Source organism: Dasypus novemcinctus, chromosome 10 (genome assembly GCF_030445035.2).
Source record: "Dasypus novemcinctus isolate mDasNov1 chromosome 10, mDasNov1.1.hap2, whole genome shotgun sequence".
Taxonomy (NCBI): domain Eukaryota; kingdom Metazoa; phylum Chordata; class Mammalia; order Cingulata; family Dasypodidae; genus Dasypus; species Dasypus novemcinctus.
Genome location: NC_080682.1, coordinates 18845517 through 18917605, shown reverse-complemented (window position 1 = coordinate 18917605; position 72089 = coordinate 18845517). Strand labels below are relative to the sequence as shown.

The following is a 72089-nucleotide window of genomic DNA, read 5'->3' as shown; positions in this document are numbered from 1 at the left end:
CTCTGTATCAAGACAGAGGCGGTATAAGGGTTCTGAACGTTTAATCTGACATTTTAGATAGTTACATCTCACAAAGAAGTTACATGAAAATAAGAAACATGGTAGAGTTTGATGCCAGAACACAGGGGATATAATATTAACATACTGCCAAGAAATTGTACATTTTGTTGCAAACTTCTCCAAATGCACACACTCAAACTGAAAACATAAATGCAATGTTCAATAAGTGGAGTGGACTATAAACTGGGAAGACTCATGGGACCTGAATTTGCTGACTGCATTAACAAAGGCAAAGAAAGTCCTTGTAAATGGAACTTTGAAGCCTTTGACACAGCATTTTAGTATTTGAACTTTACCCAAAGGAAACTTCCAAACTTTATCCAAAGGAAAATCAAGAAAAATGTTCCACGAAAAATTTTAAAAGGTAATATTAAATTATAGGAAAATACTGGACACACACTCAGTGTCCCTCATTAACAATAATTTACATAAATAATGAGTTATCATTTCACTGCTCTAAAGACCATCAACATAAATGTTATCATATATATGTTGACTTATAGAAGAGACTCAAACTGCAATGTGAAAGAGGTAGAGCCTAAAATAGTTTTTAAATTGTAATTAGATTTGCAAGATCTTATTGCGTACACCTTTATATGTAATATACATATAAAGAAAAAAGTTAGAATATATGCTAAATAACATTGTAGTAGCATTACAGTTGAGATTTGTTTTAAATTTCTTTTTGTATGGATTTAAATTAACAATCTCAGCCATAGTTTAGTCCCTGCAGTAGAATCTTCCTTATTCCCATGTAACATTAAGCTGAGCAATTAGCTTTCTTAGTTATTATTTACCAAAAGAAAAAATTTCCAACCTTAGGCTATTAACAGAGAATTAAATACAGTAATATTTGCATAGTACATATACACAGTAAAATGCTAAATAATCATTCAAACCAGCATACTCTTTTCCAAAGGCTGATAGGTTTTGTTACCCACCAACCAATAGTGAACTCCCAAAACTCTCCATATATATTTATCAATTCAGAATTAAAACTTGGCTTTATCAAGTCAAGAATTTCTCACAGATTTAACAGAAATAACCCAATACAGGATTCTCAAATGGGAAATTTCCTTTGTCTCTGGTGTAAGTACTAGGACAAATGAGCTAAATTAAATTCTTATCCACATCTAAAAGGAGAATTTTTCTTCATTCTGCTTCAGTGATGAGGCAAAAAAAGAAAAGGATTCCACAAACAGTGCTTGTTCTTTGTGACATTTGTTCTAACCTGCAAAGCTGTCTTCCTAACAGTCTTCACAGAGGTCTTCAGGAACAAGAAAGGGGTAGCACGCTATTCCAGAAGATGAAATTTCCCTCTGGCTTAGTCAGTATAATGGTCTTGAAGTATGTGCTTTGACCTGTTTTCCCCAAAAAATGTGGGGAGAAAGTTCTTAACTGAACCTATTACCCAAGCTGGCATAAATTTCTGGCACCTTCATGTGGCATGAAGCACCTCCCTCTGGATCTGTGTTCCAGGAGGTGGCGCTGTAAATTTGAGAAGCTGGCAGTGTGCCCACTGAGGTTCTTTTTCGAGAATGTTGGCATGCTTCTGTCTCTAAAAAGCCAAGCCATTACTCAGGAGCTCTAAGCTCTGAAATTAAAAGCAGGGAGGTAGGTGGAAGTCTAAAAGCAAAGCCCCTTCCGTCCTCTCTCCTTTAAAAGGCACTTGCAGCAGAAGCAAGAGTCAGCTATAATTCAGATCAAGCTAGAGAATTAGAGTTCTTTTATTATACATCACTAAAGAAAATCACCTTTTTAAGGAGAGCAAAGAGTTTGGGAATGTCCCCCTTTATAATAAGTTCACTGAACTCCAAGCAAGATAAAGAGAAAGATAACCATACTTAGACACACTACAGTTAACTACTGAAAACCTAATATAAAGAAGAAAAAATCTTTAAGCAGTCAGAGATTAAAAGATGTATTATATATGGGGGGATAATAATTCAAATAAGGTTTGACTTCTAAAAGATATATAATGAGGTCCAGAAAACAATATAATCACACCAACAAATGCTGAAAGAAAAATAATTCACCTTAAAATTTTTTCTTTATTTGTTATTTAATGTTGCATTGAAAAAATATGAGGCCCCCATATACCCCCAACTCCTTTCATCCCACTCTTCCCCCATAACAACAACCTCCTCCATCATCATGAGATATTCATTGTATTTGGTGAATACATCTCTGAGCACCACTGCACCTCGTGGTCAGTGGTCTACACCATAGCCCAAACTCTCCCACAGTCTACCCAGTGGGCCATGGGAGGACATACAATGTCTGGTAACTGTCCCTGCAGCACCACCAAGGACAACTCCAACCCCTAAAATGCCCCCACATCACATCTCTTCCTCCCACTCCATACTCCCAGCAGCCACCATTGTCACTTTCTCGACACCAATGCCACATTTTCTTCAATTACTAATCACAATAGTTCATGAATAGAATATCAGTAAGTCCACTCTAATCCAAACTTTTTCCTCCATCCTGTGGACCTTAGAATAGTTGTGTCCACTCCACATCTATATCAAGAGGGGGATAGATTCCACATGGATGATGGATGCAATTCTCCTGCTTTCAGTTGTAAGCACACTTGGCTCTCCGGTGTGATGGTTGACCTTCTTCACCTCCATGTTAGCTGAGTGGGGTAAGTCCAATAAACCAGAGTGTAGGAGTTGCAAGTCTGTTGAGGCTCAGGGCCTGGCTATAACGTGGTCAGTCCAGAGATTCAGATCCTCTGGGTATACACTATACCCCAGCACCAACTACAGATCTGATAAAAGTAACAGGAGAGGCTTGTGGACAAAGATCACATCTGAGTCCAACTCCATCACACAGAAACACAAACTCAAAAGAAGGGCCAACTGACATGGCACTGAACTCCATCTGCCATGACCATAGAACTTGTGAGTCTCTGTAGCCCTCAGTAGAACCAATACCTGGTTGTATCTACTTTTTCTGCCTCTGGGGCTCTGCTCAGGTGTGCATAAGGGCAACCCCTCTGAAAACCTCCCGGCTCTTTTTGTAGACTCATAGCCATATAAACTCATTTGTCCTTTCCATTTCCCCCTTTTATTCATGTCAAAAAGCATTTTTAACTCCTGGTGTTATATGTAGACTGAGATATTCTGCTGGTCCAAGTAGACCCTTTTATTCAAGATCATTTTCTAGTTACATCATCAGCTGGTACTTTGTAGTAATCCCTTGGCACCAGGGAGGCTCATCCCTGGGAGTCATGTCCCATGCTGGGGGGAAGGCAACACATTTACATGCTGAGTTTGGCTTTGAGACTGGCCACATTTGAGCAACACAGAGGCTCTCAGGAGGAAACTCTTAGGCACCCTGTAGCTCTAGACATTGTTCTTATTTCAGGTGCACAGGCTTACAAGCATAGTCATTAATATCAAGGGCTCATTGTTGGACGTTCCTTCTTTTTTGGTCTTTGCTATTGCACTTTGGGGATTTTTGCTGTTAGGGACTGTGATAGAGCTCCCCTGACTAGGAACTCAGCACTCCCTCAGTTGTTGTTTTTAATTGTAACCACTATGAAAATATTCAAACATTTTTATGTACCCTGGATATATGCCATGGAGAACTCCCTGCCAACTATGTGCCCCTGTCCATAATATCCCACACCAGTATTCCTCCCCTGCCATTATTGAACCTCTCTGCAATCCAAAACTTCTTCAAAAATGAAACCCAATATATTGCCAGATTCCATAAATAGTAAAATGGAATATCATGATGAGCTTAAAGGCTAGATATAGAATACATATTAATTTAGAAAAATTAAGGTAAAAATTAATTGTGGTATCAAAAAATTTTAAAATGCAAAAGCTTTGTTTTTGATGTTTTACCTTCCATCACTGCAATAACTGTTGCCCAGTATGCAAATTGGCAAGGCAACTTCTTCCATCTTTTCCTCAGTGTCTACATCCTTTTTCTTTTTTTCCTAATTATTAAGCTTATCTTCACAAAAGTTTTAGATCACAGTAATTCATATATACAATATACAGTATTCCCACATATCCAACATAAAACACTTTTCCCTTCCACAACAATAAACTTTTTACATATTCATATTATATTTACTGAAACTGATGTACAGATATTGAGACAATAGCTTTCAAACAAGGTAACATGTGGGTTTACATTGTGGTTTATATTTTAGACTATACAATTTTCTAAATTTTTAGTTATCTCATGATTTACATTATGATTTACATTTATCAACCCCTATACATTTTTGGTATAACTTAACATGTCTTATATCCACCCTTGTGTAATCTTGTGGAACACTTCTATTGCCCACACAGTTAAATTGATTCCATCTATTCAACACCTCTCTCCACCTCCCTTTAGGGCCCACAGTGACAGTAAATCTTCATTGCTTGAAGGGCCATGTACAGAGATACTTGCAACAGTGTTGAGAGCTTGACATGCTCAACTGCCCTAATGCATTGGGAGCCACCGTTTCTCTCGAGATACCATTCCCTCTATTTGAGAATATCAGTCCTCCCCAGGATGTGGGTATACCTTCACTCTCATTATATGGGTCTATATCCAATGATATAACCCACTATGGCAAAATGAGCACTCACACACTCCCTAGGAGCCTGTCCTGTGTTGGATTATCCCCTTTAAGCATCTTAAACAGGTAACCTTCCTTATTATATTTTTTAAAAAGTTTTCTCAGCATTATACTCTCAACCAAATACTTGATAATCTCCTATGTTCATATGTTTCCCCACCCTCCCCCCAATTACCCATCCTCCCATCCCTAGCCCCCCTCAAGCCCACAAAGCCCCACCCAAAGGTAACCCTATGCTCCCATTTTATCCCTTCCTTGTACAAATACTCACCTCCAGCTTCCTATAGATTTCACCCATGTAGGTGTCAGCTTACATCCTTCCTCTACCCCCCAATTTCCTGTAAGCCTATCATCTAGTCTCTAGCTCTCTGAGGCAGCTTGGTTTACTTATTTCATACTATTGAAGTCATGTAGTATTTTTCCTTCAATGCCTGGGTTGCTTCACTCAACATAAGGTTCTCAAGATTTATCCATGTTATCATGTGTGTTTGTAGTGTGTTCGTTCTCAAAGCTGAGTAGTATTCCATTGTATGTATATACCACATTTTATTTATTCATTCATCTGTTGATGGGCATTTGGGTTGATTCCAACTTTTGGCAATTGTGAACAATGCTGCTATGAACATTGTTGTGCATATATCAGTTTGTGTCCTTGTTTTCAGTTCTGCTGGGTGTATACCCAGCAGTGGAATTGCTGGGTCATATGGCAAATCTATGGTTAGTTTTTTGAGAAACTGCCAAACTGTCCTCCAGAATGGTTGGATCCTTCTGCATTCCCACCAGCAGTGGATAAGTGTTCCCATTCCTCCACATCCTCTCCAGCATTTGTAGTCTTTTTTTTTTTTCATAGCTGCCAATCTTATGGGATTAAGATAGTATCTCATTGTAGTTTTGATTTGCATTTCCCTGATAGCTAGAGATTTGGAGCATTTTTTCATGAGCTTTTTAGCCATTCGTATTTCTTCTTTGGAGAAGTGTCAGTTGAAAACTTTTTCCCATTTTTTAAATGGGTTGTTTGTCTTTTTTATTTTTGAGATATAGGAGTTCCTTTTTTTAAAAGATTTATTTTATTTATTCTCTTTCCTTCTCGCCCCCCACCCCCCGCCAGTTGTTTGTTCTCTGTGTCCATTTGCTGCATATTCTTGTCCACTTCTGTTTTTGTCAGTGGCACGGGAATCTGTGTCTCTTTGTTGTTGCATCATCCTGTTGTGTCAACTCTCCATGTCTGCGGGGCCATTCTTGGGCAGGCTGCACTTTCTTTTGCGCTGGGCAGCTCTCCTTATGGGGCGCACTCCTTGTGTGTGGGGCTCCCCTACGCGGGGGACAGCCCTGCTTGGCACAGCACTCCTTACATGCATCAGCACTGCATGTGGGCCAGCTCTACATGGGTCAAGGAGGCCCGGGGTTTGAACTGCAGACCTCCCATGTGGTAGACAGACATGCTAACCACTGGGCCAAGTCCCCTTCCCACAGAATTCTTTATATATGCAGGTTATAAGTCTCCTATCAGATATATGGTTACCAAATATTTTCTCCCATTGTGTAGGCTCTCTTTTCACTTTCTTGACAAACTCCTTTGAGGTGCAGAAGGCTTTAATATTGAGGAAGTCCCATTTCTCTATTTGTTCTTTTGCTGCTCATGCTTTTCATGTGTAGTTCATGGAGCCATTTACTATTACAAGGTCCTGTAGATGATTCCCTACATGGCTTTCCAAAGTCTTTATGGTCTTGGCTCTTATATTTAGGTCTTTGATTCATCTTGAGTTGAGTTTTGTATAAGGTGTGAGTTGGTAATCCTCTTGCATTCTTTTACATACTGATATCCTGTTCTCCAGGCACCATTTGTTGAAGAGGCCATTCTCTCATTGTTGAGGGGGTATGGTGGCTTTATCGAATATTATATGACTATATATATCAGGATCTATATCCGAACTCTCAATTCAGTTCGATTGGTCTGTGTGTCTCTCCCTGTGCCAATACCATGCTGTTTCACTACTTCAGCTTTGTAGTATGTTTTTGAAGTCAGGTCGTGTGATTCCTCCAATTTCGTTTTTCTTTTTCAATATGTCTTTGGCTACTCAGGGCCTCTTTCCTTTCCAAATAAATTTCATAGCTAGTTTTTCTAGTTTATTAAAGAATGCTGTGTTGATTTTTATTGGGATGGCATTGAATGTGTAGATCAGTTTTGGTAGAATAGACATCTTAATAATGTTTAGTCTTCCTATCCATGAACAGGGAATATTCTTCCATTTACTTTGGTCTTCTTTGATTTCCTTGAACAGTGTTGTGTAGTTCTCTGTGTATGCGTTTTTTACATCTTTAGTTAAATTTATTCCTAGGTATTTGATTTTTTTATTGACTATTGTAAATGGTATGTGTTTCTTGATTTCCTCCTAGCTTGCTCATTATTGGTGTACAGAAATGCTACTGATTTTTGCACATTAATCTTTTAACTTGCAACTTCACTAAACTCATTTATGGGTTCTAGAAGCTTTGTTGTAGCCCTCTCAAGGTTTTCTATGTATAGGATCTTGTCATTTACAAATAATGAAATTTTGACTTCTTTCTTTGCAATTTGAATGTATTTTATATCTGGTTCTTGTCTCAGTGCTTGAGCAAATACTTCTAAGACAATGTTAAATAGAAGAGTTGAGACTGGGCATCCTTGTCTTGTTCCTGATCTTAGAGGGAAGGATTTTAGGATTTCACCATTTTAAACGATGTTGGCTATGGGTTTTTCATATATACTCTTTATCATGTTCAGTAAATTTCCTTGTATTCCAATCTTTTGCAGTGTTTTTATCAAGAAAGGGTGCTGTATTTTGTCAAATGCTTTTTTGCATCTATAAATATGATCATGTGATTTTTTTTCCTTCAATCTGTTTATGTGGTGTATAACATTAATTGATTTTCTTATGTTGAACCATCCTTGCATACCCAGAATGAATCCCACTTGTTCATGGTGTATAATTCATTTAATGTCTTGTTGAATATGATTAGCAAGTATTTTGTTGAGGATTTTTGTATCTAGGTCCATTAAAGAAATTGGTCTGTAATTTTCCTGTCTTGTAGTGTCTTTGTTTGGCTTTAGTACTAGGGTAATGTTGGCATCATAGAATGGGTTAGGTAATGTTCCTTCTGTTTCAATTTTTTGGAAGAGTTTCAGCAAGATTGGTGTTAGTTCTTTCTGGAATGTTTTGTAGAATTCAACTGTGAAGCTGTCTGGCCCTGAGCTCTATTTAGTTGGGTGATTATTAATGACAGATTCTATCTCTTTACTTGTGAGTAGTTTGTTGAGATTGTCAATTTCTTCTTTCATCAATAGAGTCTGCTTATGTGTTTCTAGGAATTTGTCCATTTCCTCTGAATTGTCATTTTTGTTGGGATATAGTTTTTCAAAGTATCCTCTTATGATAGTCTTTATTTCTGTGGAATCAGTGGTGATATTTCCTTTCTCATTTCTTATCTTCTCTCTTTATTTCTTTGTTAGTCTAGCTAAGTGTTTGTCAATTTTATTGATCTTCTCAAAGAACCAGCTCTTGGTTTTGTTTATCTTTTCAAGTGGTTTCTTATATTCTATTTCATTTGTTTCTGCTCTTATCATTGTTATTTCTTTCTTTCTTCTTCCTGTGGTGTTTCTCTGCTGTTTTTTTTTTACTAATTCCTCCAAATGTGCAGTTAGTTCTTCAATTTTAGCTCTTTCTTCTTTTTTGATGTATGAATTTATGGCTATAAATTTCCCTCTCAGTGCTGCTTTTGCTGTGTCCCATCTGTTTTGGTACATTGTGTTTTCATTTTCATTAGTTTCAAGGTAGTGATAAATTTCTTTTGAGATTTCCTCTTTAACCCACTGTTTTTCTAAGAGTGTGCTGTTTACTTTCCATATCTTGGTGTGAAATCTGGGCCTCTGGCCCTTGCAGATTTCCAGCTTCACTCCACTGTGGTCAGAGATATCATTTTGTATGATTTCAATCTTTCTGAATTCATTGAGCCTTCCTTTGTGGCCTAGCATATGGTCTATCTTGGAGTATGATCCTGTGCACTTGAGAAAAATGTATATTCTGCTCTATTCAGGTGTAATGATCTGTATATGAATATTAGGTCCAGCTCCTCTAAGATTCTGTTCAAAGATTTTGTTTCCTTATTGATTCTCTTTTGAGATGTTCTGTCCAAAATTGATAGTGGTGTATTAAAGTCTCTCAATATAATTGTAGAGGCATCTATTCTTTCACTTACTTTTTCTAGTGTTTGCCTCATGTATTCGGAGGCACCCTTGTTAGGAACATAAATATTTATAATTGTTCATTCTTCTTGAAAGATTATCCCTTTTCCTAATATGTAGTATCCATCTTTGTCTCTCATAGTTGTTTCACATTTAAAGTCTATTTTGTCTGATATTAATATACCTACTCCTGCTTTTTTTTTTTTTTTTGGTTATTCTTTACTTGTAAGATTGTTTTGCAACCATTCACTTTCAATCTCCTTGAGTCCCTGGGTCTAAGATGTGTTTCTTGTAGACAGCATATACATGGGTCATATTTCCTTATCCAATTTCCAGTCTGAATCTTTTGACAGGTGAGTTTAATCCATTGACATTCAGTGTTATTACTTTCCAGGGTTATTTATGTTAGCCATATTTTTTTGGACTTGTGTTTGTCATATTTTGTTTGTTTTTTTCCTCTCTTTTTGTCTTTTTTGTTGCTTTAAACTCTCCTCCATCTCTGCTTCTCCTTTTTTTCTTTCTTCCTGCAGAACTCCCTTTAGCATGTCTTGAAGGGCAGGGTTTTTGTTGGCATGCTCTTTTAATTTCTGTTTATCTGTGAATATTTTGAACTCTCCATCATTTTTGAATGCTAGTTTAGCTGGGTAAAGTAATCTTGGTTGGAATTTTTTTTCTTTTATTACCTTGACTGTATCATACCACTGCCTTCTTGCCTTCATGGTTTCAAATGAGAAATCAGCACTTAATCTTATGGAGCCTCCCTTGTATGTGATGGTTCTCTTTTCTCTTGCTGCTTTTAGAATTTTCTCTTTGTCTTGAGCATTGGACATTTTGACAAGTATATGTCTTAGGGTGGGCCTGTTGGGATTTATGGTGTTTGTTATGTGTTGTGCTTCCTGGACATGTACATCCATCTCTCTCAGTAGATTTGGGAAGTTTTCAGCCATTATTTCCTCCAACACCCCTTCTTTCTTCTTTCCCTTCTCTTCTCCTTCTGGGATGCCTATAATATATATGTTTGTGCATTTCACATTGCCATTCAGGTCCCTAAGACCCAGCTGGATTTTTTCTATCTTTTTATCAATCAGTTCTACTATCTGTTTGATTTCAGATGCACTTTCTTCCACATCACTAATTCCCTCCTCTGCCTCTTCTAATCTGCTGCTATTTGCTGCGTGTATTTTTGATTTCTTGAACTGTCATGTTCATCCCAATCATGCCTGTTATCTTTTTGCGTATGTCTGCAATTTCCTCTCCAAGTGTTTTCTTCATATTGTTAATCTCTTCCTTTACTTCATTAAGTTGGTCTCTAATATATGTTTTGAGATCTTTAATTACTTGTCCAACGTTCTGCTCCTCTTCCTGGTTTTTAGTTTGTTCATTGGATTTGACCATGTTTTCCTGATTATTGATTTGGTGTGTAATTTTTTGTTGCTGTCTGGTCATCATTTTATCTTGACAGGTTTAATCAGTTCCTTAGCTTCTTTGTCTAGTCTTGGGGATTAATTAGTTGTTGTTCATGCGTAAGTGTTATGTCTTCTCTTTGTCACTTTGTTTTTCTTACTCTATTTTCTTGTTCCTGGCTAAGTTTCCTTTGAAGGAAAATATTAGGGCCAGGGAAAGCAAAATGAGTAAGAAAAGAAAATATATAAAGTAGTATTGGTAATAAATGTTAACAGAGCAACAATGTGAGATTTAGGAGAATGGATATTAGACTCATGTAAGTTGTGTAGAGTTATAGCAGCAAGTAGAGTACCTATAATGAGACAGTCAACTGAATATGGGGAGGAATATAGTATGAATTAAAAGGCCATTGTTTTCATGAGAGAGGGAAAGAGAAAAAAAAGACAATAATATCAAAAGTAGATAAAAGACAGAAAACAGAACAAAGGTATTAGAAATAAATGTCAGACACTTTGGGGGTGAAAGAAAGGGAGGTGGAATGTAAGAGAAATAGTAGATGATGGAGGATAGTAAGATGTAGGGGAAAGGGGATAGTGTAGGTGGCCAAAATCAATACACACAGAAAAGAGGAAATGGAGGATGAGGAAAGACAGCAAATGTGAAGAACTCCCTGCAGCACCTATTATATAAAGAAAAGAAAAGAAAAAAAGAAGAAAAAGAGAGAAAAGGAAAAAGAGAGAAGAGAAAAAGTGGGGACAAAGAAAAGGGGGAGAAACAAGCAAGAAAAAGAAAAAGAGAGAAAAAAAAACTAAATAAATGAAAAAGGACCTTGGGGGATAAAACAGGAGAAAAGACCAGGAGTCAATGCAGCAGTGGCAACCACAACAAAAAATAAATAAAAATAAAACAAAAAAAAGAACCAACGTTTCAAGCTAGGAATCCTGTTTGCAGTTAAAAAATACGTTTAGGGATCTGACCTTCCCCCTTTCTCCCTTCCTTACTTATCTCTCCCAGGGCAGCAAGAAAGCTGCCTGAGAGGTCCAGTAGGAGATTCAAGGAGGTCCTTGTTGAACCAACTCAACACAGAAGACTGTGGCTTTTATTTCCAGCGTGAGAGCACCTACACCTCACCAGAAACCCCAAATATGCTATTGGAAACTTGGATAGTATGTCCTACAGTCCCTCCCCCTTAGGTTTGCTTGGGGAGGTCTAATTGATTTTCTGACTCCACCTTCTCCCAGACCAAGTTTCCTATCCCAGGACGTTTAGGTAAATTGGGCTTTCTCAGCAGATTAGCCTCTCCTTTCTTCCCAGACTCTCCCCAAGTCAGCTGGTATACTCCTCCAAACTCAAAGAGAGAGAAAAAACAAAAACAACAATACTAAACACAGAGGGCTAGGGTAATCAAGGACCTCAGACGGACCTCAGGGTGTAGTGGATTTGGGGATGGGAAGTCCGTGATATTGCAGACTCAGGGTGTGTGAGTCTCTGGAGCATGGGCCACCAGGGTTTAGGGGACACAGACCTGGGAACCACGCATCCGGTTAACACAGAGTCTGGGAACACCACAGCACAACAAAGCCTTCAGGGATCACTGCTGCCAGGTTGCCAGCCCTAGGGGGAGGGGATCCACCCACAACCTCTGACCTCTGTGTCAGAAACCCAAAATTTCACCTCTCACAAGAATGTCTTCTGTCACTGTCTCACCAAATCAACATCCAGACACCTCCTGCCCTGCAAGCCCCCAAAACAACCCGCTCAGGGCTTGGGAACACCCCAGCACAACAAAGCCTTCAGGAATCACTGCAACTGGGCCACCAGCCCCAGGGGGAAGGGTCCCGCCCACAACCTTCTACCTCCATACAAGAAACCCCAAATTCTACCTCTTGCAAGAATCTCCTCAGTCACTGTCCCACCAAATCCAGACACCTCCTGCCCTGCAAACACCCAAAACAGCCTGGTCCGGCAGGATTCCAACCCTACTCAGCCGCTTCTTTGCAGGAGAGATTATGAGATGCACTCACTTAGACGCCATCTTGCCCCGCCTCAAGACTAAATATAATTAAGGGTCAATTCTACCCACATGATTTATAGATTCAACACAATCTGAATAAAAATCCCAAAAACATTTTTTGCAGAAGTGGAAAAAACAACTATCAAATTTATTTGGAAGGGTAAGGGGCTCTGAATAGCAAAAAAACAAACAAAAAAAACAACGTTTAAAAAGAACAAAGTTGGAGGACTCTCACTTCCTGACTTAAAAGCATATTACTTAGCTACAGTGGCAAAAACAGCATGGTGCTGGCATAAAGACAGACACATTTACCAATGCAACTGGGTTGAGAGCTCAGAAATAGACCCTCATATCTGCAGTCAAGTGACATTTTGACAAGGCTGTCAAGCCCTCCCAACTGGGCCAGAGTAGTCTATTCAACAAGTGGTGCTAGAAGACCAGGATCTCCAAATCCAAAAGAAAGAAGGAAAAGGCAGCTGACTCAAGGGGAGGAAATATTTGGCAATCACATAAATCCAGTAAGGGTTTAATATCCATGATATACAAAAAGATCATACAACTCATCACTAAAATGATAAAGTACCCCATTAGAAACTGGGCAAAAGACTTAAAAAGACATTTGTCCAAAGAAGAAATACAAACGGTAGAAACACATGAAAAAATGTTCAATGTCACTAGTGATAAGGCAAAGGCACATCAAAACTACAATGAGATATCATTTCACACCCATTAGACCAGTTGCTATTAAAAAGTCAGAAAACTAAACATGTTGGAGAGTATGTGGAGAGATAGGAACACTTATTCACTCTGGGCTGGAATGTAGAATTGTATAGCCACTATGGAATTTTGTTTGGCAGTTCCTAAGGAAGTTGAATATAGACTTTCCATGTGACCCAGCTATACCATTGCTAGGTGTATATCCAGAAGAACAACTGAGAGCAATGACATGAAAAGACATCTGTACACCAATGTTTATACGAGCATTATTCATGATTGTCAAAAGTTGGAAACAACCCAGGTGCCCATCAACAGACGAATGAATAAACAAACTGTGGTGTATACACATGAGGGAATATTATGTAGCTGTAAGAAGGAATGAATTTATGAAGTATATGACAAGATGGATGAACTGAGAAGACCTTATGTTGAGTGAAGCAAGCCAGATGCAAAAGGACAAATACTCTATGAATGGGCTGTTATGAACTAAACTTATAGTTAGTAAATAGAATACAAGTCACCAGAAAATTGAATGAGGGTACAAAATGAAAGCTGAGGACTAATCTGTACAGAATTGGTACAAAAAAAAATTGTCTGTAAATCTTTGGAAATGAATAGAACTGGTGAAAGCACATCATAGTGTTAGGAATTAGCAGAGCTGTTATATGGGTACTACTGTGATAGAGTGGGTAAGTCTATGGTTATGTATATTACTAGAAAGGAAAGCTAAAAACTGTAATATTGGACTGTATAAGATGGTAAAACCTCATGTATTAATAAAACACAAATTTCTGTGATATTGCTTATATAAGACATTTTTACAAAATATCAATACTAATATACTAGAAAGAAGGAAAAAGAATTTATCTGGCTTTCATATAGTAATTATAGGTACACAAAATGAGTTGGGAAAGTATTCCTCCTACTCTATTTCTTAAGAAGTTTGCTTAGAATTGGTATTATTTCTTTCTTAAATATTTGTTGATTTCACCAGTGAAACCATCTTAAAGATAAAGAGATATTTTTATTAGACACACCTATTGTGTACTTAATCAGTAAGGCTGAATTTCAGGGACAAGATCAAAACTGAGATATAAATTTGGAAGTCATAAGCTTGTAGATTATATTTAAAGCCACAAAACTGTATGAGAGCAGCACATAGGGAGCTACTGTAGGTGGGGAAAGTAAGTGGTCCAAGAACTCACCCTAGGTACTTTAAAGAGGTTGGGAAGATGAGCAGTCTGCAAAAGAGACAGAAAAAGAGCCGAGGACTGTAAGAAGAAAACCAGGAGAGTGACTGCGTGGGTGCCAAGTGAAAAAAGTGTCTAAGCGATTCCAATATCAGCTGTGCCAAATGCTGAAAAGACGTTGTCTTGGGAAAACCTAATACTTAAGTTGAAGTAGGGTAAAAGTCAAATAAGACAAAAACTGAAAGTAGTATTGGATTAAGTAACAGGGAAGCCATTCGCAATTTTGAATTACTTTTAGTGAAATCGTGGGAGTGAAAGCTTACTGGAGAGACAATGGTAGGAAAAGTATTGGAGACAATTACTTAGAAAACTGTGGCTGAAAAAGGATACAGAAAATATGATGATGGCTGGAGGAGGGAGTGAAGTCAAAAGAGGAGATTGTGTTCATCTTGGAAGAATAATGTTTGTGTGCTATTTGCACGTTTGTTTCGACTTAAATGTGCAGTGAGAGATGCCATTTCCATCCTTTGGTTCCCAGACCCTCTATCCTCTCAGTAAGTGAAAGAACATGAATATGCACATAACTGCTGGAAAGAAAATACCACATTCCCTCAATATATACACTAGGCTTAAAATAACAATATAGAGTTTAAACCAATTTTCTTGCCTCTAGTCCCTCCCAAAATCCCTGGAAGTACCTTGGTTCTATAAATATTGTGCTCATCCAGAATTCTCCAATAAGAATTCATTTCTATTGATTTCTTCTTCTACAGGATAATGTGAATTAACATTCTTCTACTGAGTCAGTCACAAATCATTTGCTTGCCATTTTCCAAAATCTGCTTGGCATCACTTCTCTGCTTTCTTTCCTCTTTATCCTTGGGGGTACATACTTGTTTTTGTTCATTTACTGTCTTTTTCAGTAGTATTACCAGAGAAATTGGAAATAAACATTCCATTATTTCTATCTTATTACACCAGTTAACAAATATTTGTGAATGGAGTTGGATTATTTCTTCATTGTTGAAAGCTAAACTTATTGCATTAAATTCAGAAAACCAGGTCTGGCTGGTTTAATACTTTAGAATTTGGTGCATTTTTACTTGTGGCCTACTATATGCTTAGTTTTTGTAATGTTCCATGAACAATTGCAAATAAAGATTAGTTCTATTAATAGATCTATTAGTTGGATTCAAGGTTCTTCATACATATGAGATCAATTTCGTCTTCGTGTTCTTCAAATCTTTTACGTCCTTGGTAATAATTTTCTGTTTAATATCCTAAATTCTGAAAGAGGTGCATTAAACTTTCCTTCTGTTACTTTAGATCTGTTAATTTCGCCTTACATTTCTGGCAGTTTTAAAAAATATTTGACTACATTGTTAAATCTAGCTTCTCTAGACCCATTATCTTTTTTTTCCCCACAGTTCCTTTTTGGTATTTGATTCAACTTACTCTAAGTGTTTAAAATTGCCTGGCTTAAGTTATCAAAATTGGACCAAGGACTCATGGAGGAGTGCAGATTTTTCTGCCAAAATTAAAGATACTGAGAGAACCAAGAACAGTTTTTCCAGACAGACCAGCTGATGGCACTCATCAGTACCCCTTTCCACAGAGGTGTTTCAGTCTTGGATTTCCAGCATCCCAGTGTTGAATCTCCAAATTACAGATTAGAAGCAAGATCTGCTGGCCAAAATTACTGAAGAAAAGCACCCCAACTCCCCCCTGCCTTTTCCCTTGAAACAACTGACAGGAAGACAGGTGTCTGTTCCCCTCTAGTCAGCTATAGTGAGATAGGGGTTTTACCCCAGCTTAATATTTTGGGAATGGGGGGAGCACTTCCTGGCAATATTTGGGGGTTGTTAACTCACATTTGTTTGTGGTTTAGGCTTCTTCAGAGCTCTGTCAGTCACCCTCCAGGGAGTTGTGTAGCTCTATCCTGGTCTCCTGACCCCCAAAGGAAATCACTTGGACAGCTTTTGGCATTCTCTGTTGTTTTTGTGAGGGCAGTGAGCTCTGCCTATTAGTCAATGCCATCTTCCCATAATCCCCTAGGCCCATTATCTTATTTATTCATTTCAGTATTTTCAAACTTTTTGAGTAATGCTGTTTGTTTGTTTGTTTTAGAAGGTACCAGGGATTGAACCCAGGGCCTTGTAGATAGGAAGCAGGCACTCAACCACTTTTGCTACATCTACTCCTTGTAATGCTATTTTTAGATATATTTTATTCTCATGCAGTGTATTTTTTTTTTAAACTATTTGTTGGTTTTTATTTATTTTTTTACTTTATTTAAAACTTGATATTTTGGAATAACTTAGATTTATGGAAAAGTAGAAAAGATACTGCAAAGTTCCAGTATATCATTCTTGGCCCAAGATTAAGTCCTAATTCCAGATCTCAGATTCCATGGTGTTCTTCTTAAAGCTGTTTCTCCTTAAATCTCTCCATATTAGTCAGGGTTCTCTAGGGAAACAGAATCAATAAGAGATATCTGTCAATACTATGTGATTCTATAAGAGTCTCTCATGCAGCCATGAGGATGCACAAGTCCAGGTTCTGCAGGCAGGCTGCAACCAGGGGCTGCAATGAAAGTCCAATGAAAGTTCTTGATGAGTTCTGGGAGATATTGGCTGTCCAAACATGAACTGGGAAATTCTCTCTCAATGCTGGAATCAATTCCCCTTTTAAGGCATTCCACTGATTGTGTTAAGCTTCACTCATTGCTGATGGCATTCTCTCTGATTGATGCAATTATAACCAGATATCTATGATTTACCACTGCAGTAAAGTCAATGGTGACTAATGTCCAGAAATGCCCTTGTATTAGAGTTAGCCCAGTGCTTGCTTGAACAACTGGGCACGATTATCTGGCTGGGTTGACATAATAGCCTAACCATCACAATCCACCCTTTGTCAATTCGGCAACCATATGCATTACTTTAAACCATACTTAGTCTCTAAGTGAAAACAATAACACTCATGAATGTATATATAATTCCATCTAATCATGTTCAACTTTCCTGCATACAACAGGACGTGCATTAATCCCATAAGAATAGGGTGCAAGTTATTAGTTAATATACACTCTCAAACTTGACATCCTCAAATATTATGACATGAAATGGATGCAACTTTTAATATGATAAGAAAAGTTTGGGGAAGAAGACAAATTCATTTTCTATACATATGCAGTCATCATCATGAAACGAGAGAAAGAATCACAACCATTATATTCCTTGTTACTATAACTGGTCACGTGGTTGAAGTTCATATTTATCACTACCTTCTTCCATACCCATTACGTGTTCCCATTACCTTCAGCAAGTATTTCAGCTGGGCTTGGTTCTTTGCCTGGTGGGGTGACCTAAACTTTCATTCCCAAAGATTCTGGGACATTTGTATTCCTGCATGAATTGGATTGTTGCAATTTTCCCTTGACTTTAATCAATGGACATGGCAGTTGTAGGAGATGCCCTAGAGGATCTCCTGTGTTCCAAGCAAACTCTTCCCCCCACCCCCCTTTATGTAGATGCAGTCATATTTCTCCTTGATAGTCAGGATCAATCACCCCAGTCACTACAGTAATTCCATACTTTGACTATTGATTCAGAGGTAAGAGTTGCCCAAAGTCGCCAGGTGGCAGTTTTAACTTCCAGTTCAATGAAATCATTGTTGTGTTCCCTGATGATAGCATGCCTCCTTTTGAGACTAAAACATGTAAACAAACTGAGTTTGAGATTGCAGGGACAGGAAGCAAAAATTTTCTTTGTGGGTCAGTATGGGTAATAGTGAGTGGTGACATTCCCATTTCCACCCCTTGATTCTTGGGCCCATGGATCCTGGTCATGGGAGCACCATAGAGTTGACACTGATTTAAAGCATACACAGCTTCCTGGAGAACAATTTCCTAGCCCTGCAAAGTATTGCCACTTACTTGGCACTATAATTGAGTCTTCAAAGGCCCTTCCACCTTTCTAATAATCCACCTGCTTCAAGGTGAGGAGGAACATGGTAAGACCAGTCAATTCCATGGACATGTGCCCAATCCTGCACATCACTTGCTGTGAAATAGGTTGCTTGATCAGAAGCAATGCTTTGTGGAATGACATGGCAGTAGATAAGACCTTTGGTCCACAGATGATAGTTTTGGAAGAAGCATCACATCCAGGAATGCAAGCCCATATCCAGAATGTGTGGCTATTCCAGTTAAAATAAATCACTACCCCATCCATGGTGGAAGTGGCCCAATGTAGTCAACTTACTACCAGGTAGCACGCAGGTCACCCCAAGGAAAGGTGCCATATCTGGGGCTAAATGTGGGTCTCTGCTGTTGGCAGACTGGGCACTCAACAGGCTGCAGCCAAGTCAGACTTGGTTAGGAGAAGTCTGTGTTGCTGAGCCCATGCATAACCTCTATCCCTACCTCCATGGCCACTTTATTCATGAGCCCACTGGACAATTACAGGAGTGGCTGGGGAAAGAGGCTGAGGTTTAGCCACAGAGCTAGTTATCTTATCCACTTGATAATTAAAATCTTCCTCTGCTGAAGTTACCCTCTGGTAAGCATTCACATGGAACACAAAAATTTTCATGTTTTTTGCCCACTCAAAAAGTTCAGTGCACATACTTCTTCCCCAGACCTCTTTGTCACCAATTTTCCAATCATGTTCCTTCCAAGTCCCAGACCAGCCTCCTAAACCATTGGTAACAGCCCATGAATCAGTATACAAATACACTTCTAACCATTTCTTCTTCCAAGCAAAATGAACAACCAGGTGCACTGCTCAAAGTTCTGCCCAATAGAGGATTTTCCCTTACCACAGTCCTTCAGGGATATCCCAGCAAGGGTCTGCAGAACTGCAGGTCTCCGTTTTTGGGTGGTACCTTCAATCACATAGAACCATCTGTAAACCAGGCCTGAGTTTCCTCTTCCTCTGTCAAGTGATTGTAAGGGACTCCCCAAGAGGTCAACTGTGGACTGGGAAATGAAAGATACCATAGCAGGGGTGGTGACCACAGGCATTTGGGCTACTTCCTCATGTAACTTACTCATGTCTTCAGGACCTGCTCACACTCTATCTTTTATATACCACTTCCCTTTTATTAGGTAGGGTTGCTGTGCATGCCCAACTTTATGGTTCAGTGGGTCAGACAATACCCAGCTCATGAAAGGCAACTCAGGTCTCATGGTAACTTAATGCCCCATGGTTAAGCATTCACTTTCTACTAAGGACCACTAGGAAGCTAAAAGCTGTCTCTCAATAGGGGAGTAGTTTTCTGCAAAGGGTGGCAAGGCTTTGCCCCAAAATTCTCAGGGTCGGCATTGTTATTCTGCTATTGGGCCTGCCAAATGCTCAGACAGCATCTCTATTTGCCATGAAAACCTCTAACACCAATGGATCTGCAGGATCTTATGACCCAAGTGGTAGTGCAGCTTGCAGAGCAGCCAGGACCTGACACAGAGCCTCTTCTTGTTCCAGTCCACAATCAAAACTAGCAGCTTTTCTGGTCACCCAGTAAATGGGCCAGTGTAGCACACCCAAATAAGGAATGTGCTGTCTCCAAAATCCAAAGAGACCACCTAAGCATTGTGCCTTTTTTCTTTGGTTGCAGGAGGAACCAGATGCAACAGGTTATCCTTCATTTTAGAAGGGATATCTCGACATGCCCTTCACCACTGGACACCTAAAAATTTCACTGAGGTGGAAGGAACCTGTAATTTAGTTGGATATATCTGCCATCCTCTCTCATGCAAATACCTTACTGATAAGTCTAGAGTGTTTGCTACTTCTTGCTCACTAGGTTACTATCAATGTGATGTCATCAATATAATGGACCAGTGTGATGTCTTGTGGGAAGAGAGGTGATCAAGATCCCTGCTGACAGTTACTAGACATTGTATGTCCTCCCATAACCCACTGGGTAGACTATGGGAGAGTGTGGGCTATGATGCGGACCATTGATCATGAGGTGCAGTGGTGTTCTGAGATGTATTCACCAAATGCAATGAGTGTCTCATGACGATGGAGGAGGTTGTTGTTATGGGGGGAGGAGTGGGGTGAGGGGGGTGGGGGTATATGGGGACCTCATATTTTTTTAATGTAACATTAAAAAAATAAATAAAGACAAAAAACAAAAACAAAAAAAATGGAAAAAAAAGATCTCTGCAGACAATATTTTGACATAGGACTGGAGTGTTGATATACCCCTGAGAGAGGACAGTGAAGGTATACAGCTGGCCTTGACATCTGAAAGCAAACTGTTTCTAATGGTCCTTACTAAGAGCAACAGAGAAAAAAACATTTGCCAAATCAACAGGTGCATACCAGGTACTAGGGGTTGTGTCGATTTGCTCAAGCAATTATACCACATCTGTGACAGCAACTGCAATTGGAGTCATCACCTGGTTAAGTTTATGATAATCTACTGTCATCCTCCAAGATCTATCTGTTTTCTGTACATGCCAAATAGGAGAGTTGAATGGGGATGTGGTGGGAATCACTACCCCTGCATCCTTCAAATCCTTGAGGATGGCACTAATTTCTGCAATCCCTCCAGGAATCCAGTATTACTTTTGTTTTACTATTTTCCTGGGTAGAGGCTGTTCTAGTGGCTTCTCCTCAGCCTTTCCAACCATAATAGCCCTCACTCCACAAGTCAGGGATCCAATATGCAGATTCTGCCAGTTACTGAGTATGTCTCCTCCAATGAAGCATTCTGGAACTGGCGAAATAACCATACTTTGGGGCTGGTGACCCACTGGACAAACTATGAGATGGGCCTGAGTTAAAACTCCATTAATATTCTGACCTTAATAAGCCCACACTCTGACTGGTGGACCACAGTGATGTCTTGGGTCTCCTGGTATTAATGTCATTTCTTAGCCATTTTCTAATAATCCCTGAAATGTCTGATCATTTCCTTTTGCCCAATGCACAGTTATGCAGGTCAGAGGCCATAGATCTCCTTTGGGGAAAGGTGGGAGGAAGATTAACAGTATATATTTTGAGCAGTTTAATAGGATCCTTCCCCAGGGAGACCTGGCCTCCTCCTTTAAGGGGCTCTGGATCTGTAAACAGTCTCTAGCCTGGGACTTAAGGTGCTGTGTTTCTCTGCATCTGTAATTTGAATTAGGTTTTTATTCACTCATCCTAGAACTCTTCTGTTTATACAGATCCAGAAGAAATTTAGTAGACTGTACATCTATTTCAATGCTAGGTACCCCATGATGTATTAGCCAATGCCATACATAACTCTACATGGCTCAGACTCTTTTCAGTGCTTTTTGGAATATGCCTTTCATTGCCATAGCCACACCCACCTTGACTTTGGCAATTAACTATGGATACTTCACTTTTACCAGACCGGCATCCAATCATCCCCATAATGTTTAAGGATTCTAATTCCATCATAGCCTTAAGTCTTTGAATTCCCTCTTCTACTGTATACCAGGGCAAATTGGGCATCTCAACCTCAGATGTGCTAGGCCATCTTTTGGCCCATGTTTCAATCAGCCCACCCAACAAACTGTTAGAGCCCTTTCTAACTTCTTGAACTAAAACAGGGAACCCAGAATTTCAGCTTGGTGTGCCCATATCAATAAATTTGGCATAATCCAACTTTATATTCCTTCTGCCATTATCCCATACCCTTAGGATCCATAGTCCCCTGATTTCTGTTTATATAGGATGGAAAACTCATGCAGATCTTTCTGAGTATACCTTACTTCCTCATAGGTCACACTTTGTATTTCACCTTTCAGGGCTTGTTGTCATTTTAGTCTAGTAATAGGTCTCAGGCACAGGAGAGGTGGTGGGTGTGGGTAAGGAAAAGGATCAGAAATGCTTTGCAAATGACTAACCTCAGGGCATTCCTTTGCATTTTCTTCTGGTGACACAGGATTAATTGCTTCATGCAAGGGTGGAAGGCAGTTTCCTCAGGGCAGACTGGATGCTCTCAGCAGGGCATTTTGGAGTTTGGTGGTACATGTCTTAGGGCTGGGAGGAAGTCCAGACTCCCTGGGGCAGGCTGGAGGCTGGGCAGTGCAAGCTTCAGGTTGGCTAGTACCCACTTCAGGACTGGAAGTTGTTTTAGACTCCCTGGGGCAGGCTGAAGGTTGGATGATACAAGGTTGACCAGGTGTATTCTCCACAAGGCAGTCCATCCATTTTATCTGGTAAAAGTCTCAGCAGAATTCAGGGTTCCAATGTTTGCATCAATATCATCATCACCCCATATGTTTCCATCCCAATTCTATGGATTCCAATCTTTTCCAATCAATGCCTTCACTTGAACTGAAGAAAGCCTGCAGGGTTGAGATTTTAGTTTCTTTTGTAACTTTACTACTCATACAATGAGACTCTGAGTTTGGTTTTCAGATATTTCAAGCTTATGGCTACAAGAGGCAAGATTTTCTTTCAGAGAACACATAGAAACTTTCACATCATCCTTTCAGTGTTTAAGCTTCATATTGGAAGCCTTTAACTCATCTCTTTATTTCGTAACACTATCCAGATTATCTAGGAGGAGCCAGCCAACATTATTATACTGTTTTGACTCCACCAAACTCTGTTAAGTTGTTGAAAACACTCTCACCCAGATCCTTGCTTCTTATAAGGATGGATATAGGGAAATTTAGTGTTGCTATTTTCATGTCTCAATTGCCAACTCACGCCATGTACTGTTATCAGTCTCTTTGATATTGGAAGGGGAATTGTCAGTACCCTTGAATCCAATTGGAGTAGAGGGGCAATTGAAAAATGCCAGAACCAACTCAGATTCCTCATGTGACTTGGCCCAGTGGTTAGGGCATCCATCTACCTCATGGGAGGTCCACGGTTCAAACCCCGGGCCTCCTTGACCCGTGTAGAGCTGGCCCATGCGCAGTGCTGATGCGTGCAAGGAGTGCCACACCACGCAGGGGTGTCCCGCATAGGGGAGCCCCACGGCAAGGAGTGCACCCGTAAGGAGAGCCGCCCAGCGTGAAAGAAAGTGCAGCCTGCCCAGGAATGGCGCTGCCCATACTTCCCGTGCTGCTGATGACAACAGAAGCAGACAAAGAAACAAAACTCAGCAAATAGACACAGAGAACAGACTACTGGGGGGGGGGGGTGGAATTAAATAAATTAATAAATCTTAAAAAAAAAAAAAGACTCTGTTCTTTAAAAACTACTTCCTTTACCAGGCTGTATTAGTCAGGGTTCTCTAGGGAAACAAAACCAAGAAGAGATATCTTTCAATACTGTGTGATTCTATAAAAGTCTTGGATGCAGCCATGGGGATGCACAAGTCCAGGTTCCACAGGCAGGCTGCAACCAGGAGCTGCAATGAAAGTCCAATGAAGGTTCTTGATGAGTTCTTGGAGATGCTGGTTGTCCAAAGATGAACTGAGAAATTCTCTCTCAATGCTGCAATCAATTCCTCTTTTAAGGCTTTCAACTGATTGTGATAAGTGTTAGTCATTGCTGATGGCAATCTCCCTGGTTGTATAATCAGCTTTCCATGATTTACCACTGCAGAAAGTCAATGGTACCTAAAATCCATAAATGCTCTTGTATTTAGCCCAGTGCTTGCTTGACAAAACAACCGGGCACAGTTACCTGGCTGAGATGACACAATAGCCCAACCATCACACTCTCCTTTCCATATCCTTTTTATTCCAGGTTGACAGTGGTTTTGTTCATACAGCTCTCTCAAAAACGTTGTTGCTTTACAATGCAGGAAGCAGGGGTCCAAGCCATCAGACGTAAGACTTTCCACAAATCTTTCCTAGATAACTGCACCTTCAATCATAACTTACCAGTTCCAAATAGGGTTAAGTCCTCCAATGGGGCACTTTCATCTGGGAGCTTGACTTCCAGATGCTTGGAATTTTTACAAGCTGTTTCAGTTTTCATTGTGCCCAACAGTTCAGGCCTCAGCATATCTCTTTTATCTCCCACTTTTTTTATAAGCTGCAAGCAGAAGCCAAGCCAAATTTTATGAGTTTACTTTGGAAATTTGTTCAACTAAGTACCAAGGTTCACCATTTTCAAATTCTGCCTTCCATAAAACACCAGGAGTTAATCTTGCTAAGTTCTTTGCAACTTTAAAAGATGGATGACCTTTCCTCCAGTTTCCAAAAATAGTTTCATCATTTAATTCTAAGGCATCATAAAAAGTCTCTTTAGCATCCATATATCTATCAACAGTCTCTTCAAAGCAATCTAGGCCTTTTCCATCAAGCATCTCATGATTCCTCCAAAAAATACCCCTTACCCATTTATAAAACAGTTCCAGCATTTTAGTAATTGCAAAAGCACTTCCCCGATTCTCAGTACCAAATTCTGTATTAGTCAGCCAAATGGGTGCTGATGCAAAATACCAGAAATTGTTTGGTTTTCATAAAGTGTATTTATTTGGGGAAGGAGCTTACAGATACCAGCCCACAAAGCATAAGTAACTTCCATCACCAAAGTCTATTTTCAAATGTTGGAGCAACATGGCTACTGATGTCTACAAGGTTCAGGCTTCCTGGCTTCCTCCATTCCTGGGGCTTGCTTCTATTTCCTCTGAGTCCTTACTTCCTGGGGATTCAGCTTAAGGCTTCAGCATTAAACTCCAACATCAAAACTCCAAAATCAAAAACCCTCAACTCTGTCTATGCCATGCCTTTTATCTGAGAGTTCACACCCAAAAAATGTTGGGGACTCAATGTCCTAATATCAAAAGAGGTTTACTTTATTAAGTTATCAAGTAAACCTCTGAAGCCAATATAATCTCATATCCCCAGAGAAAAGACTAGTTTACACACATAATCCAATATTTCTTTTTCAAATTCATCAAGAATAACAACCTGCTACAGCCATTATTTGTGGTTTTTCCTGAAGAACTAGAATGGGCATGAATTATTTCAACTGGCTGCACTACTAATAGTTTAAAAGAAGTAAAGTATAGAAAATAAGGCAGGATTGTTCCTAGCAGCCAAACATGTTATTAGTAGTAATAAGGGAAGCATTTTATGGAAAATCAGAATGGTGTAGCTCTAAACTGATATAAAGGAATAGTACAATTAAAATAATAAAGAAGAAACGTATGTAAAGAGGGAAGCAGATGTGGTCCAAGCAATTGGGCTCCCATCTACCATATAGGAGGTCCAAGGTTCAATGCCCAGGGCCTCCTGGTGAAGGCAACCTGGCCCATGTGGCAAGCTGTTCCATCCAGAATGACTGGCAGTGTGAAGTGCTGTCCTGTGTGGAGTGCTGGCCTGCACAGAGTACTGCCCTGTGCAGGAGTGCTGCCCTGTGCAGGAGTTCTGGCCCATGCTTTGACATGCCTTTTATGTGTGAGTCTCCACCCATCAAAGTGTGGGGACTCCATGCCCTAATGATGTGGCCCAATCAAAGCCCTAATCATAACTCAACCACACCTACTAACAGACCATATTACAAACATAATCCAATATTTATTTGTGGAATTCATAACCATATTAAACCACTGCACTCACAGAAACAAGAAAATGAAACAATGAAACCTAGAAGAGAAGAGAAAGACCAGCAAATGAAGCCATGTGCCTTGCCATGTGGCTGAGGGGTCCAGGATCATTGGCAACCAATCTTTCAGGAAAAAGAAAGCATCACCTGATGATGCCTTGATTTGAACTTTTTTTCTCAGCCTCAAAACTATAATATTGTAAACCAAGCGAATAAATTCCCACTGTTAAAGCCAAATCATTTTATGACATCTAATTTGAGCAACTTTAGCAAACTACAATGAGGTGGAAATGAAGAGCAAGTTCCTCTCCATCTTTTCTGAGTCTACTTCTTGCCCTGGGCTGGTGCTCCTTCATGGGCTTAAGATTTGCTCTGTTTACTGAAATCCCAGTATCACCTACACTTCCTATGAAATAGACTTTCCCCTCTTTTGTGTGCTCTATTGTTTATTTTGAGATCTGTAATTCTTTGCACAGGCCACTTTGAATTAATTGTTTCTGATACCACTCTATCTCTCCACAAGTTGCTTCTGCCTGCAGGACAAGTTCCAAGGGAGCCAAGCAGAGACAAGTTTCTTTGTTCAGTCTTTCAAACTGCCACCTGATAAATTGGCATTGACTTAAAAGCTGCCTAATATGTGCATAGAGATTATTCTGCTCCCTCTCATACAGGCCAGGGACCCACAATGGAATCACAGGTTGGCTCCACACACACCAGGAAGGGGTGGCAAATGGGCCAGCAAGGGCTCCACGACTTTTTCCTAATGTTTTTAAAACTCTCTTTTCTGGATTTGGCACTCACTGAGTTACTGCAACCTTTAAATGTTTTCTAGAGTTTTTGAGGAAGATGGTAATGCCAGATTTTTAAAGTTGTTCTATTGAGAGATGGCACACTGGATGGACTTATACACCTTCATTGTTAACCAGAAGTTTCAACCAATAATATTTTTGGAACAATTTGGTTTATTGATTCAATATCTGCACTTGTTGTGGGTTTATTGATGTTTTTTCTTTCTTCACGAGTCAAGTTAGGTAATGGTGTATTTTGCGGAATCTTTCCATTTTTTCCTAGATTATATAATTTGTTGGCATACAGTTGTTCACCGTATTCTCTTATAATCATATTTATTTCTGTGAGGTCATCGAAGACCACCATTTTCCTTACAGATTTTAGTTATTTGCATCTTTTCACTTTTCCTTCTTTTTCAGTCTAACAAAAGCTTGGCTAATTTTATTGGTTTTTTTTTTTCAGAGACATTTTTGTTTTATTTTCTCTGTTGCTTATCTATTATTTATTTCACTTATCTCTGCTCTAATCTCAATTATATCCTTTCTTATGTTATTTTGGGATTTACTTGCTCTTCTTTTTCTGGTTCCTCAAGATGTAATGCTAGGTTATTAATCTGAGATCTTCCATCTTTTTAATGCAATAATTTAAAGCTATAAAATTTTCCATGAGCACTGCCTTTGCTGAATTCCATAAAATTTGGTATGTTGTGTCTTCTTTTTCATTTATATATAAGTATTTTCTAATTTCTCTTCTCATTTAGTCTCTAAGCCCTTGTTTAAGAGTGTGGTGTTTAATTACCACATATTTGTAAATTTTCCATATTTCCATCTGTTATTAATTTCTAGCATGATTTCCTTTAGTCAAGTTAAGTTATTTTATATTATTTTCATATTTTTACATTTATTGAGACTTCTCTTGTGCCCTAACCTCTTATCTATCCTGAAGAGTGAACTCTAGCATTAGAGAAGAATGCTTATACTTCTGTTTTGGGGTGAACTGTAATATATGCTTTTGCTAAATCTAGTTGGTTTATACTGTTTTTCAGGTCCTGTATTTTCATATTGACCTTCTGTGTAGATTTTATATCCAGTGTTGAAAATTTATATTGATTTCTCCAACTATATTGTACAATTGTCTATTTCTCCCTTCAGTTCTGTCAGTGTTTCCTTTATATAATTTGGCACCCTGTTCTTTGGTATTTGTATATTTATACTGCTAAATATTCTTGTTGAACTGACCCTTTTATCAATATGTAATGTCTTTTTGTCTCTTGTAACAGTTTTTGACTCAATCTCTATACCTAACATTAATATGGACATCCACTTCTCTTTGTTCTGTATTTGTGGGAAATATTTTTTCCATTTTTTCACTTTTAACCTGTTGCCTCTTTGTAACTGTATACCTAAGACCAATCACTTATGTGTAATTTTTAAAACTCTGCTTTATTGGAATTATAAGAATTACTTAGTACTTAAAAATATTTCATTTTTTGCCAGAAATTTACATACTTAAAGAGAAATAAAATTTATAGATGCAACTCAAATGTTTTAAAATGCTTAATTATATTTTTAACTTGACCAAACATTATTTATAGGTCCCTATAGGAAATTGTTAAAAATTGCAGTTTTTAAATGACTTGTAAATAGAATAAGAGAATTCACAAGTTCAAGGTAAACCAGTGGTGTCATCCATTTTTTTCATCATTCTATCTCAGCTGTGGGTTAGAGCAGAAATTGTAACCCTGCATCATTCACTGAAAAATAAACAAAGTCCTCAAAGAGTCCTTAACAACATGAGAGGATTGACAAATTCAGGCATAGAAGCAGCATGGCTTCTCCTCCCTAACTCTGAACTAAAGAATACCAGAAAGGAGCAATTTCTTAATCTGGGTGGTCAATCTCCAGTGCTGTTTTTGCTGCCCAGTGCTACTGTTGAAAGCTGTTTTGTTTGGTTTTTTTTTTAAAGATTTTTATTTATTTATTTCTCTCCCCTTCCCCCCGACCCCGGTTGTCTGTTCTCTGTGTCTATTTGCTGTGTCTTCTTTTGTCCACTTCTGTTGTCGTCAGTGGCACGGGAATCTGTGTTTCTTTTCGTTGCATCATCTTGTGTCAGCTCTCCGCGTGTGCGGCACCATTCCTGGGCAGGCTGAACTTTCTTTCGCTCTGGGCGGCTCTCCTTATGGGGTGCACTCCTTGCGTGTGGGGCTTCCCTACACGGGGGACACCCCTGCGTGGCATGGCACTCCTTGCACACATCAGCACTGTGTGTGGGCCAACTCCACATGGGTCAAGGAGACCCGGGGTTTAAACCGCGGACCTCCCATATGGTAGGTGGACGCCCTAACCACTGGGCCAAGTCCACCGCCTGAAAGCTGTTTTTCCAATAGTGTTGGGATGAAAAACTGCTGCAGCTACACTGTTCCAATCAGGATGAATATCCTCCTTGTGGTCTTCACCAACAGCTGGGCTCTTCCTTGAGATGATTGGTAGAGTTTAGGCATTCCAAATAGTATGCTGAAGTCATGTAGAATAGGAGTTAACCAAGCTGTAGTCACCTTCACTATAACCCATGTCTTTTCTCAATAAATATCCATTATTTCAGTCTGGTACAACCACTTTACACTCAATATACTCACCCCATGCCCAATCCTATATGGACCACTTAGATTAAACTTTTACAATCAAACACAAAGTATCTTTTTTTGTTTGGATATTAGAGTGAGTTTAGGAAGCTTGGGCTTTAGAAACAATATTGGATCTTTTTCCATGGAATGGAAATGGAGAAAGGACATGCTAGTATTAATCATATTAGTCTTTATCTTAAAACTCTTTCTGCTGTATCATACATACAGTATTTATGTAATATCTCATGTATATTTGTATATAGTATATTTAATATACCTGTAAAACAGCAATCAAAGGGGAAAGGATAATCTCTAAAGACCTTCAATCTGATCACTAAAACATAGTCCATACAAAGAGAAAGAAATAAGTCATAGTGCCCCTAAAATATTACCACCTCCTGCCAATGTTGGAAAGTTTCTGCCAAGCCAGGCACAGGGAATTCCAGAAGAAGCAATGTGGAGCAACATGCAGCTGATCAAAGAAAACTGTAAATCTGAAAGTTGGGGGAGATAAACAATGTGGGGGCCCCTACAGTGCTGTCTGTCCTACTTTGTACTGAGGAAGCTAAGGGAGGTGCATGAGCAATTTGAGGACATGGAGAATTGTGTTCCTGCTCATCATTCATCACTGCTTTTCCAGAGCCCAAACTGTGACCACTCCTTTACCACTGGTTACTGTTTATTCTTTCTTTGTATTGAACATCTGCTCCTTCAATCTCACACTCAGGCCTAACCAACACTCTTGAACTCCAGGCCCTCTTCACAGAGGCACATAGTTCCACTGGTTCCAGTCACAGGGCATGGGGACATGCTTCTGATTGTGGCTCATTTTTGCATAATTTTGTAGCTCTTTTCTATATGCCAATACATGGGAAAGCCAAGTTTGTTCACAGCCTGGGTCTGGTAATAGATGACATAAGTGACAAGGCCCTGTCCCCAGGCACATTGGCTGCTATTTGCATCACTCCAGTCTGGTCCATTATGGACCAGGATACAGGGATCCCATCAGGCCCCAGAAGGCAGAAGGTGGAAAAGGTCTGGATAAAACATACACAGAATCTCTGGCTCTTCTCTTTCCCACTGCAATGCCAGAATTTATTCACCAAGGCAGCATTGCTGACATCTAAGGGTGAGAGTTTAAACATATCTTGATTGTGAGGGAGCCAAGAGAGAATCAAAAATCCATGAATATGAAGTTTTATATTTGTCCTTACCTCTATTGTCTTCAAAGAAAGAGTAGGCATCAGAAATAGCAAAGGCAAAGTGCTTAAGTATGGATGAGCTTGTGAAGAGAGAGGAAGAGAAAGAACAGTGTTGTTGGAGGGAGTGAGAAGGAAGGAAAAGACAGATTGGAGAGCTAGCCAAGAGCCTGATTCACAGTGTTGAAGTGTTTGGGATTTTATTAAAAATAAGAAGGGAGATGAACATAGTATAAATTACATTGTTAAAAATGATTATTCTGGTTGATGTGCAGAAAATGGCTTGTAGGGAGACCAGAGTGAAAGTAGGGAGACAAGTTGGGAGGCTCTTTCATTAGGAAGAGACATGAATACTACAGAATGGCTTTAATTAAACTCACATGGTTTTAGGTTTCCAATTATTAGATGATAAATTATTTGCATCCAACAGGGAAGTACCTAATTTCTTTGCTGTCTCAGTCATCATATAGAGAAAGCACTGTATATGCTTTGACCTTGAAGGATTTAGTGACTGCAAGATTTTGTATCATCTCATTCAGGATGGTTTGTGAACCCAAATGAGATTATAAGGAAATGTGTAATTGCTTAAGTATTTCCTAAGCAGAAGCTCTGCAGTGTAATAAGAAGCATCAGAGATTTAAAGTCAGAAATTCATTGATACAGACTTGATGCTCCTTCTGTGTGGCCATGGTCATTTAGCTGCGGTTTGTGCAATTTCCCCTCTCTTATGTAAGTGAAAACATGTCAGATATTTACATCATTTGTGGTAATATCAACACCAGGACACAATTTTCCAGACCACATTCCAAGGAGTTTTGATAATCAAGCATATGAGTTATGAAAAATAGTAGACAACATTTATGATCACTTAATGTGATCCAAGAATGGGAGATTTTTACAGTAATGTCCCAGACTTCTGTAGCAGTTTGATATGCTTATGAATTCCAGAAATAAATATTGGATTATGTTTGTAATCTGGTCTATACCTCGGCATGATTAAGTTACGATTAGGGCTTTGTTTGGGCCACATCATTAGTCCCCACCAAGTGGTGGGAACTCACAGACAAATGGCATGGCAAAAGAGTTGAGGATTTCTGATGTTGAATTTAATGCTGAAGTCTTAAGCTGGAGCCCCAGGAAGTAAGAACACTGGGGAAAGAGAAGCAAGTCCTACAAAGAGAGGACTGGAGCCAGGAGAAGCACACAGAGGAATAGAGATGGTTCCTTAGACACGGCAGAAACCCAGGGAGAGAAACAGTCATTCACCTGCTAGTCTATAGCCTACCTTGTGGACAGAGGCAAAGTCTAGAGAGCCTCATAGTCTACAGTTGACCATGTGGAGAACACAGAGAAGCTGAGCCCAGAGGAACCCAGGAAGCCTGAACCCTAGTAGATGTCAGCAGCCATCTTGCTTCAACATGTGAAAATAAAGTTTGGTGAAGGAAGTAACTTATGCTTACAGCCTGGTATCTGTAAGCTCCTACCTCAAATAAATACCCTTTATTAAAAACAACCAATTGCTGGTATTTTGCATCTGCACCCCTTTGGCTGATTAATACATCTTCCTATACCAATTCTGTGGTATTGAGGATTGAATACTATCTCACAAAAGTCATTTTCAAGTCCTAACCTCCAGTCCACTGGATATTAACAGATTTATAAATAGGATCTTGAATATGTTATTAGTTAAGGTGAGTCAAGGTGTAGGAATTAACCCATTTACAAATAGGACCATTAAAATGTTATCACTTAAGATATGCCCAAATTCAAAGAGAATCCTATTTAGCCCAATATGGCTGAAGACCTTAAAAGCACAGGAAATTGGACATGGGAGTAGCTACAGAGGGAGACCAAGGAAACAAATTGTCATGTGATGGGGGATGAGATTGACTGACAACAAGGCATCACTAGAATGCTACATTTCAGAGAGAAGGCAAGGCATGCCAATACCTTGATTTTGACTTTCTAATCTCCAAATGTGAGCCAATACATTCCCATTGGTTAATCCAACGAGTTATATGGTATTTGTCATAGCTGTGCTGGCAAACTAAGACATCTGGGATAGTCCTCTCCTGTAATGAATCTAAACTTAGCTTTGTTCCTTACTTTTCAAAATGAGACAAGAGCAAATTTGAGGCAAGAAGTTTAAAAGGGCTTGCACATTGGTGCTTGCCCTCTCTTTCTGCTTCAGTTCTATATGAGTAAGACTGGTGAGACTGCTGGCAGCACATAGCCCTATCATCCTCTTCACAGCCTACAGCCAGCACTGCCTGCCAGAACAGAGTCAGCACATATCCCACACCTTTTTCTTTGGATCTGCAAATGTTTCCAATTAATGACTTCTGGTGATTGAAAGAATTTCTCACAGTTCTTGAAACCCTTGGATTAGATTTAGTAATAGTGTAGTGATCAAGGTCATCTGTCATCTCCTATTTGCATTAGGAAAAGGGAAATAAATAAAATTCCTTATATTTCATATTGCAATGCTGATTCATAGAATTCTATTATACTGTGATATTTTTAAGTACTATAATACTGTGTCTTTTTTAAAAAAATTCTCTATTTAATTTCTCTCCACTCTAATCATTGTTAGTTCTTTTCTTGCACTCTTGTAGGGTTTGGCTTGCTCCTCTTTTTTTAGAACCTCCAACTCTGATTTGAGATCTTTCTCCTTTTTCAGTAAACATTTAGAGAGACAAATTTCCCTCTCAGTACCACCTTCACTGCATTCCAAAAGTTTTGGTATGTTGTATTTGCATTGTTGGTTCCCTCAAATATTTCCTAATTTCCCCTCTGGTTTCTTCTTTCACCCGTTGATTTTTTAAGAGTGGGTTTCCACATATTTGTGAGTTTTCCAGTCTCATTCTGTTTTTATTTCTAGATTGTACCATTGTAATCAAAGAAGATACACTATATGACCTTACTTATAATCTTAGCCTGTTCATACATCCTCAGTGAGTTAGCCAAGCTCAAAAAAGCAGCAACTAAATTTGTCTGTAGCAAGATCCTTGAAAGAAATGCTTTTTAACATGAATAACACCTAATAGGTAATCAACAGGTTTTTAACCTAATTAAATTTCCCTTTATTGCAAATTCACCTGCTGCACAACCCTTAAAGACTGACAACACCCTAGAAATAATTTAAAGTCTTTAAAAGAAATTTAAACAGCCATTTCCATTTTAATAGTCAGATGAGGACATTCAATCTGAAAGTCTTTTTGAAGTCATCAATTCTTTCAACTTTTTTAAGATTCTGAGCTTGGGGAAAGGACTTGATTCTTGCTGAAGCTGAATTTTTGTGACTTCATAGGATTCTGGTAAAAATGTGCATCTCTAAAAGTAGGTACAAAGTCACCTGGCTTTAGGCCTGTGATGTGTGTGACCATGTAGGTGAACAGGGCATAGCTGGTGACATTGAAGGACACACCATCACTTACATGCTGGCATGAAAGCTCTCTATTGCCCGTGTAGAACTGGCAAAGGGTGTGGCATGGTGGCAACATCATCAGAGGAAGACTTTTGAATTCCAAGAATGTATGATGATTCTTCTCTTCTTGGGCTTGGATTTGATTGTGTCAATCACATTCTGCAGCTCATACTCTCCTTGGCCTGAATAATCTGAATTCATATCTTTTATTCACCTCCAAAATGCTTCCACCGAAAACCATAAACTAGGCCCAAGTTTTCTTCTTCTCTGGTGGAGAAACCCTGGCTGTCCAACACATCATGTAATCCTCTGGAGTGATGTATTTGCAATCTTTTGGAAGAATGTTCTTTAGTATTTGTGGATCTCTTGATAAACCATGGCAACTCATCCAAACATCATTCCAGAATATACTTTTTGTGGTCAACAGTGGAAACTCATCTCTCAGGCCACACAGTGCCTGCAGATTCATGTTGTCCTCCTTCCTGGAGCCCCAGGGAAGGATGTGCTGGCTCTACCCCAGGTACTACAGTTCCCCTTGGGCTCCTGTGTTGAGTCAGCCCCTGAGTTGGAAGCTCCTCACCAGATCTCTTTTGATTACTGTATTCATGGAATATTTTTTCCAGCCTTTCACTTTCAACTTACTGCATATTTGAATTTAAGGGAGTTTCTTGTACACAGCAGATGTCAGTCATGCTTTTATACATTCTGTCAGCTCTGCCTTTTGATTGGTGGATTGAATCCATTTACATTATTTTTTTTTCACATGAAATGGGCAATGGGTAATGTGCAAGTTTTGAAAGAAGCACATCTCACACAACTGCATGAATACCCATTCATCATGTTTATGAACCACAAAACGATCTGAATCCATTTCTTTAAAAATAACTACCATTAATGCAGTATTTTCTTCTTCCTTCTTGCCATTTGGTCTTTGTAAGTCTTACACCATTTTTGTCCCTCAATTCCTCTATTACTGCCTACTTTCATATTTATTTAATTCTTTGTGATGAGACATTTTGAGCCTTCTCATTTTCTTCCACATATATTTTTAGATATTATCTTTGTGTTTACTATGGAATTTAAATTTAATATCCTAAATCTATGAAAATCATGTTTGATTTGATGCTAACTGTGTTCTTATGTGCACAGTTCCCCATTTTTTGTTGCACTTGTTATAAATTATGTCTTAATATATTATATATACAAAACATACAATTATCATTTTTATGCATTTGTATTTTAGAAACTGCAAGTAAAAAAAAAAAAGTGAATTATACATCAAAATGCAAGTACCCATATAATTATCTTTCCCCAGAGGCCTTTATTTTTTAGGCCACTTCAATCCACTGTCTTGTGTCCTTTCTTTTTGGTTTGAAGAACTCCCCATAGCATTGTTGATAGGGCAGGCCAATAGTGATAGTCTCCCTCAGCTGTTGTTTATCTGAGCATGTCTTCATTTCTTCCTTATTTTTGAAAGAAAGCCTTGCTCAATATAGAATACTTGGCTAGCAATTATTTTATTTCATTCCACTGCCTTCTTGCTTCCATGCTTTCTAATAAGAAAGTGCCACTTAATCCTATTAGGGCCCCCACATTCATGCCATATTGGTTTTTCTCTTGCAGCCTTCATAACACTACTTGTCCTTGGCATTTTCTGTTTAACCACAGTATGCTGGGATATGGTTTTCTATGAGTTTATCATGGTTGATATTCTTGAATGTTTATATTCATGTTTTACTTTAAATTTGGTAGTTATTCTACCATTATTTCTTTGAATATTCATTCTTCTACTTTCTCTCTTTCTTCTCATTCTAGGACTCCCATAATACACATGTTTGTATACTTAATGGTGTCCAACAAGTCTCAGGCATTGTTCACTTTTCTTCATTCTTTTCCCTTTCTATTCTTTGAATCATTTCAAAGGTCTTAGAATTCACTGATTCTTCTGTCAGCTCCTGTGTCTTGTTGAAACCCTCCTGAGAGTTGTCTTCAACTGCAATATTTTATTTGCTTCCATTTTATAATTTATATCTATTTATTTATAGTCTCAAATATTTCATTCATCACTTCTGTGATATATTTAGATCTTTCTCTTTATTTTCCTTTATTTACTTGGGCATATTGAATATCATTTTTTTAAAGACCTTGTCTAATATGTCCAAAGTCTGGTCTTCCTCATTTATGACTTCCAAAGTTATATCTTCTTCCTTTTCATGAACCATCATTTTCTGTTTCTTTGTTTGTTCTGTGATATTCTGTTGCACACCATACATTTTAATATATTAAGGAGCTAAATCTGGAATTTAGTCCCTGATCTCTCTTTCCCTCAATTGTCTATCCAGCTAGTGATGTGACAGATACTTTTTGAGTACTAGTAGCTAAAAAAATACAAATGATCCAAGGAATAAATGCCTTTCATAGTCTTTAAACACTGTCATTTAATTGTTGTGTGACCTCCTTTAGAGTTTAGCCCTCTTAACAAAAGATAAGCATGCTTCCTGATCTTGGCATGCACTTTTGACCTTAAGAATTCCTCCTTTTATACGTATCTGAAGGCCCCTTCTAATACCTATGAAGTAGACTTTTCTTCCTTTCCAAGTATACTAATATATGTCTTGATATCAGCAATCTGTTACCTGAGTTCACCTCAGTTGTTTGCCTCTGAAACTACTTTAGCTCTCTACAAGCTGCTTCTGCCTATAGGACAAGTTCTGGCAAGGCAATCTAGAGATGAGTATCCTGGTTCAGTTCTTCATGTGTCCACTCAATACATTGGCAGCAACATGCAGGCAACCCAATGTGTGTATACAGGTTATGCCTACTCCCTCTGGAACAGGATCAGGGACCGATAATGAGGGCACAAGCCAGTTGCACACAATTCAGTAGAAGGTTAAGGGAGGGGGCAGCAAGAGCAGCACAAACTTTCTCATAAATATTTTTCTTGGTTCAATGCTTGCCTTGTAACTGCAACCCTCTATATTTTCTGGAATACCAAAGAAGATGGTTTTGCCCATTTTTGCTAGTTGTTCAAAGATTCTGTGAAGGATAGAACCCTGGAACATCTATGCTGCTATCTTGGTCAACTAGATGTCCACATTTAATTTTTACCAGTTATTCCTGGGCTATTTCTGTATCTTGTAGATCTTCTGTTTCTGCATCTCTCACACCATATTAGCCCTTGTTTATGTATCTGCTTCTCCAAGCTGTGGGATTCTTGAGCACAGGGTCTTAGTTTTCAGCCTCATGATTAATTTCTTATTCTCCAGTGTCTACTAAATTGCAAGGTACATGGTAGGCACACAGCAAATGTAAACATTAAAGCATAGTCATTCCACCACTGACATAATACCTGTTCCTGAGGTCTGACAAGCACTGTACTAAAAGCAGGCCATTTGTATACCAGCACATTTAGTTTGAACAGGTTTCCCTGGTTAATGTGGAAGATAATCCAATAAACCTGCAACATTTCAAGAAATAGGAGGGTTGTCATATTAGGAAATCATAGCCAAATGCCTTTTGTTTGAACAAGGTAAGGCCTGTTTCTATGAAATCATGTAGTTTTATGTTTTTAAAAGTATCTAAGTCCAACAATCTTTATATAATATTTTTACTATATATGGAAAAATTACTTCCCCTTCAAAGTATTGACTCATACATGCATATTGGAAAATACATGACAAATAAAATTAATAATTTTAAAAATGCCACTCTTTGTTATAGAATTTCATATTATCTTTCCCAGAACTTTCTTTAATTCATACACATAGAGGCACACATTTTATGAAAATAAAAATCCCTGATACATATTATTTTGAAATCTGATTTCTTCCCCCTTAACACAATGTGAGCCTTTTTCTGTTAATAAAAGCAAATATTTTCTATAATTTTCTGATGGTTCCATAAGTTTCGACTATATGGATGTATTATTTTACCACTTCTGAAATAAATGCTTTCAGAGTATGGCTGAGAAGCTTATCTTCCTACGAAAGACAGAGATCTTCATGGTGGCTCCATGAGAGTTACAAGTTTTAGCCCCAGGCATGGATTATTTATATGTCTTTTTAAATTTTGTTTTTTTAGGAGGTACCATGGATTGAATCCAGGACCTTGTACATGCAAAGCAGGTGCTCAACACCTGAGCAACACCCACTCCCCTATTTATATGCTTTTAAGCCCAACTCAGCACCTCAGGAATTCTCCCTGAACACAAGATAACATGAAAACTGGGAGACTACCTCACAGTCAAGCTCTAGTGCAAAAGGACCAGTAATATTTATAGGAAAGGGAATGCCCACACCAAGAGAACCTCTTAGTCTGGGTACATAGATGGATGAAAAGAGAGGATTGTATCATTTCTACTTGTTGCTGCTGACCATCCACTTAAGTGTTTTAAAATTTCTAGTTCCTAATATTGGTTCCTATTTTGTTCAAAAGGAAGGTGGACAGAGAACTGAAGTGAGCTCTCTAGTTTATATTCTTGGCCCAGCATGGAGCAGCTGGGCAAGCTATTCAAGTTTTCTAACTATCATGACTATCATGTATAACATAGGGAATGTAGTGGTATCTTCCTCGTAGGGCCGATAATTATATAAGCTAATGAATATAAGGCGATTATCACAGTGTATGAAACAAGGTATTACACAATAAATGTTTGCCAACACTATCACTGCTTCAATATGGCTGCTATATACCTGAACTTGAAGATGACTGGTTTTGGAGCTGGGTAGCTGGTCATGAAAAGTCATCTGTTTTCATTAGCTGAAGAAGAAGTTTCAAATTAGCTGGTCACCAACTTCAGTCACCCCTCCTCCCGAGTAATGGTAACGTGCACACACACATATGTGTGTGTGCACATGTACCTCCCCACACACCACATGTGCATGAATCCAACCCCTTTGCAACTCATGTCATTGCAATGAAAAAAATCTATACTTTATAATATTTATAAATCTATTTAACTGGCTTATTTATAAACCACAATCATTGAATTTTTATGAAATAGAATTTGACCTGTTATCATTTTTCTAGAAGAGAGAAGGTTAGTTTATCACCTGGAAATTCTTCTTTTAGGGAAAATAATTTAAACATTAATATGTACTCACTTTCAACTTTGAGTACTGGGCAAAAATCTAGGTTTATTATGAAATGTTTCTTGTAAAGAAATAGAGAATTGTTTTTCATTCAGCACAGAGCTAAAGGCAATTCAGTCTCAATCATACCTCTATGTATCACACTATTTGTGGAATATTAGGTAAAACTTTCAATGTGCTTCCATTTTGTCTATATTCTTCAAGTATCTTAAAGCAAGAAAAAGCAATTTAAATAAAAGAAAACATTAAATAGTACTTTTCATAGAATAGAAGCTCAATAAATATTAGACTCTTTCACAGGTTACTGTGTTTCCTTACTCCCTTCAGAATGTTCCATCATCGTGTTTAAAGATTCAGGAAGACTGTTCCTCAAGTATTTCTCCAGTGTCTGCAGTATCTTTTTTCTTCTTCTTTATTTTCTTTTAAATGTTACATTCAAAAAATATGAGATCCCCATATACCCCCACCGCACCCATGCCACCCCTCCCACATCAACAAACTCTTCCATCATTGTGGCACATCCATTGCACCTGGCCAATACATTCTGGAGAACTGCAGCACATGGACAGTGGTCCACATTGTAGTCCACACTCTTCACCAGTCCAGCCAGTGGGCCACGACAGGACACACAAAGTCCAGCATCTGTCCCTGCAGCACTACCTAGAACAACTCCAAATCCTGAAAATGCACCCACACCATATCTCTTCTTCCTTCTCCTGACCATAAGCATCCACTGTGGCCACCCTCTCCACATCACTACTACAATTCCTTCCCTTACTAATCACAATAGTTCCCCAGCAGAACACCAGTAAGTCCACTCTAATCCATACTCTATTCCTCCATCTTGTGGACCCGGGATGGCTTTGTCCAGTCCTCCTCAACATCAAGAGGGGGTTCAGATTCCACATGGATGATGGATTGTCTGCAGTATCTTGACACCTTGCAATAGGAACATCGTGGAGGACACCTACCTTGAGAGATAGCCAAAAAACAGCCAGGAATGGGAAGAGCTGGAGAAGATTCAGAAACAAGAGCAAAATGATCTATGCTAATGGCCTGAATTTTCTTAAGTATTTCTTCACTGGGTCATTTCACTAAAATCCTCACCAATTCCAAGGAAGAATGAGACTGGTAGAAAGCAGAGGGTTCTTTTTCTGAATTTTTCAGTTCATTTTCTTGCATTCTGTCCATTGGCTTCTCTTTTAAATTAACAAACACATTTAAAAAGATATGTAATATTTTTTGCAGTTAAATTGTTATCAGTAATTCTCCTGACTCTACCAGTTGCAAATTGTGCAACCTTGAGCAAGTTACTTAGCCTCTTTTTACCTTGGTTTCTTCATAGGTAGATAGGATAACAGCACTGCCTAAATCACAGTACTTTTGTGAGAATTAAAGAAATAAATATGTGCAAAGTACTTTAAGGAGTATATATCACATGCTATTTTATCACTGCTACCAATCTTCTTATTCTCTTCCTACTTTTTCTGTGGAAGTCAACCACATTGTGATTAAAATCAGCCCATTGGTTTGCAATTCTGTATTGATGGAAAGGAATACATCTTTAATGTCTATAATGAATAATGCCCTCTGGACTTGTGCCATGAAATGACATGGGATTATGTGTGAATGGACATAAAGTTTTCCTCTTTTTCTTCTCCTCCTCCTTCTTCACTATCCCTTTTTCCTCTATAAACCCCCTTTCTTACTCCTTCTCCTATTTGCCATGGCACCCAGCTCTCAAGAACCACAAGTTATACTTATATTATAAATCCTAAATTAGTTAATTACTCCTCCAACTCATTCAAAAAAGCTCTGAGATTCCTGTGTATATCAGAGATGAATGTAGCATTCCAAAAAAAAGAGGAATTCAAGGTACATGTAACTGAATGTAGGGAATTAATACAAAGCTAGGAATTACTTTACATTGACCCTAACAAAGTCACATTTTAGGGGGTAAGAAAAAGGTTAAAATTTGACTCTGATTTTCCTGGCGCTCTAAGCAAAGAATGAAATATAATAAGAATAATTGAGAATTATAATAGTTGCCATTAGATAAAAACTAAACCAATTGCTACTAAGAACAGGAGAATCTAGTAACGAAGAGTGTGGACTCTGCCTCATTCATGGAAACAGCCAGATCCTAGGTTTTCCACCCTAGGTGTGCAACCTTGGGAAAATTTACTTAATCTCTTTAGGATTTTCTTTATATGTAGTATGCTTTTGGCTTCCAGGCTGCTATGAAAAATACCAAAAATTGATTGGCTTAACAACCAGCATTTATTGTCACTCAATTTTGGAGCTAAAAGAATTCCAAAATCAAGATATCAGTATTAAGGACAGAAGGCAGCAAGATGATATCAGTTTAAGTGTGCATTCATTATCTCTCTTGCAAAAAATGGCTGAATGTGGGCAAGATTCTGTGTGAGTGAGCTGTTTGAGAACTCATAGAGCAGGAGGCTTCAAGGCATTGTTCTGGAGAGAGCTGGACAAAGGCACAATTTGCTCAAGGTCAAACCATGAATTTCTTGACCCAGAATCTGGAAGCTGTGGGACTGCTAAGCCCCACTCTCAAGGCAAAAAGTTGCACTGATCCCCAACTCCTGCCATCCACCCAGTGGGAGAAAGCATTCTCTAAGAGTGAGGGGGTTCTAGTGAAGGGTGAAGTGGGGTTTCCTTTATGTGGGTTTTGTTGCTTGGACCCTCTTTGAGATTTGATAAGCATACCAGCTGATAGGAGGTGGCACCAGGAAGAAAGGAGAAACGAGTTTGCTGAGGCAGCCTTATTTACCTAACCACCTAGCATAGAGAAACTTGGTCTGGGAGAGGGTGGAGTCAGGCAATGGACTAGTCCCTTGCTGAAAACTATCAAAATTTCAACTCCCCTAAGGGAGGGATTAGAAAGCACTTAATAAGCTTCCAAGAGCCAATATACAGGTTATATTGGAACTTAACATAGGGAAGCATTTACAGTACCTATGCCTTCATGAACTTAACACCCAAAGCACAAACAGCAAAAGAAAAAATAGATAAATGGGATGTCCTTAAAATTAAAACCTTCCGCCCCTAAAAGAAGTTTATCAAGAAAGTGAAAAGACAGCCTACCCAATGGGAGAAAATATTTGGTGACCATATACCTGATAGGAGCCTAATATTCAGCATATATAAAGAAATCCTATATCTCAAAAATGAAAGACAAACAACCCACTTTAAAAATGGGCAAGTGATTTGAACAGACACTTCTCCAAGAAATACTAATGGCTAAAAACACATGAAAAGATGCCCAACATCTCTGTTAGGCAAGTGCAAATCAAAACTACAGTGAGATACCATCTTGCACCCATTATACCGGTGATCACTGAAAAATGAGAGGACTACAAATGTTTGACGGGATGTGGGGGAGTGGGAACCCTCATCCTCTGTTCGTGGGAATGTAGAATGGTGCAGCCATTGTGGAGGACAATTTGGCGGTTCCTAAGAAAACTAAATATAGGTCTGCCATATGATCAAGCAATTCCACAGCTGGGTATATACCCAGAAGAATCGAAAACAAGAACACAAACAGATATATGCACATCGATATTCATAGCAGCAGTATTCACTATTACCAAAAGTTGGAATCAACCCAAATGCCCAATTACAGATGAATGAATAAACAAAATGTGGCATATACATACAATGGAATATCACTCAGCCATAAGAATAAATACAGTACTAACACACAAGATAACACGGATGAATCTTGAGAACCTTATGTTGAGTGAATCAAGCCAGGTATTGAAAGACAAATACTACACGACCACCCTGATGTGAACTGAGCAATTTGAGCAGACACAGAGACCAAGAGTCTGGAAAATAGGTTTAGAAGAAATTGAAAGGGAGAAGAAGGTTGTGAGCCAACACCCATACAGGTGAAAACTAAGATAAAGTGAAAGTGAGTAGTTGTCCCGTGAAGGGATATAACAGAAGTTTAGGGATAACATTGGGTTGGACAGTACAAGCTTGATAAGGGGGAAAGGTAGGGTAGGAGGGATGGGTTGAACACTCCACAGAAATGGAGGGAGGGTTTGGCAAGGGAGTGAACACCGGGAGAACACCAGGAATTGTTGGGTACATGGTTACAACTACAATGTTGAGAAAGCTCTTTCGGCAATACGACAAGGAAGGGTAACTGGTTTAGGGTGTTGGATGGGAGGGCATCTGTGACAGGGTGCACCTGGAAAAGTATTCTAGAGAATGTGGGAGTGATCATTTTGCATTGTGTGTTGTATCAGTGGGAGGACAGCTACATAATTAGTGGGAAGGAGTTGGAATCCCATTCTGGGGAAGCCTGATATGTTCTCAAGCAGAGGGGAGGTATCTCCAGAGATTGGGCAGTTCCTAAAAGAGGTTGTTGTTATGGGGGGAGGAGTGGGGAGTATATGGGGACCTCATATTTTTTGAATGTAATATTAAATAATAAATAAAGACAAAAAAATAAATATATAAAAAAAAGAGAACAGACTAGTGTGTCAAGCCCTAAGCATTGTTGCAAGTATCTAATGAATCTTGTCCTTCAAGGAATGAAGCCTGGTGGTCTCTGTGGGCCCTGAGGGGAGGAGGAGGGAGGAATAGAATAGATGGAAGAGTGGGTATTTAGAGTACAATGTAAATGTTCTGCATGATCTTGCAGTGATGGACACAGGCCACCTTAAATCTCATCAAAAGTTTAAAGAAGTGTGTGGTCTAAAATATAAACCATAATGTAAACCATTGACCATGGTTAGTAGCTATGTTTCAATATTTGTACATCAGTTGTAACAAATGTACCATCTACATGTAAAAATTTTATAAATAGGGAAGGTGAAAAAAGAACATGTTGGGTATGTGTGAGTCCCATATATTCTATATGTGGCTTTCCTATGACCTAAAATTTCTTTGAAGAAAAAATACAAAAAATTAAGACACTGGAAAAGAAATGGAAGAAAATGCCACTATACAAAAAGGAAAACAGTATTACTGTCATGAAAGGCCAAACTTCAAAAAATAGTTTTTTAAATTAAAAAAAAAAATTTCAATTTTAGTACCCCAATTTATTTTACTTTATTTTAGGTTTAGTTTTTCTAAGTTATTATGTATTTTATTTCTTATGTTTAAGCCTATCATTATTATTTTATTTTTCTATTAATTTAATTTGGTGATATTCTTGGCTTCATTTTTGAAGTTTGGATCACAGAATAGTTACAAGTATGGCAGGGGAGTTTCATTGGTTTGGGGTATCAGTGATGAAGATACATGGGAGGAAGTTCACCTGGGCATCTGGGCATACATATAAGCATATAAACATGTTCAGATGTTCATGGGGCATTGCCCAGTGGATGAAGATTCACTCAACAACAGAAAGAATATTGAATTCCCATCCTTGGGAGCTCTGCCACATTCTCTAATGCAACAGCAACAAGCTCCCAATTACAGGGGCAATGACTAGTGAAGAAGGATGGTCCATTGATGGGCCTTTGCTCATGAAATTTCAACTTAGCCTAGTGTTATAGGGTGCCTAAGAGTTACCTCTGGAGAGCATCCATGTTGCTCAAATGTGGTCTCTCACTAAGCCAAATTCAGCATATCTGCATATCCTTCCTCCTAGCATGGGACGTGACCTCCAGGGATGAGACTCCCAGACACCATGGGATAACTACCAAGCACAGGCTGGTGATGCAACCAGAAAAAGACCTTGAATAAATGGGCAAAAAGGTAAAGACAAATGAGTTTACATGGCTAAGAGACTCCAAAGTGAGTCAGGAGGTCATCAGAGAGGTAACACTTATTCATGTCTCAGCAGGATCTCATAGACAGCCAAAGGAGATACTATTTCAAATAGTTGGGCTCCTGAGGGCCATAAAGAAAGCCAGGTCCTGTGCTCATGTAGGTAGTTCTTGAGTTTGGTGTCTCGCCAGTGGGCCCTACATTGGAGTTTCTGCTCCTGAGTGTGATGGAGTTAGACTCAGATGTTACTTCTCTACACATGCCTCTTTTGTGCCTTTTATTTGAACCTATAGTTGGTGCTGGAATTGGTAGGTGTGCATCCAAGAGACTTGAATTTCTGGGCTTTCAAAGTGCAGGCTGGGCCCTGATCCTCAGCAGAGTTGCAACACGTTCTCTCCAGTTCAATGACCTAACACACTACAACAAGGAGGCAAAGATGCACAACCACCACACCAAGGAACTAAGAGATTCTACTGCTACAAAGAGTCCCAGCCATCCACTTTTTGGGTTCAAAACTCCCTCTCAATTAGAGGTGGAGTGGGCATCACTATTCAGGAATCTTCATGATTGGGGAATAAAATATGGACTAGAGTGGATTTACTGGCATTCTACTATAGACTTATTGTGATTCTAGCAATGAAGAAAACTCTATCATTGATGTGGAGCCTGGCAACTGGAGGTGCTGAAGTCAGGGAGAGGGAAAACCGTGCAATATGGTGGCATTTTCAGGACTTGGAATTCTCCTGAATGACATTGCAATGACAGATAAAGGCCATTATATATCCTGCCATAACCTACAGAATTGAGTGGGAGAGAGTGTAAACTACAATGTAAATTATAATACATGCTGTGTGCCAATGCTAAGTTGTTAGCATGGGTAGAAGTGGGAGGTGTGGAGAGTGGGGCATATGTGAAACACTTATATATATTTTTTAAATGTAATCTAAGTATCTTTTAAAAATAAATACAAAAAGTATTTTTTAAAAATATCACTGAGCCTTGCTTTAACCAAATCTGTAGCATTTTGGTTCTAGCTTGCCACAACCTTTGGAGTTTCTTAGCTTGAATCTCTGCCTTGCATCACCTGGTATTATCTTCTTCATCTCCAGTTTCGACTGTGGCCCCCTCTCACTTCTCACTTTGGTTTCTTCTCTTTATAAGACTTTCAATAGTAAGAATTAAGACCCACCCTCTTCCATTTGGGTCATATCTTAATTAACATCTACAAGAGATACCATTAACCATGGATTCACACACATGAATGTGGATTAAGATTAAGAGCGTGTCTATGTTGGGATGTATAATTCAATCCACCACACAGTACAACATGGTAGTTAAGAGCATAGGACTATGGCATGACTGGATTCAAATCCTGACTATAGCTCCTTGACCTTCCCTAACTTATTTAGTTTCAATGTGCTTCTGATTTCTCATTTATTAAATAGGCATGACAATAATTGTATCCGAGAAGTTTTTTGTGAGGAGTAAATGGGTTAATCCATGTGTCTGACAATAAATCAATGAGACAATATGGATTAGCACTTAGCATAATGCCTGGCACAGTGTGGTATTCAATATGCATTAATGAGTATAATTGATGCTATTATTTTTAGTAGAGTATCATTTGCAATGATGATCACCTGTATTCTTCCTAACCTGCTTCATTTCAAACTAAGTAGAATTTTCTGAAATAGTAGGAATCTGAGCATCTATCCCTCCACTCATCCATCTATGTACTCATCCATTTATTATTGACTCAATAAATTTTTTTAAGCTTTATGAAACTCCCTATTCTAGTTGTTTGGATCATAGAATAAAATATAAAAGACATGGACACTATCAGGAAGGGAAAAAATAATAATCCCATAACTACTTATGATAGCTAGTAGGAAGAATAATTCATTCATAGAGAAAAATATCTTATAGACTGAATGATGTTTCAAGGCAGCCATTTTATTGAATGTCATTTTGACATAGTCTAAAATATAAAAAATTAACCTCTTTTTATTGCCAGGTCATATTCAAAATTTGTACTCAGACTCTATCACTGAGCCTTATCTTATTTTTGAGACTCTCCTCCATTTCTAAGCCTCACTATTGCTTCTGTTATACATATTGCAGAAATTACTGGGTAGTATAAAAACAGTAGTTTTACTATTTGACTCACTGCATCAAAATGGGATTTCCATAACTTCCCAAATGTATAAAAAATGAAGAAAAAGGGGCTGTGTCACAGTCTTCTGTTTTGAAATGTGATATTTGGAGAGATAAAAATTGCTTCTAAGTGGAGACACCAAGAAATTGTTCTGAGCGGTCCCTGGATTAAAACTGGACACTGAAGAAATGGCAGTGTGAGATGCAACTCTCCTGACCATAACTGGGCAACTTTGTAGCTTTAGAACCACAAGGAGAACAGTTCTGTGCTGTGATCACCTCACAGTAGGTTGGCTCAAAGGGAAGGCAACACAGAAATTTATGAAATAAAAGAACAGAGAAAGAGACACAAGAGAGGAAATAAAGATGGGAACAGGGGACTCACAGCTTCTGTGAGTGCCGACTCTAATTTCCAAGCAGCTGTTTGCTATTAGAACTGCAACATCATCTACAATAACAGGGAACAACTGCAACATTTACAATAGAACAGATATTAACATTTACAATAAAAAAACAGGTAAGCCATTTTCCCACAACATTTCCCCCTTTTTGTTTTTGCAAAGTCTATACAAATAATGTTTCACTGATTTACAAAGCTTCCTGCATGATATTTTCACTTTTAGGTTTGAACAATACTCACTAAATTTTTTTCCCAATATATTCAGTCACAGGATTGTTCAAACTTAAAATGAGGTTTACATTAAGGTACATTTATATATCATTTACAGTTCATCAAATCACTTAAGTAAACAATACATTTCATTATTAAACTTCTGATTAGTATTCAAGTATTTTATACATAATCCGTAACTGCAACAACAAACAATAAGACTTCCAACTAGCAGACATTTAATTAATAGACTTTCATTTCTCATGGGCTTAATTATTCCCAACTGGCAAGGCTATATAGGCCAGTACTTGATCAAAAACAATCTCATTTTCCCCAGTTTGTATAGTGCTTTTAGCATCTTCACTGGACCTGGGGCCACATCCAATTCACAAGCTAAGTCAATATCCACCTTCTTCTACTTTTTTTAATTTTTTAAGGCAGCCTCCTGGAGGTCCCCCTACTCCCAGGAAGGAACTTTCCTAATTAACACATCTCAGTGAGGGATCAAAGATTTTTAGTATACCAACAATATTGCAAATTCTGTTAACATGAGAAAACATTGTACTTTATCAAATACAGCAGAGAGTATAGTTTTGTCTTACTCAACCAAACAACATTTCAGGGACCTTACAGCTTATCCCAATTATTTGCCTATTCCAGACCCTTAAAATACCATTGTCTCTGATGTTCTTAGTAGGGTCACTACCACAGGATTCTCCAATGTAGCCAGATTCATTGCCAGAGGACAGGGCAAAAAGCCTTGAAGAACTGCAAAGTCCATTGCTGACTTTTTCACAGTTTTCGCACTTTTTGTATTCGTTCAGGCTTGTTTTACTTTTACAAAACACATTATCTCACTGAATGCTACCACAATACTTTTACAATTTACAATATGCATACTAGTTCTGTCCCACATATCTCCATACTAACCAATTTATTTTAGGACAAAATACACCTTATGTCAGTTAATATTCCCACAAACTTTTTACCTTTTTCATTATTTGCTTAACTTTTACAACTTTCATTTTATCCTCTTCTCTTTTTCTTTATCTTTCTCCCTTTTTCTTTCCTTTTTCCTTCCTTTCTCACTTTTTCTTTCATCCTTTTTCTTTTCTCCTTTTTTCTATCTTTCTTTCCTCCTTCTTTACCTCTTTCTTTTCTCCTTTCTTTTTCTTTCTCTCTTCTCCTTTCTTTTTTTCTTTCTTTTTTCTTTCTTTTTCTTTCTTTTTTCTTCTTCTCTTTCTTTTTCCTTCTTTTTCTCTTTCTCTTTCATTTTCACACACACTGAAACAATTACAACACACACAATGATATTGAACAAACACAAAAGGAGTTCCAAATCTATTAATCTAGAATTTCTTCATTGCTTCCTTTTATAATTCAATATTTCTTTTCCAGTTTTCCTCCTCTCAATTTCTTTCTTAATCTCTTTCTGTTCTCATATCATACTTGCTTTATGATGTCATGCTTGAACAAGTTCTGTAGTTTAGATACTTTGATGTAAACCCATTCTAGTCTTTGGAATGAGACCCAGTCAAGCAGTTTCCAGCATCTGTCTCTCCATCTGCATGACCAAAGGTTCTGGATTCCATAAGAACTTTCCTTGCCTCCTGGCATTCATGATATGGCTTTATCTGACAAGCTGGTACCCACACAGGATTTTCTCCATCTCCTGTGTAAATACAAGCAAACCCTCAAGGACTTCAAAGGTTTTCCAAGCCACTCCGGGCTCTGCACCATCACAACAGCTTTAGTCTTCCTGCCCTACATTAGGGGCGAGTTGCTGAGCTCTTTCAGGCCGCATGTTGGGTGCTAGTTGCTGCGATCAGCTCACAATAGGTTGGCTTGAAAGGAAGGCAATGAAGAACTTTATGAAATAAAAGGACAGAGAGAGAGACACAGGAGAGGAAATAAAGATAGGACCAGGGGACTTACAGGTTCTGGAACTGAGAGTGCCTACCCTAAACTCCACCTCATATTTATTGGAAACTACCAAGCAGCTGTTTGCTATTAGAACTGCAACATAATCTACAATAAAGAACAACTGCAACATCCAACAACTGCAGTATCAACAATAGAACATGTGTAACATTTATAATAAGGACAGGTAAGTCAGTTTCCCACAACAGTTCTGCTTCCAAGAAAATGGAGTAACAGGACCTGAATTTATCCTGATTCTGAAATTTACATGATTTAAAAACTTACTAGAAAGCTGTAATAATCAAACACTGTAGAACTAGAATAAAGTATAGACAAATAGATCAATGGACTAGAAAAGAGAACCCAAAAATAGATGGTGCATTTATCATCATTTGATCTTGGACAAAGATATCTAGACAAATTCATAGGAATAGCTTTTCAACATATGGTGCTGATTTTAATGCTAAAAGATGCTTTCTTGATAGACTCAAGTGGCTCTAAATATCTTACAGCAGATGTCAGAAATAAGTCTGTGCTTCTTTGTTTCCCTTCTGTTTCTACTCTTGAGATCACTTGTCTAAAATAACTCTTAGTCCACTTTAGGGGTTTCCTACATTTGAGAAAGAATCAAAAGTAATCCCTGAAATATAACACTTTCATAAAACAGCAACATCAGGCAAGGTCACTCTGTGACTGTAATGGAATGAGACAAAAATAAGGCCATTCTGTAAACACATTTGAGCACAGACAGAAACAAGATAGTCCAATGCACAAAAATGACCAAATATTCCTCTCCCTAGCTAACATGAGTGGTTGCTGTCTCTTTGTCACCACTCCTTTCTCCTGCCTTGCAGATAAAAGTATTAAATCAAATTTCCCATGTTTTCTGACAGTATCCAATTCAGGAAGAAACTAGGCTTCCTTGACTCTTTCTTCAAATAACCAAACTCAAGTCCCTCCTAACTCACTATAACCAAGATACCCTACAGTTCCCCATGGTATGCTGTCTCTCTCATTGCAACAAGAAAACAAACCAACATTTATTTCACTGCATTGGATTACTCTTTGCCTGTGTGTCCAAGGTCGTCTTCTTTTTAGCTTAACCCTGTAGGACCACTGATTATTTGGCATAGTAAAGAAAGATTGATTTGTATTTGTGGAAATTGAACCAATATTGGTTTGTTTCTATGAAAAAGCATATCTAGTTCCAAAGATTTCACATTTTGGATCTTGTTTCTTTAACCTATTGGTGAATGTAGACCAGTGAGTGTTACTGATTATTCCATGTATATGTCCCCCATTTCAGGAAAACAACAGGTGTTTAACTTTTGTTCCTTTTCCTTATGATGTGAAAAAAGGAGACTTAGGTAGGATGTGAAGACCATGATATGTCTTGACTGGAGCTTCTGAGCTCATTAAATGCTTTTAGGAAATGTAAATGAAATCTTTTTTACCACCTGGCTTTCATCTACCTTCTTTGAGCTTATGTTACTACTCTCCACCATGCTATACCACCTGATATTGTTTCAAGAAAGTCTTTAATGTAACACCCCTGGTTTTCTGTATTTTATTTCCTGTCTGGAATTCCCTATTCTGCTGTGATTTCTAAGTCCAGCTTCTGCTCACCCGCAAAGTCTAGCTGATGGTCCTGTCATTCTTTATTGACTCCTTCTGTTGCCCTTCACTTCAAGCAGAAGATATCACTCCCTTTTTATATTCTCCAGTAAATGCTTAGGGATATCTCCATTACAGAATTGGTAGATTGGGTTATAGATTTCTTTCCCAGGTAGTGAACTCCTCAGGAGCAGGAAATGCATCTTAATTTTTCCCCATTAGTAGCAATTTGATAATATTGATAATTTCCAAAAAGAAATATTGGATTATGTTTGTAAACTGGTCCTTTCCTCTTGGCATATTAGAGTATACTGGATTTAGAGGTTTTGCTTTTCATTGATTAAATAATGAGTAAGGCTTTGATTGGTATGTCCATAGGACATTGTATGCCTGCCCCCTTGGTTGGCAGGGACTTACAGAGAAATCCCAATGCAGAGAAGGGAGGTTGAAATTTTGAGCTGAATACCTGGGCAGTAAGCACACAGAGCTGCTTGGTCATAACAAACCAGAGAAGGCCCCAGGAAGAGAGATGAGCCTTTTGCCTGATAGTTTGTAGTTTGCAGAGACCAGAGAATGAGTGGCTGAGCTCAGAGAGAGGCAAGCCCTAGAAAGAGAGGAACACAAGAAGCCTGAATCCATGCAGATGTTGGCAGCTCTCTTGCTCCAACACATGGCAGTAGACTGGTGAGGGAAGTAACTTTGGCTTTATGGTCTAGTAACTATAAGCTTCTATGCCAAATAAATACCCTTTATAAAAATGAACAGGGTTGCAGATGTGGCTCAAGTGTTCAGGCCTTCAACTGCAACGTGGGAAGACTCAGGTTTGGTCCCTGGGGTCTCCTGGTGAAGAATAGGAAGAGAGGGCATGCGTGCATTGTGAGCTAGTGTCTGTGTGGCAAGCCAAGTTCCCATGTGGCAAGCCAAGTACCAATGTGGGTGCCCATGTGGCAAGTTGAGTGCCCATGTAGTGAGCCAAGTGTTCACGTGAGTGTCTGTGTGGTGAGCCAAGTGCCTGTACAGTGAGCCAAGTGACTGCATGTGTGCCCTCATAGTGAGCCAGTGCCCACATGGTAAGCCATTGCCTCCCTGGTGAACTGAGTGCCCCTGTGAGGGCCCGCATGGTGAGCCAGATTCTGCGGGGTGAGCCAGAACCTGCACAAGTGAGTCACACAGCAAGATGATGAGGCAACAAAAGAGAGACCTAGGGGAGAATCAAAGTGAAGCACAGCAAAGATTGGTAAATGAGGGGGCACAATTGAGAGGGAAACTCTCTCCACATCGGGGGTCTCCAGGATTGAATCCTAGATGAGAAAAGAAGACAAAAAAGAGATATAGATACAGAGGATCATGCAGCGATTAGACACGGTCAGCCAGGTAGGGGAGGGGCAGGGGAGAGAAATGGGAAGAATTTTTTAAAAAGCCAAAAGATTTCTGGTATTTTACATCAGCACCCCTTTGGCTGACTAATACACCAATATTAACAATTATCACAGTATCTGGGACCTTAGAAGGCCCTCAATAAATGGGTGGGTTACATATTTTTAATTCATGAAATGCTTGCATTAATTTCTCTAGTTCTTCCATCTTACAAAGGCAAACATTAATTCATTTATTCAATCCACACATATGTATTGAGTGCATAATACATGCTGGATGACTGAAAGGTTTTCCACTGCGGTCACCCCTCGGGCTAAAGTGTGGTTTGCTGGCCTGGCGAGGGGAGCGGCCGCGGTAGGCCTAATTCCGCTGCCCCCACAATAAGGTGGTTGGTCGGGCCCACCGCCACCCCTGAAGGAAGCTCGGCATGGGCGCAGAGTGCCCTCGGGTCTCCCCTTCTCGGCAGCCATGCTTCCGCGGCTGCCCCTCCTCCCAGATGGCACCACCCGATGCCTTGTGGGGCGGCACCTTTCTTCTTCCTTCTCCCTGCGCAGGCGCAGGGCAGAAAATTCCAGTCTGCCCTTTTCCCCTCCCCCGACAGCAGCAACAGCCAGGTGTGGACGGAGAAATCCAGTCTACCCTTTTCCCCTCCCCCGACAGCAGCAACAGCCAGGCATGGGCGGAAAAATCCAGTCTGCCCTTTTCCCTCCCCCCGACAGCAGCAACAGCCAGGCGTGGGCGGGAAACTCAAGTCTGCCCTCCACCCCAGCAACAGCAGCCACCAATCCCTAAACCCTGCCCCTTCCCCCAGCAACAGCGACAGCCAATCCCTAACCACCACCCCTCCCCCGTCCAGTACCGCCCACTGACCTTTTGCCGGCAACCAATCAGAACAGGGCGTGGCTTTGACCAATCAGCCTTCCCCAGCCCCTATAAAACTGTTGCCTCTCCCTCAATAAAGTGGACTTGCGTGTTTACCTTGTCTCCGCGGTAGTTCTTCGGCCGTGCGCCCTCCAGTCCTGAGAGCCCCCGACAAGGGCCTGGCCTCCCTTGTCCCCAGTTCGTCGCCTGCTTCTCCGGGCGACCCCTTCGTCGCCGGCTTCGCTGGGCGACCCCGTCAGCCGAACCACGCAACCCCTTGTGAGACCGATCCCTCGTCTGCTGCCGGACCGACCCCTCGTCCCCAGTGGGACCGACCCCTCGTCCCAAGCGGGACTGACCCCTCGTCCAGAGCTGGACTGACCCCTCGTCCGCAGCCAGACCCCACCTCTACCGACCGAGCAAGCCGCCGCATTCCACCACCTTGGACTTTTAAGTCTTGAAGAAAACCCCAGAGTAGGGTAGAGGTACCTGTGACATATATTTCTCAGGCTCTTTAAACTGTAGAAATTTAACATTCCTGAAGGCCAATCTTTTCTTTAATCTAGTTACATCTCACAAGGAGGTTATGTGAGTATAAGGTACAAAGTAGAATTTGATGCTAAATCTATGGATTACAATATTATTGTATTTCTTGCAAAGTATATAGTTTGGAACTACCGTCCATGCATACACACATACACTGACAACCAGGCATCATGCCCAATAAATAGGGTGGACTGAAAACTTGTGAGATAGATTCTCTGGGAAATCTGATGCACTTATTGTAAATAGAATCCAACAGTATATCAATAGAATTATACACTGCAATCAAGGGGGATTTATTCATAGTATACAAGTGTAGTTCAATGTAAGAAACCAATGAATATAATATACAACACTAACAAATTAAAAGAAAAAACCCACAATTATCTCAATCTATGTAGAAAAGACATTCTACAAAATCCAGTATCCTTTCTTGATAAACACACTCCAGAAGAGAGGAATAGAAGTAAAGTTTCTCTGTATAAAAAGGGCGTATATGAAAAACTCACAGCCAACATTATACTCATTAGGGAAAGGTTGAAATTTTCCTTCTAAGACTGGGAACAAGTTAAGGATTCCCACTGTCACCACTGTTATTCAACATTTGCTAGAAGTTCTAGCTAGAGAAATTAGACAAGAAATAAAAGGCATCCAAATAAAGAAAAGAGGAAATAAAGTCTCACCATTCACAAGTGATATAATCTTATATTGAGAAAATTCTGAAACATTTACGACAAAGCTATTTGAGCTAATAAGAGAGTTCAGCAAAGTGGCAGGGTACAAGACCAACATGCAAAAATCAGTAATGTTTCTGTACACTAGCATTGAACAATCTGAGGAGGAAATCAAGGGAAAACTCTCATTTATGAAAAGCAACAAAAAGTCTCAAATACCTAGGTATCAATTGAAGCAAAGATGTACAGGACCAATATGCAAATAATTGCAAAACTTTGTAAAAAGAAATCAATGAAGGTCTAAACAAATGGAAATGCAATCCGCGTTCATGGATTGGAAGACTTAATATCATGAAGATATCAATCTTATACAAACTGATTTATAGATTCAATGCAATACCAAGCAAAATTCCAACAGCCTACTATACAGAAATTGAAAAGGCAATTACCAAATTAATTTGGAAGGGAAAGTGCACTCGAATATCCAAAAGCATTCTAAAAAAGAGGAGCAGTGTGGGACTTGAAAACTATTACAAAGCTACAGTGGTCAAAAGAGCATGGTATTGACATAAAGATAGACACATTGATTAGTGGAATCGAACTGAGAATCCAGAATTAAACCCTCGACTCTATGGCCCACTAGTTTTTGACAAACCTACCAAAGCCATGTTAACAGGACAAAACAGTCTCTTCAACAAATGGTGCAGGGAGAACTAGATATCCCTAACCAAAAGAATAAAGGAAAAAAGGAGGACCCCTATCACACTCCCTATATGAGAATCAACTTAAAATGAATTGAAGACCTAAATATAAAAACCAGAACCCTAAAACTACTAGAAAAAAATGTAAAGAAACATTTTAGAGACCCTGCAGTAGGTGGTGGTTTCTCAAATCTTATACCGAAAGCATGAGCAAAAACTACAAAAAAAAAAAAAAGATAAATGGGACCACCTCAAAATTAAACACTTTTGCACTTCAAAAGACTATAAAGAGACTGAAAAGGCCTTCTGACTCCATGGGAGAAACTATTTGTCAATCACATACCTGATAAGGATTTAATATCCATGATATATAAAAAAATACTACAAATCACCAATAAAAAGACAAATGACCCAATAATAAATGGTCAAGAGTCTTGAAAAGACAGTTGTCCAAAGAATTACAAATGGTGAATAACACATGAAAAAATGTTCAACATCCCTAGTGATTAGGGAAAGACAGATCAAAGTTACAATGAACTATCTTTTCACACCTATTAGAATGGGCACTATTAAAAAACAGAATATTCTTTAAGGTGGGTTGGGGGAAAATATTTTGGTTAATTGTAATATTTTGACAATGCTCTTTAATCATTAGTTTAAACTGTATATTAACAATGCAAGGTATTGATGGTAAGGTGAGTTGTTGAGAGTCCTGTATAATACTATGTATGTTTGTTTTGTAAGTTTGCAACTATTACTACACACTTATTGTTTATGTATGTTATGTGTGAGTGATATACTACAATAAATTTTTTTAATGAAAAAAGACAAAAAAATAAAAGACAGAGAATTACAAGTTTTGGAGAGGATGTGGAGAGATAGGAATACTTATTCACTGTTGGTGGGAAAATAGAGTGGGACATCCACTGTGGAGGACTGTTTGGCAGATCCTAAAGATGTTGAATAAATATTTGCTATGTGACCCAGCATTACGACTACTGGGTATATGCCCAGAAGAACTGAGAGCAGTGATACAAACAGACATAAGCAAACCAGTGTTTATATTCGCATTATTCACAATAGCCAAAAGGTGGGAACAACCCAGGTATCCATCGACTGATGAATTGATACACAAAGTATGGTCTCTATACAAGATGGAATATTATGCTGCTGTAAGAAGAAATGAAGTCATGAAGCATATGACAGTGTAGATGAATCTGGAGGACATTATGCTGAGTGAAGCAAGCCAGACATAAAAGGATAAATACTCTATGATTGTGCTACTATGAACTAAATATACTGTGTAATCTCATAGAGATAATAACCTGAATATGGGTCACCAGAAAATAGAATGAAGACAGAGAATGGAAATTTGATAGTTAACTTGTGCAGAATTGGTAAAAAGGATGTGTGCCAATTTTTAGAAATGCATAGAAATGGTGAAAGCACTACATAAATGTTTTTAACTAGCAGTGCTATTATATAGGTATGACAGTGGCTCAAAGGAAAGTCTAATGTCATGCATATCACTAAAAGGAAAGCTAAAAAATGCAACATGGGACTGTACAGCATATTAAAATGCATGGGAAATCTGAATATGGGTAAAATTGCATATATAATACCATTTTTCTTTGAAACTGAACTAATGTATATAATACTATAAGATGTTAATATCAGAGTAAAGCCATTATGCTAATTGAAAGAATCCAGGCACAAAGCACTACGTAATGTATGATTCCTTTTATCTAAAGTGTGTATACAAATGAACTTATAAAGAAAAAAATGAATGATCTTACATAGGGCATTTTGTGCATTCATATGTGTATGAAAAAATATATGACGGAAATAATTCTTGCCCAGTCTCCTTCCATTAGGCTCTTACTTATGAGATGATGAAGAGAACAATTTCTCTAAAAATATTCCATATTGTCCTATTGCGTGAGCAGTTGAAGATACTATAGTGTATATCTTCTCCCCAAGCATTCCTTAAATCCTTTACTTATATTACCTCAATTTGGAATTTTTATGACTTTAGCTTATCCTATAATCCTGTACATACTTATGCCTCAGTATTAGGTGATGCTTACCTTTAATTGGGACTCCTACTACCCAGATAAAATACATGATAAAACATTATCAAAATGCACCAAGATTCTAAAAAATGCCTTGGGTATAGAGAAAAGGACTTGAGGCAAATCACCTCCATCTTCTCAGGATCAGATTTTGGAGAGGAAGAAAGATATTCCTATTGTACAAACTGATAATATCAGAGGAAATAAATAGAAATGAGAAAAATAGAGCAGGCTTACTTCTTCAAAAGGTTCCAAAATGTTTCCCTTCTGTGGTGTAGAGGAAAGAGTTTAGAATCTTGTGAGAAAAATGAGTTTCCAAAATTCTTGTTTCTTGAAGACTTGTTGAAGGAAGTAGCCACAGATGAGTAGCTGAAATAAAAACTTATTTGTTACTTGGTGCTTATCAGGCTGCTGTGACCTCACTCTTAGGCAGCTCCTATGTTCCTTAGGAATGAGGTTTCTTTTTTCTTTTTTTTTCCAAATTCTACTCAATTTATTCATTTTTTAAAAAGATATTACATTAAAAAAAATATGAGGTCCCCATTCACCCCCACCGCCCCCACCCCACCACTCCCCCGCCAATAACACTCTCCCCCATCATCATGTCACATCCATTGCGTCTGGTGAGTACATCTCTGGGCATCGCAGCAGCCCATGTTCCGTGTTCCACACCATAGCCCACACTTTCCCACGTTCCATCCAGTGGGCCATGGGAGGACATACAACATCCGGCAATTGTCCCTGGGGCACCACCCAGGACAACTCCAAGTCCCGAGAATGCCTCCACTTCCGAATGAGGTTTCTTGTCATCCCTGCTGCTACTTACCATGGCAGTTAAACTCAGCCTTGTCTCTATAGCAGATGTTGTATGGAAGAGTGATAACTACCACATCCACAGTGATTGTTACATTTGATAATAATGGAATAGGATCCTCAACTCAGGACCGCCTCCTCCCCTTCTGCAGGAACAGAGAGCTTTTAAAATTTTTCCCTTTCCCCACAACAATGTTTCTTTACTTGTGCCCTGAGGGCGGCTGGAATTGTTGCCTCTCCTAGCAGCTTAAGGGATTTGCTTCAAGAGCAGAGTCAAGGGAGGGGTGCATTTCATGCCTTTCCTGCAGCGGCATTCTCTACATGACCAAGGAAGGCACTTTCTGGTCCTTTGCCCTGTCCCAGACCTTTAGGGTGAGCACCGGGGTGAGGCCCATGGAAAAAAGCCTGTGAGTGAATGCAACTCATCTTTTGTCTGGGACTCCCGGGGATTTTATATGTGCTAGGTCACACTCAAACTTTATCAAATCTATCAAATTTAATCCAATTTTTTACTTGCTTGTATGGAAGCCATCCTGTTCCTTCTGTGCTCTGATACAGCTGAAAACAACTGGTAGGTTCTTTCTTACCTTGAAAAGACCTGTCTGTTCTTGGAGTTTAGGAACTTGGTTGCTCACTAACCTCAAATTCCTAACAAGTTCAAGAAAACTGATGATTTTGCCATTTTTCCAGGTTTCCCTCCTTATTATTCTGTGAGGAATGCTCTTTTGGCTTTCTAAACCATTAGGCAAAAGAAATACTAAGGTTGCCTTTTCCTAATAGAGATATACATTTTTCCACCTCACTTTTGGTGTTCACCTAGATACAACAGGAACTGCTAGAAATAGTCGGTCAAAAGAAATTTCAAGACAGGTCCATTCCATAACAACTTGTATTAAATAATTTAAACTGGTATTTTGGCCCTAGATTATGGTCTGAGCTATTTATTATGTCAAGTAAATTGAAAGGTAAACATGACATGACCATCTTACATGTCCATCTCCTATGGTTAACATCACTCATTTAAAAGAACCCATTCTAACAGTTTTAATGTTTAACCCCAGAAAGGGTTTTCACTTTAGATTCTTTGTAAGGAGAAATAGTTCATTAATGGGCATGGAGAGCTGAAGATTTAGAATGGTCTAACGAAGATCCCCAAAGGACAAGTACCCTTTATCCTTCATTGGTGCAGAAGACTCAGATCCCCACAAGGGAAAGGAAGCCCAGAGCTCCACAAGAGATGTGATAGATTTTAGTGGAGTTATACTTTATTTTGTCTGGTTTTGACATGACCATCTCAGTTACATCTCAAGAATATGTACAGTTCCCAATTCAGCATAAGAGCACTAGCTTCATTTATATATTAATTATAAGAAGTAACATTGTTGATAAGGTTAATGTAATACACCATTATCCAACCCTAAATTTTCTCTGTGCCTAAATGTTCAGCTTCTTTTTATTTTCTTAGTAATTTATGGCTTCAAATGTTTGAGTCTCTTTATTACTTGGTTTATAGTATTACTAAAAAGAAAACTTTATTGAAAACTGATAAAAGTGAAATATGTTCCCAAGTGAGATTGACTCATATATAATTAGATTGAGTCCTGGTCTTTACATTTACAAAGTGGTAGCAACCCTATCCAGTATCTTTTTCCATAATTGTCCAATTTGGATTAGAATTGATTCTAATTTTAGATTAGAATATACTTGATCAATATTCATTTTAGAAGCATCAGTCACAGAATTAGCCATTAATACAGGTTTTTGCATATCCTATAAGTCTCTAAATTTACTTTGGTCACAATGGCTTTGGATATCGAAACTGCAGGTTGCTCCTCTCTAGGTCATTAATATTAGTGAGAGTAACATTATAGGAAAAATCAGAACTGCATAATGTTAAACCCTTAAAGAGGAAAAAAGATGAAAAGAATAAAAACCAAAAGTTCGTGAAGGAAACTGACAATCCATGTTTCCAGGCATGTGGAATAATCTGCTGCTGGGTGGAATCTCTCCAGTTTAAGGCAGGCATGTGCATGTTGTAAGTGTCGATTTCTATGGATTGCCCACTGTGCCAATTTATTATTATTTATGAACTTCAAAAAGAGATATTGATTATGTTTGTAAACTGGTCTGTTCCTGTGGGCATGACACCCTTTGACTGATTTAAATTCAAAAGCTTTACATTTACTTGATTAAATCAAGATTAAGGCTTTGATTTTAGCATATCATTACCGCATACAGGGTTGAGTCCTGACCACCTTGGTGGACTACATAAATGGACACTCAGTCAAGCGGAAAGAAGCAGATATGCTAGAAAAAAGAGAAGGCCTCAGAGACACAGAAGAGGATCCTGTGGCCCGGGGAAAGAAAGTTGAGCCATTTACCTCATAGTTTGCAGCTGAAGACAACAGAGCAGCTGAGCCCTACACCAGCCTACAGCTGAGATCAGAAGAAGCAGGCCCACGGAGCCTTATGGAAGAAAGAAGGCTGAACCCTCCCAGACATTGCCATTATTTTGTTTCAACACGTTGCAAATGACTTTGGGTGAAAAAGTACCTACTATGGTATCTTAAGTTAGATTCTTTAGGGCCTTTTGACTGTAACCTTCTACTCCAATTTAATACCCCTTATAAAAACCAACAGATTTCTGGTACTTTGTACCAGTACTCCTTTTAGCTGACTAATGCATCCACTTTCAGAGGTGTTGGGGTTTGAATCATATACCACACAAAAGACATGTTCAAATCTTAATCCATTCACCAAATGTAATGAATGTGCCACAATAATGAAAGAGGTTGTCGATGTAGGAGGAATGGGTGGGTGGGGTGAGGGGTATGTGTAAACCTCAGGTATTTTTTTCTTAAAGATTTATTTATTTATTTATTTATCTCCCCTTCCTCCCCCACCTCGGTTGTCTGTTCTCTGTGTCTATTTGCTGCGTGTTCTTCTTAGTCCGCTTCTGTTGTTGTCAGCGGCATGGGAATCTATTTCTTTTCATTGCATCATCTTGTTGTGTCAGCTCTCTTTGTGTGTGGCACCATTCCTGGGTAGGCTGCACTTTGTTTCACACTGGGTGGCTCTCCTTACGGGGCGTACTCCTTGCGCGTGGGCTCCCCTACGCAGGGGACACCCCTGCGTGGCATGGCACTCCTTGTGTGCATCAGCACTGGGCATGGGCCAGCTCCACATGGGTCAAAGATGCCTGGGGTTTGAACCACGGACCTCCCACATTGTAGACGGACGCCCTAACCACTGGGCCAAGTCCGCCGTCCAGGGTATTTATTAATGTAAGATTTTTGGGGATCTATGTATCTTTAAGAAAAAAGACAATTTAATAAAAAATAAAAATAAATAAAATAAAATTCTTAATCCATGTTCTTGTGGGTGTGAACCCATTTGTAAGAAGCATCTTTGAATATGATCAAGTGAGTCAAGGTGAGGACTCATTTATTCATGGGATATTTGAAGACCCTTTTTAGGTATGGCAAACTGAATAAGGCTAAGTATTAATCTTTATTACTGAAGGCCTTAAATAAAGAAGCCAGAAGTCAAAGAAAAACACAGGAAACTAAGGATATGGCCATGTGATGAAAGACAGCCGTCACCAGAATGCTATGGACTCTAGGAGAAAGCATGGCCTTGCTGACATCTTGATTTTGGATTTCAAGCCTCCAAAGAATTAATCTATAAATTCTCGTTGTTTAAATGAAAACACTGTGTGGTGTTTGTCAGCACCTCTGGCAAACTAAGATAAGAGCATCTATGGAGAAGTTCATTTTAAGATTTCTAATGGATGTAATTTCCAATTATTTTAAATTAAGGATGAGTATGCCATTTTACTATAAAAAATATGCATCCAAGGATTATTTATTTGCATTTTAACAACTACTCTCAAAGGCAAGATTATCCTGGAAAGGTCCCTTCCAGCAATATTCCATGACCGCCTTTCTCTGATATTTTTCCCACAATATGAAGTCACCAGCTTTTGGATGGTGTAAGGGATAATCATATGGTGGACAAGGTGTCTCAGGTCAAGGACTTCATGAAGGCCAGACACTCTAATAAAGAAATCAGCTGCTTCATAATAAAACAGTGCATGTCCATAGTTAGAGAAAGTAAAAGACTCAGTAAAATTGATCTCTTTTCAAATGCATGTAATCTGCATGACTTTCAAACAGCCTTTCAAGGTTAAGTAACTTATAAGTGCTATATCCATCCTTCCTTGCCCTGTTGAATGCCACTATGTAGTCTTTTGTTTCATGAAAGTCAGGAATCCTTGTCTTCCAATCAGTACCACAAAGTGTCTTTTCATCCATCGGAGTCCTCCTCCCTCTCTGAGCACAGGGAAATCTTGGACGTGGATCTTCATTTGTACTCACGTAGATATGAATGTGTTATTTTGATTGTTAAGCAAATAGGCTGAAATGGTACCCAGACCTTACTTGGTGAAACATTTTCCCTCTTCCTTCTTGCAACTCAGCTATAATAAAAAGTTTTAAATTCTGAGCCTGGTGTCTCACAAGGCCTTCCCAAAACAATATCTTTGTGGACCTGGATCTAGCTAAATAGTAGATATAGATGAAGGATAAGGAACACAAACTTTTCCATTATTTACATGGACATCATAAATAAATGAATAGATAAGTGAATGAATGAAAATTTAGCCCAGAAGCTTAGTATTCAAAGACTGCTGATACTTAAAGGTCGGCTAGGATTCTCATCCTTTCTCAGTAACCCACTGTGGCAGGCTATTGTCTAGAAAGCTCTAACATGTGATAGTAGAACCAAGATTGTAGGATTGGTGAATTTTAACAGTAGTTTCAGTGACCTTTTGAGATGGCTCAAGATAAGAAGCTGAATAGCTGTGCTAATACTGAGTGGTAGACATGAAGTGTATGTTCCTAAATTTGTGGCCACAAAGGACTGCAAGAGAGCTATCACTGTAAGTAAATGATACATCTTGAAGAATTTCCTATGATCCTGATGTATAACCTTGCCTGATCTTTCTTAGAATTCAGGGGTTTGTGTGTTTTCTGTGATAGCACACAAAATAGCTGAAGGTATTCTTTTACTTTATTGAAAATCAATTCTATTCAATATGATCATCATGTTACATGGGAACATGGAAAGTGGTAGTTGGTATCTGCATACTGGGTAAACCAATGAGGAGGTTTTAACAGGCGTGTCCACAGTGGGACCCCCAGTGAAGATAAATATATATTTTCTTTGATGCCACTGCCTGGATTTTCTGTAACTGAGTATGGGTGGTAGATGTTAAATTGATACCAGATTATTTTAAATTTAATTTGTAGGGCATAATATAGAAATTTTATAGCTTGGTCACAACTTGCAAACCATTATCTGCTTACTATACATGTACAATAGGTAATAGATTTTAATCCATATCCTACCTATACCAGTACTTAATGATAAAATTGTAAATAATTTATGGAGTGCTAGCTACGTGCCATAAGTTGGTCTTTTACACTCATATTTGTTCATTCCTTTGATTCTCTCAATAAATCTAGAATTTGGGAACAAAATATTGCCCATTCTATATGTGAAGAAGCTGAGGTTCAGAGAAGTTAAATTATTAGTCCAAATTTTAGAGCTGATAAAAGAAAAATCTGAGGCTTTTGTCTAGGTCTTCCTGCTCAAGAGTATGCACTTATAATCACTAAATTACACTTACCCACCCCTCAGTGTTCATATAATATCATTGATATTTTAATTTTATGTCAAAACTGATCACTAGAATATGAGCTCCAAAAAGTATCTTTGTATTGTTCAGTATTCATCCAAATGTCAAGAACAGTGCCTGGCACATATTAGTGATCAGTTAATATTTATTGATATTGTTAGATGAGAGAAATGTAGGTAATTTGACATGTTCATTTGTGCTGCCAGCATAGAGAAAGGGCATGAGAATTTCATATCAATAGGCAGGAGAATTTTGGCTCTTTTTGGCCTCACTACTTACAGTTCCTGGAAATTTCCTCAAGAAAGTAAGCTTTCAAAAAGAAAAGAAGAAAGGGATAAAGGGAAAAGAAAGTTTAATATACAACAATAAATAAAAGTTATAGAAATGCATATTACCAGCATAATGGAACATATTGCCTTTGTAATACAAAGGGTTCTCCAGGGAGAATATGTATAACTCTCTCTCTCTCTCTCTCTCTCTCTCTCTCTCTCTCTCTCTCTCTCTATATATATATATATATATATATATATATATATGTATGTATATATATAAATACACATATATGATGTATATAATTAAGATATTTATTATAGGAAATGGTTCATACAACCATATGATTTGCAAGGCATACCACGAGTTGGGAACTACAATGATGGTGAAGTTGAACTTCCTAAGAGAATTTGGCAGGCTGAGGTAGAGCAGAAATTCTTCTTTATGACTTCTGAAGTCCTCAGTTCTCGTTTTTAGACTTCCAACTGATTGGATAAGGCAACTCTGCACATTGTTAAGGGCATTTTCCCTTACTGATTGTTGATGCAATAGCCATTGATGAAATCAATTGATTAGAGATACAAATTCATTTATATTACACCTTCACAATAACAATCAGGCTGTGCTTTCTTGACCAAACAAAGGGATACCATAACTTAGCCAAGTTGACACTTGAATTTATCCACCACACCCTCCAACTCATGGACCCTCTAGTTTAATTGCCAAACACAAAATTTGTTTAAGGGAGTTGGAGTTTAAGGACAACTCAGATTTTTAAAAATCAGTGCCAGTCTCACTTTCTTTGGATGGCAGTGGGGAAAATTGCTAATATTATTTAGTCTCTTCCTTACAAACTCTCCTATATCATATATATTTAATTACACCTAATATCACATATTAATGTGTATAATATGTTAACATGATCATTAAGGAGACATCAAAGGACTACAGGGAAATAACTTCAAAATATTTACTGAAGAGATAAGATACTATTTGGACACTAGATAAAAGGAAGTCGTAGAGAGAAGGAAAACTATGGTATCCACAGGATAGTACCTCATTTAGGCAAAACTGGCAGGCTCCGCTCATTTCCATTCCACTCTGAGGTATATACCCAAAAGTATTGAAAGCAAGAACTCAAATAAGTAATTGTATACCAGTGTCTATAGCTGGGTTATTACAATAGTCAAAAGGTTAACAAGCCCAAAGACCCATCAACAGAAAAATGGATGAGCAAAAAGTCTTATATACATGCAATGGAATGATATTCAGATACCAAAGGATTAAAGTTCTTTTGCATGCTACAATATAGTTTAGCCCTGAAAACATGCTAAGTGAAATAAGCCAGATTCAAAGGCTTATTGTATGAGGCCACTTATATGAAATATTTAGAATAAGCAAATTTAGAGAGACAAAGGATAGATTAGAGGTTACTAGGGGCTTGGGGGGGGGGAGGGTTGGTGATTGCTTAGTGGGTAGAGAGTTTCTGTTCAAGATGATGAGAAAGTTTTGGTAAGAGATAGTGATGATATTAGCACAGAATGTTAAATGTTATTAATACCACTAAATTATATATTTAAAAACAGTTAAAATAGAAAATTCTGTTACATATATGTTACCACTTACCACAACAAAAAAACTACAACATGAAAGCTACATGTATTGTTTTATTATTTTATAAGTAACAAATTGTTAAATTTTAAAAGTAACTGAAAGTTGTAAATTCTACTGCCCACCATAATCCACCATTAATATTTCAATGCACTGCCTGCTAGACTTTTTCTACATACATATATAAATATGTATTTCTTAACCTAAAACACAGGGTCATAAAATAAACGGTGTCCATTGACAACAATCCACCATTGCGTTAGGAGTTCTAGAAGAAGAATAAGGGCAGCATGCAGCTGAGTGAAAAGCAGCCCTGAGATCCAGATCTGTAAGGAGGTGAACAAGGCCAGGAGTCACCCCACAAAGATCTGGCCAGGTCAGATTTGCCCGTCCATGAGTGATTTGAGGACAGGGTAGACCCCTCACCTTCACCACTGATTACATGTTATTTTTTCTCTCCATATACCCATCAGTTTCTTCCACACACCCAGGCCTGTCCAACACTGTCTTCATTTCAGGGCTGGCTTTGCAAAGGCACACAGTTCCACTGGTTCCAGTCACAGGGCAGGGGAATTAACTGCAAAGTGTGACTCATTTTCTGAACGATTTTGTTGGCTCTATCTGAATGGCTATATAATGGGAAGTCACGTTCACTGAGAACCTGAATTTGGGAATAGTGCACATAGGAGATGAGGCCCTGTCCCCGGTACTTAGGCACAGTGCCTCCCATCCTTAACTCTCCAGACTGGTCCATCAAGCTCCAGGACACAGGAGTGCCCTCAGGTCCCAGCAGGCAGAAGGTGGGGAAGTTTCGGATACAGCGCTCAATGAATCTCTGGCTCCTCTCGTTCCCGCCAAAATGCCAAAGTCCATTCACCAAGGCTGCATGGTTGACATCAAGAGATGAGAGTTTAAACATTTCTTGGTTGCTGTGGGTGGGATCAAGGGAAAAGAAGAGCCCAAAATACCAGTTATACTGTGAAGTATTATATTTGTTTGCCCCCCCCCAATTCTTTGATCAACAAAATAGGAATGTTGTTGTAGCAGTTTGATATAACTGGTGAATTCCAAAAAGAAACATTGAATTATGTTTGTAATCTGATCTGTACCTGGACATGATTGAGTTATGATTAGGGCATGATCCCCATGCTGCGTGGGGACTCATATAAAAGGCATGGCAAAGAACAGAGTTGGGGCTTTTAATATTGGAGTTATGATTTCGGAGCTTGATGCTGAAGACTTAAACCGGAGCCCTGGGAAGTCAGCACACAGAGGAAAGAGAAGCCAGACCCAGGAAGGAGGGAACCTTGAAGCAAATATAAAGCAAGCCCCAGGAATGTAGGAACCCAGGAAGCCTGAACCCTCACAGATGTCGGCAGCGATCTTGCTCCAAATAGACTTTGGTGAGAGAAGTAACTTATGCTTTATGGCCTGGTATCTGTAAGCTCTCACCCCAAATAAATTCCCTTTGTAATGCCAGGCAGATTTCTAATATTTTGCATCAGCACCCCTTTGGCTGAATAATACAGTAGGTAAGAACATAAAACCTACAGCCAGTCTGCCTAAATTTATAACCATTTTAGTTCTGTGACCTTGGGCAAGTAACTTATGCCTGCTTCTAGTTCTTCTTCTGTAAAAGGGGGATATTGATGGCACATCCCTCAAAAGACACATATGAATAGTATAAGAGCTATAAGTCCTAGATACTGACAAGTATCTAGGACAGTGCCTCACAAACAATAAGAATTCTGTAAAAATTAAGTAAGGTTGTTCTCAACATTGCTGTTACCCTCCACATAGGGCAATGCAGCTGAATATCATCCCCATTTCACAGATAAGAAAACGAGTAAATGAGTGCCCCAAAGCTTGCAGTAGTAAGTAGTAAAACTAGAGCTTAGAATCATGGAATCCTACAATGTTGGTGTCAGAAAGGGCTTTGACAACCATGCTGAACGTTGAGAAAGCTGAAGTCCAGAGAGGGGTGGTGCCACAGAGTGCAGATGCCCCCTGAGTTACAGAAAATTGAAAGCTTCAGTGCCTACGGTAAGTGTCCTGGGAAAGAGCTCTGAATGTGGAACTGGAAGATCTATATAAAAGCCACAGTAATGTCATTCCATCCTGACCTTGGACGAGCCACCTCATCATCTGAGCTTGCTTTCTGTCAAAAATGAAGGCAAAGTTTCCTATCCCATCTATCTCAGAGGGGTGACTAGAGAATCAAATGAGATTAGAGACATGATGCTTTACAGTATCAGGTGTTAGACTATGTGAATAAAGCTCTTCCAGGAGCATAACACCCAGAGGGCCATTGGAGTGAGGATTTCCAAATCAAATCCCCACCATCAGTTTTTAATTCTATTCATTGTTAGACTGGAAATCAAAGTGGGGTGGGAGAATATATATGTGTATATGTGTATACACATTTTGTCTAAATTCTCTTTATTGGGAATCTTTCTGTGAGGTGAATTCATTCTTTTTTTTTTTTTTTAAAGATTTATTCATTTATTTATTTCTCTCCTCTTCCCTCCCCCCACCCCGGTTGTCTGTTCTCTGTGTCTGTTTGCTGTGTTTTCTTTTTTTGTCCACTTCAGTTCTTGTCAGCAGCATGGGAATCTGTGTTTCTTTTTGTTGCGTCATCTTGTTGTGTCAGCTCTCTCTGTGGGCAGCAGCATTCCTGGGCAGGCTGCACTTTCTTTCACGCTGGGTGGCTCTCCTTACGAGGCGCACTCCTTGCACGTGGGGCTCCCCTACGGGGAGGGGGACACCCCTGTGTGGCATGGCACTCCTTGCGCGCATCAGCACTGCGCATGGGCCAGCTCCACACGGGTCAAGGAGGCTCAGGGTTTGAACCGCGGACCTCCCATGTGGTAGACGGACGCCCTAACCACTGGGCCAAGTCCGCTGCCTGATTTCATTGTTTATATGCATATTTATTAAGACCTACTATGTGCCTGGCACTGTTCTAGTTACTGATGATATATATATCAATGACCGAGATAGAGAATGTTCTTGCTCCCATGGGATTTGCAATACTGTGGGGGAGGATTAAAGCAACAAGAAGGTAGATAAATACAGAAATAAGCTGATTTCAGATCCTGATCATCTCAGTAAAGAAAATAAAAAGTGGGTGATGTGATGAAGATTCATGGAAGGGGGTGGTTTTATAGGTGCTTTCTGAATAAATGACATTTGAAAGTCTGAATAATAAGAAAGAGGTCAGTATGTGAAGATCAGAGCGAAGGAAACTGTAGGCAGATTAACAGCAGCTGAAAAGGGCCAAAATCACAAGTGAGTAAATGAGAATCAAGCAACAAAAGAAGGCCAAAGCTACTGGAAGGAGTAAGCAAAAGGGACAAGAGAAGCTTATGAGTCATCAAGGGTCTTCAAGACAAATAAAGACATTTGGATTTTATTCACAGTGAGCTGAGGAACATTGGTGGCTTTTAAGCAGGGGAATGACAAAATCCACAATATATACAAGAAAGATCATCCTAGTTAATGTGCAGAAAAACGGATTGAATAGAGGCAAGAGTGAGAGCAGGAAGAGAAGTTTGAAGGTTATTTCAGGAGGAGTAGAGCAGGGCATCATTTATCAAACTCACATGTCCTTGGGTTTGACAGATTTAGGAGACAAGTTCTTTGCCTCCAACAAAGAAGGAATCAGTTTGTTTGCTGTCTCAGGCATCATATAGAGAATGCATTGTGTTCGCTTGGCCTTGACCAGTTTCATGGCTGCAATATTTTGTATCACCTCATCCAGGCTTGACTGTGAACCTAGAGCAGGATATATGAGGCAAGATGTAATTGTCCATTTAGATGCTATGAGAAGCTGCCAAAAGGAAGAATTCAGAACACAGAGTCAGAAAACCTTACTTCTGGTGTTGCTGCCACCACTACCCATGTGTCCCAGCACAGTCCTTTCCTGAGCATATTTTCTCTTATGCAAATGGAGATGGCACTAGAAATTTTAACTATATCTCTATGAAATCAGAGACATGGTGCTTAAAAAATAGTAGCCGAGAAGCAGACTTGGCCCAATGGATAGGGCATCTGCCTACCACATGGGAGGTCCACGGTTCAAACCCCAGGCCCCCTTGACCCGTGTGGAGCTGGCCCATGCGCAGTGCTGATGTGCACAAGGAGTGCCGTGCCACGCAGGGGTGTCCCCCGTGTGGGAGAATTCCACGAGCAAGTAGTGTGCCCTATAAGGAAAACCGCCCAGCGCGAAAGAAAGTGCAGCCTGCCCAAGAATGGCGCTGCACACACGGAAAGCTGACACAACAAAAAGAAACACAGATTCCCGGTTCTGCTGATAAGCATAGAAGCGGTCACAGAAGAACATGCAGCGAATGGACAGAGAGAGCAGACAACTGAGGGGGGGGAAGAGGGAAAGGGAGAGAAATTTTTTAAAAAATAGTAGCCAACCTTGATTAAGCACATCTTGCATACAAGGGTATTGATCTAAACTCTTTCCACCAGGGTCTCATTTAATCTTTACAATCATTTAGGTACTTTTATTACCCTCATTTTTATATATGGGGAAACTCAATTACAGATAAATCTAAGTCACTTGCTCAAGATCCTTTAAGTAAAAGGCAGAGCAAGGATACCATCCTATGTGGTCTGAATCCAGAGGGCATGCTTACAACCACAAGAGTTGTCATTGGTAACCTGAGGTGCTTTATGAGGAATGAGCTGTGATTTTGTATTCCAGGAAGGTAATACCCGAGGGAAGCTCTGTTCTCACACTCAATTAACCTAAAGAATCCTGAATATCGGCAAAATATATCATTAATACTCAGCTCCTAGGAAATTACATTACTCAAAGTTCTTTATATTAACCCATAACTTTCAGTCTTTGAGCTCTGCTTCACTGAAAAGTTGGTGGAAGTTAATATATGAAATAGACAGCAGGATAAGAGTCTGGGGTTTAGCAGAAGGAAATAAAAGTTGCAGAGGAATGTGCTTGGAATGAAAAGTGACAGCACAGAAGGGAGATTCCAGCAGCCAGCACATATTCCAGTCCTCTTACTCTGGATTTGTAAATGTTGTTTCCAGTTAATGACTTCTGATGTGGTGAGGAATTCTTGACAGTTTTGGGGATCCTTAGAATAAATTTGGTAGGTGTTGGTGTAGTGATCAAAGTCATCAGTCATTTCCTGTTCAGTTGGGCAAAGGAGAAGAAATCAAATGGTTTATATCCAGTGATTGCAATACCAATGTTTAGTATTCTATTATTCCGTGATATTTTTATAATTTTAAATATTGGTATCTTCCTTGATGTACTATCATTATTCCTGAATCTTTTACATTATGATAATGTTAGGGACTCAATTATTCAATTAGGATTAAAAATTGCTAAACATGATATTTATATATTACATTACAATTCCAAATCAAACAAAAACGAACCCTTTTTATATAATTCTATTATAATCAACAGAAAGATGAAATTTATTGATAAAGGCAAGCTTGTGTTTAAGAATAAATAATCCTCTATTTCAAAGAGTCTTAGATAAATTGATTATGAACAGTATAATATTGAAATTAACACAAGTAAACTTGTACTAAAATCTTCATCTACCTATGAAGAAACTAAACAAAATGAAGATACATGTTGCTTTAAATAAAAGCCATAATGCACTTTGGTGGTTTTTTAAAGTTTGCATTTTTGACAAATCAGTAAACAAAATTTGGAGAAAAAGATCCTGTTAAAGTTATCAAACAGGAGATGAGATTTTAGAGATGAAGGAAGGAGTCAGAGGACAACTACCCAACTAGAGTAAAATGGCTGGAAAATTTTGCCCAAATATGTACTCAACAATAAAACTACAGGCAATCTCTGATTTCAAACATCACATTATTTATATGAGGAAATACATAATAAATTTAGCTTTTAATCATTAACTGAAATGTCTCCATTTTTGTGTTCTATTTATTTTGTTTTGTTTTGTTTTGCCCTGCCCCACCCTGACTCGCCCTTTCTGGCTTTTTTGCTTGCTGTCTACTTACTGTGTCCATTTGCTGTGTGTTCTTCAGTGTCTGTTCTTCAGTGTCTGTTCTTTTGCTGTGTGTTCTTCAGTGTCTGTTCTTCAGTGTCTGTTTTTATTTATTTATTCCACCCCCCTTGTGGCTTGCTTGTTGTCTGTTCTCTGTGTCCATTTGCTTTGGTCTTCTGTGTTTTTTCGCTTGTCTCCCTTTTTTGTTGCATCACCTTGCTGAGTCAGCTATCCACAGTGCTGGCGGGCAAGGCTGCCTTCACAAGGAGGCACGGGGCATGAACCCAGGGCCTCCCATGTGGTAGACGAAAGTCCAAATAATTGAGCCACAGTCACTTTCCTAGTTTTGGGTTTTTTGAAAGAGCACTATGTATTTTGATTTGTATTAATAACATATATCAAATTTATACTACTTTGCTGCCATTTATATTAATTTATATAAGGATTTTTACATTTTTTAATTTGCTTATAACCTATTTGTATTTGAAATGCATTAACCACTTTGAATGATTTTTAAAAGTTTGATACTGAAATTATATTCCCACACTAAGGTATTGAAATTTATTCTTTATATTTTCCCTAACACTCTGTACTGTTTCACACCTACACGTATTGGTACATGTGATT

The 72089-nt window shown here is 38.8% G+C and overlaps 2 protein-coding genes, 1 non-coding gene and 2 pseudogenes across 4 annotated transcripts in view; all 5 read right to left on the bottom strand.

The window, feature by feature from the left end:
• The window catches only part of LOC101423464 (glycine N-acyltransferase-like protein), a 13270-nt gene extending 11797 nt beyond the window's left edge, over positions 1 to 1473 (bottom strand). For both annotated transcript variants that reach the window (XM_058305394.2, XM_058305395.2), the window contains exon 1: positions 1292 to 1473. The gene's annotated coding sequence lies outside the window, so the exon portion shown is untranslated. The remainder of the gene's footprint in view (positions 1 to 1291) is intronic.
• A 28371-nt stretch (positions 1474 to 29844) lies between these two features.
• On the bottom strand, positions 29845 to 44364 carry LOC111760768 (glycine N-acyltransferase-like; annotated as a pseudogene).
• Positions 33445 to 34179, bottom strand: LOC139439740 (thymidylate synthase pseudogene; annotated as a pseudogene).
• Positions 34473 to 34571, bottom strand: LOC111760771 (small nucleolar RNA U13). The gene has a single exon (XR_002794372.1). It is a non-coding gene; the product is annotated as a small nucleolar RNA U13 (small nucleolar RNA).
• Positions 44365 to 65499: 21135 nt separating the features above from the next.
• LOC101422296 (glycine N-phenylacetyltransferase-like) overlaps positions 65500 to 72089 on the bottom strand; it is a 14672-nt gene continuing 8082 nt past the window's right edge. Inside the window, exons 4-6 of the mRNA XM_004479247.4 lie at positions 70496 to 70622; positions 69066 to 69237; positions 65500 to 66392 (exon numbers count right to left, since the gene is read on the bottom strand). Coding sequence (XP_004479304.1) covers positions 65978 to 66392; positions 69066 to 69237; positions 70496 to 70622 — 714 coding nt within the window. The 3' untranslated portion in view covers positions 65500 to 65977. The remainder of the gene's footprint in view (positions 66393 to 69065; positions 69238 to 70495; positions 70623 to 72089) is intronic.